The sequence below is a fragment of the Bolinopsis microptera genome, chromosome 6 (genome assembly GCF_026151205.1).
Source record: "Bolinopsis microptera isolate Bmic1 chromosome 6, MBARI_Bmic_1.0, whole genome shotgun sequence".
NCBI classification, from domain to species: domain Eukaryota; kingdom Metazoa; phylum Ctenophora; class Tentaculata; order Lobata; family Bolinopsidae; genus Bolinopsis; species Bolinopsis microptera.
In genome coordinates, this window is record NC_087077.1 from 13,480,124 (window position 1) to 13,541,071 (window position 60,948).

General features: G+C 37.3%; 3 protein-coding genes across 3 annotated transcripts; 1 reads left to right on the plus strand and 2 right to left on the minus strand.

Annotated features, from left to right (window-relative positions):
* Positions 1 to 14,309: 14,309 nt before the first annotated feature.
* LOC134816769 (uncharacterized) lies at positions 14,310 to 18,110 on the plus strand. Its single transcript, XM_063825762.1, has 8 exons — positions 14,310 to 14,499; positions 14,725 to 14,897; positions 15,046 to 15,212; positions 15,318 to 15,432; positions 16,150 to 16,318; positions 16,481 to 16,770; positions 16,992 to 17,109; positions 17,296 to 18,110. The coding sequence occupies exons 1-8, from the start codon at positions 14,356 to 14,358 to the stop codon at positions 17,527 to 17,529; spliced, it is 1,410 nt and encodes a 469-aa protein (XP_063681832.1). The 5' UTR covers positions 14,310 to 14,355; the 3' UTR covers positions 17,530 to 18,110.
* A 38-nt stretch (positions 18,111 to 18,148) lies between these two features.
* LOC134816770 (uncharacterized) lies at positions 18,149 to 28,722 on the minus strand. The gene is made up of 7 exons (XM_063825763.1): positions 27,757 to 28,722; positions 21,795 to 21,904; positions 21,167 to 21,423; positions 20,787 to 20,977; positions 20,462 to 20,574; positions 19,522 to 19,705; positions 18,149 to 18,719 (listed from the first exon to the last, which is right to left on the minus strand). Exons 1-7 carry the CDS (start codon positions 27,880 to 27,882, stop codon positions 18,501 to 18,503), a joined length of 1,200 nt encoding a protein of 399 aa, XP_063681833.1. The 5' UTR covers positions 27,883 to 28,722; the 3' UTR covers positions 18,149 to 18,500.
* A 1,680-nt stretch (positions 28,723 to 30,402) lies between these two features.
* LOC134816631 (serine/threonine-protein kinase NIM1-like) lies at positions 30,403 to 55,433 on the minus strand. Its single transcript, XM_063825569.1, has 9 exons — positions 55,227 to 55,433; positions 54,985 to 55,084; positions 54,502 to 54,672; positions 43,624 to 43,727; positions 32,329 to 32,545; positions 31,990 to 32,139; positions 31,391 to 31,555; positions 31,143 to 31,241; positions 30,403 to 31,000 (listed from the first exon to the last, which is right to left on the minus strand). The coding sequence occupies exons 1-9, from the start codon at positions 55,392 to 55,394 to the stop codon at positions 30,849 to 30,851; spliced, it is 1,326 nt and encodes a 441-aa protein (XP_063681639.1). The 5' UTR covers positions 55,395 to 55,433; the 3' UTR covers positions 30,403 to 30,848.
* Between the last annotated feature and the right edge of the window lie 5,515 nt (positions 55,434 to 60,948).

The window sequence follows — 60,948 nt, forward strand, 5'->3', positions numbered from 1 at the left end:
CACAACACAAAACCAAGATTTTATTTGTCACCGAGATTTCAACAGCAGTACTGAAATGCTGAAAGAACAAAGAATATCATATTTATACTGCATTATGAACTTAATTCCAATTAAAGGTAGATCATAGGTTGTGCAAATAAGTATCAACTATGTAACTTTCAGACATTGCCCCTAATTTACTAAACTGTGAGCCTCTTAAACAATTGTGATTATGTAATTATCAATGATTAGTTAAGACTTAAGGACCATTTCCTACGATGACTATTATTATTATAAAGGAGTAAAGGGGGTTCTCCGAATTATACGTGACCTTCTCCCTACCAGTAGACCTGAAACGATACGCCAAGACGAATATTTTCTCGGTACCAAAACATTCTTTGTAATAAACCTTAATTAGTACCCGGTACCATTATGGTAATTATCCCAAAGACCGCAGTAGTCTACAGACTCTTGTATACTGGGAGGAATTTCTAATCAGGTCTCCACAGTTCCGCTCTTAAATGCATTTTGCCGCTCGCCTCTGCGTATGTACGTCGATACTCAATTAAATTGCGCAACCTGGGCTCTTACTTAATCTTTCAGGTAGTATTATATCAGCATTCTTACAAGCTGGGTGCTAGTAAAATAGCCCAGAACGTGCGTGCTTATTGCCGTAACGTAGCACATCTACTGGGACTCCGTCACTCCACAGCAGTGTCAGTTTCACTCACAATTATCCTCCTAATCAGCTATTTAGAGGCTGGGTTTCAGCTTTCTTTCTAGAGAATTATCTTTTCTTTCTGTACTCTTTTTGTGGCTGGTATTATAAAGGATCGATGACTTGGACACCTGCTCCCTTTAAATAGCTAAGATAGGGCTAAGATAGATAATGAATAAGCTCTCAGATATTCGACGAGGGATAAGGAATCCTTCTTGTGATTCCTCTCCGATAATGATCAGGGTGTTAAGTTTACCAGTATCGGGATTTCTTTAGAGTATGATTTAGATAATTTTCCTTTGATTCTAGAATTCGTACCGGTGCGATAGTGATTGTGAGTGCGTTCTGAAGCTTCTCAAAGTCCTCAAGTTTGATCGACTAACTACTCGGCAGATTTCAAAGAAAATTCACTCTCAATAACTAACCAGGATAGAGCAGGTGCACTTTATATTCATGAAGTTCAATGATAAAATCATCATTGAACTTCATGAATATTTGAATTGTCATTTCGTTTCGTGCCATTGCTGCGGTTCAAAACAGTCATTTCAAATTGTAGAGATAATAGCTTTCATGGCTGGTCGGTCTTATATTCGTGCCGATTAATGAACTTTGTGGTTCCGTTCGGGCATCGCCTCATCTTAATAAATGAGATAAAAGTCAGCGGTGATACATTTATGGATGAATTCATAATAGGTCGAAGACTTTGGACTTGGTGTCTTTGGATGGCATCAGGCGATTTGGAATTAAGTTGTTAAATTCGTATGTTGAATAGGGGTATTTGAAATGAGATTTTAAAATAATGGTTGTATAATGTATAATTGGCTTTCAAATTAATCAGCACATATTTCAAACCTGTATTCTAAAATTGATTTTGGACCTTTTTGGCCTCTAAATTTACACCTGATAACGACCTTATTTCGCACCACGGAAGGAATAGAACTAGAAAATAGCACTCAGTGGACACGATCATAATTATCTTTTAACAGAACTTTGCCATCATGTTTATATTGTATTGTATATGGCAATTTTTTAATACTTCGTTTTAAGTTTCTATGGCGAAACTTCATCAATTCGAGTTTTAAATAACCGGTTGCTCCTAGACGCTATAATCCGAGTTCGCATGTCTGGAAACATCCTAAGCCCGAGAATCACGATGCTAATTAACTGTTAATTTGTGACTCTTATTCAAGATGAGGCATAATTATCAATTAATTACGAGGAATAAATGAGCGGCATACATAATTGCCTTTGTGTCTGCGCACTGTGCAATATAACACTCATTAAAAATACATCTATTAAAACTATCTAGCGCATGGACCAGGGGGTAGTATATATTAATTATATTAAATCTTTACTGCAACATTCTTGTGACAATGTATTTCTCGCTATCAAAAAATTTGAATTCTCTATTTAATTTAGTTATTGCATGCCTATCAATATTATAAACTAAAACAACTATAGTCTATATCCCGTAGACGTTATGGTTTAAGCAAAGGCCCTCTCCGCAACCCCCACCTCTTCCCTTCATTAACATGTGATGATCAAACGAGCGCAGACTAAATTAAGTGTCGTAGCCATAGAGTATTATATTATAATGACTATTGACCTTGAGAGCTTAACTGGCCCCGTGCAGTTCCTATCCATTGACTCATTGAAAATTTCTCAAACGTACTTAGATTACCAGAACCTTATCCAATCACGTGTAGACCTATAATTTGCTCTAAATTTCTTGTCTTTTTTTGATAATTCGCTTTATCGGCAAATTCTGGCTAAACATGTTGACTCGAATCCCGACCACCTCTAATCCCCATAAAAATTGATAATTTGAGTGTGGCGCGGCATCTTTAAGTTTTGTAAACCGTTATGACTTGAGACTTGGCGAGCCTAAATATTATTGTGAAGAGGTCGTGAATATTTCAGACAATACTTATTTCAGTGAATATCTGGAATATTAACTATAATCTTGATCAAGCCGACCACCCAGCCAGACCCATTACCGAAGGCATTATATAAATCGACTCTTTGCTTACAATTGGGCGAATATAATTGGTCTGTTTGGTGTCTCTTTTTTCAAAGAGTTTGGCAAAACAGTTAGAATTGATTTTTGTTACCGTGTGCAGATGAACTTAATGACTTTTTGTTAGCGATGAAGAAATTTAGACTGGATATAAAAGTACTGTTACTGCAGTTACTGTTTGCACTTGCAGGCTTTCATTCCAGAAAATAGATATATATATTTCTGGATTTTTAAAACGTATGTGTTTTGTGTCGTTTGAAAATGGTATCCTCTTCCATTTTTTTTCGCTTTATCAGATCCCCAATTCTTATCAAACAGAATTATCAACATTTTATTTCACTCTTTCTACCTTCTATTTTGTTTCATTACTCATCTCGTATTACCGTGGCTGGTGACTGGCCATTGCATTAATCTAAGGTTAGTCTCAGCCGAAGTAATTAGTTAAATATTTAATTAGCAGGAATTCATCTTAAATCCTAAAGATGGCTGTAAATTGTCCTCATATGTTATAATTATATGGGGAATTCATTTCGTTGTAGGTTCCATAACATACACAATCTTTCCCATGTTATATTGTCCTGCCTAATTCATTTTATTACAAAAGTATAAAGACATAATATGCGATTGCGCATGTCTAATTTTTGATTCACGATGTCAATCCTTCGCAGCTCGGTGAGGCACAGTGGTGCATCTCGCCGATCTACCGAATGTGGTTGCGAGAAGCATTATTTGATGCGCGCGCGACCCAGTAGTGCATCGCGCTACAAGTCTAATTTGGGTTCGTTTAAACTGATGCTGAACAGTGGCGCACAATTTGTATCGCAGCTGTTTATTTATTAAAAAATCCTCTGTTAATTTTAGAATCCGGCAATTTTATAACAAATTAAGGAATAATTAGATTAGTTTTATCCGAAACCCAATCAGCAAGTGTCGGCCTGGACAAAAAAATGGCGTACGCAGCACTTTGTCAGATTATAGAATTATGTCGAAATTGGAATTGTCAAAAGCACGTCTGTTATAACCTGATTTATGGGTATTTACAAATTAGCATGTTATTTTAGATTCATTTACCATTCAATGAATATAGCCATTCGACGGTTGTCTCCACTTATTCATTGCTCTTCGACTTGTTTTCTCATTGCTCTTTGACTCTTAACTTATCAAATTACAATAAAAGTATTGTAGTTTTAATCGAATGATGATATTGACAATGAACTGAAGGAACATAGTACTTAGACTGAAATTGAAAGAACGGATATGTCGCGTTAGTACCGCTAAGTACCGCGTTATAAACAAACGGCTACCATTTTCTGTTAGTGAGTATATACATTCCTATTAATGCTGATGAACAATACTTTGTGGGTGAAACTGAATAGATCTCGAAACTGGAGAGGAGTGAACCATATTCCAATATTAACCAACCAAAACACTGACAAGATTGTCACGTTATAACAAATGGGCAATTCCACCGTGACGGACACCACGATTATGCCATTTTTTAAAGTTCAAACGAATGTTGTGCTCAGGATGTTGCTTCTTTATCAGTTTAAACTATTTATTAGTCCACATTTAACTTTTCTATAGGTTGTGTGAAAATTTCAGACCCCTACCATTATTACTTTCTGAGATAGCACCCCTGTGACGGACGTGACTTAAATATGACACTTTTTTTGGGTGTCTACTCAGAAGGTACCCAAATCTATCTCAAAACGTTATCTATTATCTCTAATTTGGACATGCAGTGATAGAAAAAGGTTTAGGGATTTCTGAGATACCATTTTTTTGGAGATTGCTCAGTTTTTAGTTGCGTGGCGCCATTTTCAAATTGTGACGGACGTGACTGTGACGGACACACGTTTTTTTTCAATTTCTCCAAATCTTCTATTTGACACTTTTATCTTGTTCAGTGACCTTCATTCTATATTTATGCCAATTTTTAGGCCGCAAGTACTTCCACGAGGTCTGCAATAGCCAAAATCGTCCATTTTGGGCATACGCTAGGGTATCAATCTAGGGGCAGCAATTATTTCTCTACTTGAACAAATTTATAACTCTGGTAAAACATTCATCTCTGTTCAACACATCACACTGTTGAGACCATCTCCCAAAAGTTTCATTACTTTAGTGTTTAAAATGTGGAAGATATTGAATTTTTACTTCAAAAATATGCGAAAATAGGGTAAAGTCCATTTTTTGTGCCTTTTACCCCTAAAAAAGGTTAAGGCAAATAAAATGGCAAAACTCAGTAAATTTAATTATTGAATTGCATATGATGTTATTTGATAGTCTAGTCAACATAGTCAAACCTTATTTGACTTCAATTTGTCTTGGTTTTAGTCAAAATAATGGAAATATGGATAAAAATGGCTAAAAGTGAGCCGTAAGCCCATATATGGGCATATACAAAATTATACATAACTCAGTCATTTTCTGTCCAATTTTCGATTTGACAACAATGTTTTGTTAAGGACGGTCTCAGCTTTAACAAAAATGCATTTAAAGTCTGTTAAAATATTTTTTGGAACATTTTTTTTTAAATGTGACGGACGCGACAAGTTGGGACCCCCCTTCCAAAATTTTTTTCTTAAAAGATACAAGTCTGATAATTTCTACGGTACTCCCTTACCTTCAGAAGAGATAGGTTACAGTGGTTTTTTGAATATAAATAGCACTATGTGGCTCTGAAAAAACTTTTTTGCTTAATTTTGTGACGGACGCGACACCATCTTTGTGGAAATTTTTTAGAAAAAGTATTTGAGCAACGGTTTTGAAACTTTGCATAGCTCTCATTCTTATGCCTATGCTTAAGTGTATGGAATTTCATAGAGAAATATTGCTGCATACCCAAACTATGGCCCTTTGAAAATTTGAATGATTTTTTAAATTTCCGAGTAGTGTTCCTTTGAATGAGAAAAATCAAAAGTTAATGCAATATGAAACAAAAAACTTTTGTTGACCTGTAAGGTTAATAGTCTAATGAACATATTTTAACCAAAATTAGGTGCCTATCTTAACATTTTTCATTTTCACCAAGTGGAACCTTACCGTGGAATTGCCCAAATATGGTTCACCTTTCCATCAATATTCACATCTATAAATGTTGACAAATAGCCGCTATTTGTCAACATTTAAAAACCATTTTAAAATAGTATACTGCTCAGCTATTTGAAATAGCCGAACAGGATTTATAATACTAAATGTAAGTAAGTTCCCTTCATGTAAGATATGTCAAGTTGTGTCATGTGAATCGTTACCATCTATACGATTCCGAGTTGACATGTATACCATTTATCAAAGGCTCGAACCGAATGATCGTCTTTGTTTAAACCGTTTATTGATTAAACTTATTCATTAAATTATCAGTAGTGAAAGAACTGCTTGTCCTGAATTCGAGAAATAAACACAAATAGTCACAATAGAACACAAAAGAACACCCCAACTGGACAATATAATGCTGCTATTTCAACCGATAAACGTGTGGAAATAATCATTTCTACACGTTTAGCACCTACTAGCAACAGTTTGTAGTTTGGGTGTTCAACGTGACCATTTGCAGAACAATTGGTCCTTATCCCCTTAAAGTGAAAACATCAGATACACGTTATGTGATGTTTAGTAACGTAATAACCACTTTTGTATCCTTGTATCCTTGTATCCTTGTATCCTTGTATCCTTGTATCCTTGTATCCTTGTATCCTTGTATCCTTGTATCCTTGTATCCTTGTATCCTTGTATCCTTGTATCCTTGTATCCTTGTATCCTTGTATCTTTGTATCATTGTATCATTGTATCCTTGTATCCTTGTATCCTTGTATCCTTGTATCCTTGTATCCTTGTATCCTTGTATCCTTGTATCCTTGTATCCTTGTATCATTGTATCCTTGTATCCTTGTATCATTGTATCCTTGTATCCTTGTATCCTTGTATCCTTGTATCCTTGTATCCTTGTATCCTTGTATCCTTGTATCCTTGTATCCTTATATCCTTGTATCCTTGTATCTTTGTATCCTTGTATCCTTTTATCCTTTTATCCTTATAATTTGAATCTTATAGCGATGATGAAATCACCAGTTTATATTAAACAATTTCAATTTTAATCAGGTGGGGGGAGGTCACTCCTGTTACTATTAACTAATCTCCCATTATCAATTATTATAGAGATTCTCTAATAGATATTAGATACACAAAAGCAATCGATTTCAGCGATTAGCCCGTAGCGATTTGAATTTTGGCTTTCGATGATTAAATCTAGCGCAAGGGTATCTCTTTATAAATCGTTCGTTTTATACAAATCGGAGATGTTTCGTATACCTACCCGATTTTCTGTTTATTATAATCCAATTTTCTCCGAGATACAGGTAATTTCATTTCCAATGTCAGTGTTTCACGGAATTTTACATTTTTCTTCTCCTTATCACCCTAAAGTTTGATGAGATTATCTCATTCACTCTAATTGTCTTCCATTTCTTGGAGTGCTGTTTTGTTTTGTTTCGTTCCGATGCTGCAATAACTAATTACCCATGTTATTCTTTCCCTCTACAAGTACAAACACATTTTACCATTAATAATGCAAACTCGTTTATCCCTCTTTGCCAAATTTATTTATTCAATTTTCAATTAATTACGACCCCTTTTTAGTATTGACTAAAAATGTTTCTTTTCTGACAGAATTCAATCAATATCCGCGCTGTTAACCCTGAAGCAACATTTTAAAGCCCCTACTAAAGATATCACCGTTATTCAAGTGATATGTCCACATGATAGTATATTTTAAATAGTTATTAAGTTATTAGTATTTCCTGAAAGTCATTAACGCAAATACTGTGCGACTATCAACTGACTGCTCACCGGCAATTCAAGCCAAGCAAGCAAATAGTCAACTTTATAATCTCAACCCTTCGTTTTCAAACAATATAACTGGAAGTAGTACTACTACTAGTAGTTTAAAAGTTTAACACAGCTTCTCCAGTTTGCACAAGTTTTTATCACCTAGACCTCTCTATGGCGGAGTGATCCTGGGATCATGCCTGAAAAAATGTGTTTTGAGTGGTCTACTCTCAGTCGTCAGTGGTAAAAAAGTACTGCTCGCCGACTGGAACTAATGTAACGGACATTTTGCTCCCACTGTTGATTTCCATAGTTTGCAAGAGTACCATGTTGTGTCGGCAAAACCTAAAATTCATGAGCAGTTTATTAGAGAACTCTATAAGGAATAAGTTTAGAGATCTCCTTCATTTTCTGCTTAATCACGACGATAATGATCTTTTTTTCTTTTTTTTTAAAGAGGGTGGGCATATGTGGCCCACAAGAGGATAGCATGAAGATGCTTCGCCTGCCTCTGGGGAGTGGCAACCCTCCTAAGAGATGATGCTGGGGAAATCTATGGGAGAATGAGTGAGGGTTAGTGTCAGGTCAAATGAGAAAGTATAAAACGCCCGGTAGCTGAGATGTTAAGCCGATAGGATAATGATCTTCACGATTTAGACCTCACCAAAATCACTATGTCTAACCTCTACGAAACGTTCGGCGTGGATTGTACTGATACTCAGTGCATTCTCGGGCATGCTACCGCTCTTTACAGAGACGACGATTAAGAAGGTACGATGTCTTCATTTCGAGTAGCTATGATGTTACCTCGCATCTCCAAACAACTTCTAAGGATATTGCTAGGATCCATGAGGACATTGTTGTGGAACCGCTTGACTTTTCTAACCAGGCCAAGAGCATAGAGGACTATGATTTTCCTGCTGATTCAGAGTGAAACTATTCACCAGAATCCCAATAGTACCGTTAAATAAAAAGCGAAATATACTGATTTTCACAACAGTCATGATGCTGGTGTGCTATTCTCATTTCTGATGCACGAATTAAGTCGTTAGATTGCTTCTCATGAGAACTTTTAGTTTTACTTAGCGAATTTAGGTTGGTCTGAATATCTACTCATTACTTCAACTATTTTATACTCTGGCAAGGAGACGTAAACATAATCATATGATAATACATATGTTCAGTACAAAGCACCACTGATTAAAATCTTAATTAATGAACCATTCAAGCTGTTTAGTTTGTAGCCGGGATTTAATTGTAACAATGTCTTAAATTAGACCCCCGCCATTCACATCCCTGTCTTTGAATTTGAAACAGCATACTTCGAATACTCGCCTGAGATAGGTGCTTCGATAGGCATTATATTCATACCGTTTGGGCAGTCTTCTGACTCAACCTAGATGGATTTCCTCTCGTCATAACCCGGACGAATGGCTTGATAAAAGATAATATTCGAGCTATTTGGAACTTATATGAACTTTCTTAATCCGTTTGGGAAATGAGAAAGCCATTTTGCGTGGACAATGTTGTGCTGTACGTGAACAGATCAGTAATTTAGTTTTGGCTACAGAGAGTAGACGGATCCCAGTATTGAACGTTCCCGCTGGTATTTAGTTTTAGAGTTCAAACTTCACATTTTTTATTTGATTTACTTCTTTCATGGTGTTTTAATATCTTAGCATACTTTTTTGTTAAATTGTAAGTTTATGTTAATTAAAAGTTGATCACGGATTCAAATCAATGGACAATGGAGCTAGCGATGTAAGTTATTACGAATATTCAATCCGGAAAATCTGTTTGTCCATGGATTATGGATTTTACTCTCGTGGCATTTATTGTCTCTTAGATTTATCCTAGCTGCCATGGTATAAAAACCTCTTTAAATAATGTTCAATTGTAAGTGCGGGTAGGCTGAGAAAAGAGATAGTGACTAGCCAGTTTAATGAAAGTCTAACCAGGTCTGAATTTAGAATATTTTCAACTCCAATTCTAGTATGAGACTATTAACTGAGAGTACGACCGATAGTGCATTCAAACAATATAATAGATATTTCCTTTTCGTGCGTCAATCGTGCGTCAACTATCCACTGACCGATTATTAAGTGGCCCTATATTAACTTTAAGTGTTTTGCCACATTTTGTAGTCTCTGGCGGCACTTTGACCTCGCTGAACTGAAAGAATCAATCATTTTCAATCAGCTTAACTTAATTCTACTACTTTGATACGACGTCAAAAAAACCAAGCTATCTCCGCGTTCTGCGCTGAATATCGATTATCTGCAATATCAATGCAAAATGGTCCCATTACTTGAATTTAATGGCTCAGTACATACTTTTACTACCATTCCTAAAGGCTAGCTAGCTCAATTGCGTTTATGAATTACGTATATTGGTATAAGCATATTGGTATAAGTATAACGAATCGAATTTACTGTTCTTGAGTCTTGCAATGTAACGCAGTTATTCTTATATCATGTTGATACAGGGACAAAAGGATTTCGCGGCATGTACGAAATCGCGAAATTTCCCATTCTCCGCGACAAATTTTATGTATAGTTTAATGTATAGCCTGTTCAATTTCGCGATATCGCGAAATTTGGCCAAAATAATCGCGAAATCCTTTTGTCCCTGTGTTGATATATAAGCACTAAGCAGTGTGGTACAATTACCACAAATAGTAGGCTAGTTGATCGGCTGATATATATCCGTCCCTGAAAGTCCCTGTCTCCTCGTCGTTAACCTGGCGGGGTTGCACCAGGGGCAGTGGTAGGAGAACTTCAAGACTCTCGGAGTCTGTTGTCGATATCTATGTTTAATATATTTATGGTATATAACTTGGGAGTCTCTCTCTCTCTAGCAGTAGGAGTTGGAGAATGAGGATGCGTTGTGAAAGCCACCGTAAGAAAGGCTTACTGTCGACGCCGACCAATCAAAAAAAGATCGGCTGATATTTCCTATCATTGTTCAATGTTCAAATGAGATTCTGATCATGCTGTTTAGTTGCTGTTTTAGTTGGTTTTTTCACATTTTTGAAAATATTTCCTTTATTTATTTCTAACTGTTGTTATCTATTTTCTATCTACTTCTATAAATTTTATCTGTTTTCTAATATCTACTAGACTAAGCAGGAGTTTGTAGACGTAACATTGTTACCAGCTGAAGGGTGTTTCTTTCACTGAGTATCAGATTTTTAAAAAGGAGTCTCGACATTGTTGTTATACTTTATTTTTAAGATGTGTTATTGACCGAAGTTTAACTGTTCGGTTAACATGTGACAGCATTTTTCCTTTGTAAAAAGGCACAACATAGAGACAAAGCATAGCCATCATAATTACTAAACCTCAACAACTTCTTTAACTAAAAGTAATAATGAACTTTAAAAATCGAATAATTTCATCATTGTTGGATAATATCAGATATTATGTTACATCAGTGATGAATATGCTTCACCTACTGTCTGCTGAAAACTACGATTAAATAATCCTGGATATGGTCTGAATCACTTTTATGTACTGATGACGATTCCATCTCTGAAGATGAACAGAATTATATTTTCTGCTCCAGTTTTGTCCTGTCGTATTCTTACATATGTGACTTCGAACACAACGAAAGTTCTTCCCCACTTTTCCGCTTTAGCTACAATTTCTGCACTTTAGTGTTGATTACGAGCCTAGATTACGTTGTAAAGACAGCGGATATCTTGATTACAGTTATGAAATTGCTTACCATGTTATTAAGTTAGTCTTTCTGCCTGGTTGGAGCTCATAACCCACGTACCTGTGCTAAGTAAGTAATTGATTGATCTTTCTCCTGCTTACGTGGACTATTATAGGGGAGTATAATATAATATTTGACCTTACTTCCCATTGCAAATCCCGCTGTCTGCCTGGTCGTGGGGTCATTGGGGTGAGAGTCGTCGACGTTCTGCTAAGGATCCCGTAGGATATATGCAGCCTCCCGGTTCAGCCAGCCGAATGCTCGAGAAATCGTGTGTGAGGGTTAAATTGGGAGCTGTGCAATGTAGTACAGCGAAAATCAAAAACTTTAATGGGTGGTTACCGTAACATGGGTACCACATGCCTAGCATGAAATATTTAGCTACTTACTTGCACTTGTGTAGGTCTATAGAAGCAATAGTATCGTGCGTTGCCTCATTGTCTGCTATACAGGCTATCCCGAAACTATAAGCTTGCTTTAATAATATAATACTAATTACTTCTACTAACATAATAATAATTACTTCCCAATGACTATAAGTATAAACATTAAACAAGGAAGATTAATTCGTTTTAGCTCAGCGTCACGCGTTATTAATGAATTTATAAATTTGTTTCTTTGACTTTGAATCAGAATAGTTGTCTCGACGTTAAATAGTTGTCTCGACGTTAAGTTGTTAATGAACTACTACCGCGCTGGTGCAAAACTTAACCAACTGTTATTTTAAAGTTAATAACAAGTATTAACTTGTACATTGTAGCACCTTCAATACAAAGACAAAATACCGAACCATAAAGGGAAAACTTGACCAGTCATGTGTTTATTAAAGTCAGCAGCCCATCACAAGTAACCATGAACTGTAAAGATTGTATCAGAGTAAAACTGTCTATCTTCAATGATATTTGTAATGCGGCTACCCTCTTTTATTATTACAGCGCTTAACCTTTTTGAGCAGTCTACCATGATGATTATGTTTATAGTATTCACTATTAAACCCAAGTTATATCTTGTCTGGCTCATTAACCGTCTTCCAAAATATCATTTCTTTTTGGTACCACTTCGACCTTGAATTGTTATTATGAATGATTATAATACTCGAGATCAGTTAGTGATATCTTAAACCGTGAGTGACAAGGTAGAAGAAATGGCCCTCCTTTCACTACCTCAAGTGGGTATAACAGGGCTAGACCGTTACTCTTAGGGCGATTGACACCGCGTTGAATTGAAGCGATTAAACAATAAAAATGTTGCTGATCATTCATCTAATTGTTTGAACAGAAGTGCTGGTTATTTCTACATTAACTGCTAGACATGTTTACAGTCAAGTGCGTTCTGTAAACTAGCATTCCACATATTGTATTCTGGTTAGTAATTATGAAGTTATGAGTAACTCTGCCTTCTCTACCCGACATATATATTATGTATGTGACAATTCAGAACCAATTTGACGGGCAGATTTGTGGAAGTGTTTAACTTCATATTATGTTCCTGCTGTGGGTACTGTTTAATTTACCCACCATGGTTTTAACTTCTTGAAAAACATAATGAAAATTCTAGTTTACGTTCTATTTTGTTTTTTATGCTGGTTTTCAGTTCGCAATGTTTTTTTTTTGTTTTTTTTTTTTGTTTTTTTTCTTTAGAAGTTTTATCGTTAAGGATAAGAACCCACATACAGCCATCAAATCGAATTACAGATCTTTGCTTATTTCTATTGTTTTCTTTTCGGGTTTCTATTAATTATGTACTAATTATTATTGTAATTATGTTTTCAAAATTATTATTATCTTGATAGTAGTTTGATAAATTCATCATATCGGGGCCATGTAATTGCGGGCTCATTTTACTGTGCAGTACCGTGTTTGGTCTCCCGTCAGATTTTACAGACGGGGGCAATAGTTTATTCGAGTTTATTTCATACGTTGTAATTGCTGTACTCTGTAAAGTTTGAAAAGTACTTAATAAAAAATCATTATGAATATGCCATCGTTGGATTACTTTCGTGTGAGCAAAAGGAAACACAGCCGCTAGATCGCCGAGGCATAAATAACAAGAGAAATCTTGCATAATCGGCATAAACAAGAGAAATCTTGGCTTTGAAATATTCGTGATTCCTTCCCCATGGCCTGAATTTACAACGAATCTTACCTTATGTACGACGTACGTAGGAGTCCTACGTTGGAACCAAACTTCGTAACGGCTTCCGGACATATTTCCGCAATGGCCAATGGTGTAATGCTGTCTGTTGCGCCCTCTCCCCTTTTGGCGCCCCTCTCTAAAATTGAACAAATTAGGTGATTTTAGAGGATACGCCGGTAAAATCTCTAAAAAATTGTGTTTCTAGAGCAAAACGCGCAGTTTTGCTAGTACCTCAGTTAAGTTTTTCAAAATTGTCCCACAATCAAACGACAATTTGGCGCCCCCCTAAGATAGCGCCCCCAGCACAGCTGGGTCCCGGTCAGCGGGGCCCTTCGTTAGTTCGTTACGCCACTGCCATGACATGATGACCACTGACCAGACTAATTCATGGCTAAGGCACGCACGGAACAAGTATTGTTACCACAATCAATAATCATGAAGCATGGTAATATAATCGTATTCTTTGGCCGACATTAATATGGTGATAGGCTATTATAATTTGGTATTACGAAGTGAAGGTCAAGAAAATTTCGTGATAGTTGGATATAATTAGGTAATTACTATGCTGCAGCTAGTCACGACCGAGCATATCGTTACGGTCGCATATCGTTACGGTTGGGCAATTCTGCAACTGGGAATTTAACGGGCGTTTATTTACCTTATTGTCGATAATTTGGACGTTGGTGTGATGTGGCCCGTGATAATTCAATGTTGACGCAATCGACCGTATCATTCATAATTTAAGGCGTTCGGTATTCTATCGATTGAATAAATCATGACATCGTTTGTTCTGGTTGGTTCACTGTTCAGCATCTTTTGAATCGATACCATTTTATATGCTTACTATTCCACTATTCTTAACATTCAAATTACGGCTTCTATTCGTTGTATTGCAGTCATACATTTGGAATTTATATCTGAATTTATATCTGGAATTTAACAAACTTCCCACAATAGGATTATGACTACTCCAGCGAGTGGATACTACAGCAACGTTACTTCTGCTAGTTATTCGCTGTACTCGTTCTATTATACCACAGTTACTAAGCCTCCTGCTCACAATGCACAGGGGAGAGGATATACTCTTTCTCCTACAGCTGACAAGGTAAACATTGAGATTTTATAAAACTAAGTTTTTAGATAGTTTGAGATTTTAACTTTAAGAAAGGGGAGATTTCTATCACTGAATGCAAATAAATTGTAGATTTCAAAAACAAGATTATTTAATTACAAAATAATCACACTATACGCAATAACCAAACTGCTATGATATCAATTCAGCAACCAACCTCAAAAGTTGAACGAAATAATCCTACTTGATGTGTTTCAGGTTCTAGCAGTAATACTACCGATATTGTCAATACCGGGCCTCTTTATGAACGTGATAGTGTTATGGAACCTGTTTATCAAGGCAAGCAAACTGAACAGACCTACCCGACAACTACACGGACATCTCGTTATTTCCAATTTCATCCTCCTTATCTTGTGTGTCCCCTCTATATCGTGAGTAATGATAACTTATTTTCGGGTTTTATTCCCTTGAAACCAGGCATAGAATTAGAACGGAAGTCAACATTCAAAATGTAGTGAAATTAGTTACAACTTAGTGACAAATTAGTGACAACTTAACCATCAATATCCTCCTCCGCAGGTTGATACTCTTCAATGGACGAATTGACAATCCTACTCTTGATCAAAGAGTGGAAAACTATGTGCTCAACAACATATTCTGTAATATTAGCGGTTTCGTGTTTAATGTTATGATGAGAATGACAATTCACATCAGTACCGCTCTGGCTGTGGACAGAGTACTTGCAGGTATGATGATCGATTTACAGTGATTTTGTTTGTTGTCACTAATTATTTGGATGATTGCATTTTTTCGTGTTTCTAATAATCTAATAAAAACCAATTGCTTTTCAGTGCAGTTCCCGATATTTCACAAGTTCAAAGTGCAGGTTTATGGTTACAACTGGTTAATTATCATTATCTGGATATTTAATCTGGTTACCATGGCAACGCCTTTCATAGCTGGCAAGTAAGTCTTTCCTCTTAACATTCTCAATATAAAGTGAGATAAAGTGTGATAAAGTAGAAATTAATAAATTTTAGGCAGTATTTTGACCTGTAATTTTAGGTCCATCTCTGTTCTGTATAATGTATATAACTATATGATATTTAGTAGTCACAAGTCTTGCCTAGTTTCATTTCAAGTTATTCTTTACATTTAAGAAAGAAAGTTTAGCTTTCAAATTAAGGACTTATCAGCTTCGTCAGGTGTTATTAAATCTAACCTTAAAAAGCACTTGCTATCCCTCCAAAATCGAGATGACCCTAATACATGGTAACTAATCTATATTATATCTCAAACTCTACATCCGGTACGGCTATGCACACATGATATCTCTCTCTGCCATGAAACATGGCTAACCTTTTAAACTGTGATTCAAAACCTAAAGCTAAACTAAAACTTAACTGGGCTCTCCTTTGTCACCAAACTAAACCAATAAGTAATTTTAGATTATTATATTTTTCTATATTTGTATAATAAGTATATTGACGTAGTGGATGGTTGAGGGGGTTTCAAGCACAGGTCACTCTCAAATCCTAAAGATAAGCAGTGGCCTTCGGCACTTGAAACCTCTTCAAACCTCCCCTGATTTATTTATTATTGATATTGTTTGATTGTGCCGTAAAAATAAATATTTGTTTTATTAAATATTTGTTTTATTATTAAAACATTTTATTGTTTCAGGCAGTATGTGCAAGGTCCGTTTGAATGCGTCTGCAATTGGAGTTTGGATTATGCTGTTTTCTCACGAATCGGAGAGCACGACCATTTCCTGAGGACTCTCGTTGTTCTGTCGTACTTCTTCATTCCATTTACTTTAACCAACCTCCTAACTATTATCTGCTGTATTTGGGTAAGACTTGAATTTTTCATCAATTTATCAAAAATCGAAAATAAAATAATAATCATACTTGTTCCAAAATTGTACGGAAATGATGTTGACTTTAAATTGTATGATATCAAGCTGCATAAATGAAGTCTATGTACGAATGATTTAATGATGTTCGTTATTCAGGTTATAGTTTTACTGCTGAAGAAAAATCTAATATTTACCGTGGAAAAACGGAAGGAAGATCACAAGATCTCAACCAAAGACAACCATCAGTATGAACGTCTGCAATGCATCAAAGAAAATGGACATCCGGTGGATGAGTTAAAAACCAATGGCCACTCAGCTGATTCTCCGACAACAACATCAAACGGAAAACAACCTCAAATCCGTAAAAACAAACCCACAAAAAAATTAACACAATCAACTTCAATATTGAAGTCAATCAAACTGTCAAACGACGCCAAAGTAAAAAGGTTAGTTCAATACCAAATTCACCAACTGGAGATTGTGGCCGGAATTTACGATTATATTAATTTCATTAGTCGTGGATCTCTGTTTTATATAAAGCAATTTACTTCAATAAAGATTTGTTATCACAGGAGATATTGTGGTAATTTCTAAATATAACTGTAATACATTGATTTAAAGTTTATTTGAATTTTGAAATAAACATCATTTAACAAATAACGTCCAGGGCGTGCTACACTATGTTGATAATGATGGCCTTGCAGTTATTATGCTACTCAGTGGTTCAGTTAATGGTTGTTGATCAGCTACTTTTCCATGTCTTCAAGGCTAATTACTTTTATACGGTTGGTGAATATCTCGTTTCCCTGTAGTATTTGACCCGTCGAAAATTCATAATACATAAATTTGTCGAATGTTTTTTAAAATCATTCATTACAACATACTGTTCCTAAGTCTTCTTCAATCTATAATATTAAATTATTCCAAATGAACGCTGAACTGGTTATCCCTCTTTAAACCAACCCTTTCAGCAAATGCGAAAGAATGCTCTGTTAGCCCAGATCTTCGTCAACTACCCGCTTTATCTCATAGGCTTCTCCATCCTCATCCCTGCAGTTATACACTTCAGAATGACGAGAAATAGCCAGAAGAGAAGCGACAGTACCCAAAAGGGATTCAGTACGATCAATTCCTCTATAAACCAGGGGTTGTCCTTTACGTGCTCCAAAATAATCGGCAGATCAAAATCTAAAACTGAAGTTTGATGTTGGGAAAAACTGCTGCCAATTTGGATGGTGTTTATGTCCAAACTCTTATGTTTGAGCTTTGTTAGCTCCAGCTTATGTTTTACATTGAATTTTAAATTTTATCAAGCTGTGCTTCCCTATAATTGTGAGATGCAGGATTTTTTGTCGAGTGTTGTGTTGAAATTCTTTTTTCTAACGACCCTCATGCCTGGGCTTCAGTCACTGAATTTAATCTAGCACTGACACTAAGCTGCATTTTTTAATTCACATCCAGTGGTAACTGGCGATTTTAATGCCATGATATTTAATTGATGTTTAATTGATAGGATGACAGATGTTTTGTTTTGTAAATGAGCGCAAGGTGTAAGCATGTTATGTTCATAAAAACCCAGAATTTTTAGAATATGAGCAATATGAGGTAAATATAACCCCTTACTTTTTCGGTTCAGTAGTGGACTTTTTGGTTCAGATTGTGAATTTACAATTTTAGTCAAACTTTTTATCTTCTAGTTGTGATATGAAAAGAAAACGATCTTGGTTTTTTAACATCCTTGATTGTGAATAAATAATATAATCAACTCAAACTATCATTTCACTACAAAACAGCTGATTTTACCATTTGTATAAAATAACTAAAATTTAATCATTTTTGAACAAATTTAAATAGGAGTAGGACCATTTTACTGGTCAAAGTATCGTTATCTGTACAACTACATAAGATAGAATATTTCTATGGACAAGAAAAAAGAAAGGGTAATGCTAGGGAAATTGGACAAGCTTCATAATAATTATAAACTACATTTGACCGAACCCGCTGACTTTAAAAATCGCTTTCAAACTTCTCTCGTAATTATTTCATCCGTGAGCTAGCTTTAAAATGGCCCAAATCACTTAAAAAGCTGCAGAGAACCGCTGCATGGTCGTTCCGTGTAGGGCAACTGTTTATACTTATAGGCGTCATCTGACGTGATCTGAATGTCTCTTCAAGTTCATGACAACTTATCGATAACACTAGCACACTCCTCATTTACTGCATCAACACTAATGCTGGGGAGCTTGTTCTTCCACTCGTTGATAGAAAGGTACAGTTCGTTCTTATATTCCTTGGTAAGGGGGATGTTGGGAATGTGGGTGGTGTCCAGTAGTTTGTGGTACAGTTGGGAGAGGGAGGAGATGGGACTAGCTGCGATCTTCTTGTAATCGAACACCTGGGGGAGATGTTTAGATTGTTTTTTGTTTTTTTGTTGTCAGTTTGAAGTTTTACCATTTTATGCCATTTTACGCCGCATATTAGAACTGTTTTAAAACTGCAGAAAAAGGGACATTAGGTTTATTGTCAAAGTGTCCCAACTCCAAAGTCGTTTGTTTTGCATGTCATGATGTCAATGTGTCCGTTACAGCCGCACAAACTTACAGGAGCACCAGATGTCAGAACATTTTGTGCTTTACATATATATATATATATATATATATTCTATAAGGCTACAACCCGGACCGTTAGATGGGCTCATTTCGGGCCGGTAAATACCGAATTAAGTTCTCGAATTAGGAGACTCCAACTCGATAATGTTCTCTTATCGTCACGCAATAATATGCAGTGGAGCATAGACCGTAAATTGAAACGATCGTGCGCTACTGGATTTTGTGAGAACCGTTCAATACATGCAATAGCTACGTTGATGAAGTGCCAGTGGCCATAATCTGAATACAATGCAGCTAATTATATTGAAATTAACAAATACTATGCATGAGTTCCTACTAAATGGGTTAGAACTGTGTGAGTGTCTAAAAGTTATAAGATCAGGACCCAAGTAACGTGGTAATGATTTGATACATACTGATAATATTGAGATCTCTACATTTATTGGCCCCAAGAAATGAACATCAATCATTGTTGTTAACCAATGCTATACTGGCCAGAAAATTGTTTGGGCTTTAGTACTTAACCATTGATTTCACATAAATCAGAAGTGTGAGGCAGGATTGACAATTTTAGGAATTTTCTCTTACCTGATACACATTATGAGAGCTTGAGGAGTGGGCAGTGAAGGCATTGACTCTGGCACACAGCTGAGAAGCGAAAACCTGTATCTCTTCCTCCGTGATATCCCCGTTGTCAAGGAGACGGGAGATGATTGCACGTGGGTCTCGGTGCACGTACGCTATCTCCATTGACAGGCTGTCCAGAACCTTGCTGGAGGGGTATTGGTGTCACTTTCTCGGTCAATATCTAACTCCCTGTTATTGATTGATCCAATAACATGCAATTGAATGCTGTTAATCGAGCAAAATAATTTCAGTACATGTATAAATATTAAATTGTATATCCACCAGCGTGCGCTTTTTGCTACAGCTAAGCCATTCCATATATCCAACTCGCCTCGCAGGTGGAAGTGTCGTATAGCACTTGGGCCCTGCGGTCCCTCTGTGCTATACGAAAATATGCAGAGTTGAAAAATACGTATTTTACGAATTTAATAAAATATCAAAAATACGTTAAATACGGCGTATTTTATTTTCGTTGAATAAAATACGTAAAAAGTGTTATTGTACCATTGATTGCTCCAATAAAGTAATAAGTACTATTGCTTTATATAAATTTACGATTTTATCAAAACTCGCGTAGCTCTGTCGTTTTTCACCTCGCATATGACTTCAGAGTACTGGGCATGTGCTATACCAAAGCATTAAAGCGTTGAAGTTAAATAGAAATGTGTCTGAAAAAAATGCAAACGAATGACATAACTTTAGTCTTTGAATGAAATTTCAAGAAAAACGTATTTTAACGTATTTTAACGTATTTTATTTCTAAGCAAAAATACGCAAAATACGGCGTATTTAAAAAATTATCTCACGTACTTTTCAACTCTGAAAATATGTCGTCAGAATGGAAATAAATAAATACAACCTATACATATGGAACAAGGTTCACTGTGTCTATAAAACTTACAGGGACCAGTTTTCAGTAGAGCCCTCTATCACAGCAACATGTTTACTCATGCACTCTTTTTCTAGATTCTCTGTTGTTAAGTTACCAGAGTTGCATTTTCCCTCTGGACAAAACTGTAATAATGGTTATGAGTATCAAGAATATTTCAAATCGGGAATAATTATACTGAAACATGAGCATACAACTACAAGTGATATATGATTTATGTATTATGTAATAGATTTTGTCGAAATTTTCGGCAAACATGATTTTCCATATCAAATTACGATATCCAGAAGTTTTTAAATAATAAGTAAAGACTAAAGAATGACTTATAGAGTTATACTTTTGCCAGTGATTTGGATGATAACGCTGCCCCCGTGTGAGTCTTATAATAATGGACCACATCTTCAGAAATAGTGCAATGAGCTAGTTTCTCAAAATCTTGGGAAGATTTTATTACTGAGCTGATAGAGGGAAGAAAGAAAATGTTCTCGTCGTGGGACATGAGCTTTGCTAACACGTCACTTCCGCCGACTGAGGAATTTGGAGTTTTCAATCACACACGTGGAGGACTAAGAATGTCCTGTTCCTAAAGTATAAATAATGATTGATTCTAAGAAACTGGTGGTGTAACTGTAAAATTAAAACTGATGGGTAACATGATGTATATTTCGTATTGAAATAGTTGAATGCTTGTCCTGGAATGTGGTCTCTAAAACTTACGTTTCTCAGAAACTATCAAAATATGAGTTCTTTTTGAAAGATCAAACTCGTTTTCATCCCTCAAGTTCGCAAGAGCGACCTGAAGCGCTTCATCAGTAGCTTTCTTTTTTAGCTCCCGCTTTTCTACCACTGGATCTTGCAGGTCAGGCTTGTTAAAAGTGTTGACCTTATCTTTATCAGCAGCTACTAACGCCTCATCCTCTTTATCTTGCTTTATATCGCCAGAAACTGACCACTTAGCTTGTTTTAACAAATACCTAGATGATACTTCCGTTAATTTTGTTTTAATCCTATTTATACATCCAACTACTAACCAGTAACCATTAAGTATCATTATAAAGCTATGAAATGCATGATAAAGACTCGAGCCAAAAATCGTGTTATTCGAGGAAGTCCAAGTTATATTTTATAATCATAATGCGTCTTAATGCTTAATGAAAAATATAAAAAGGATCAGTTTAACATTTCTAAGGGTTTCCTTTCATTTAAAAGGTTATGCATGATATATTGATAGAACTTCGTGATAATTGACAAAAGGGATTAGAACCAAAAGAAACATTACTATTACTTACTATAATATTACTATACTATTACTATTAGTATTACTAACTGATTGCAAGAGGGTTACCTGAATTCTTCTTTCAGATCTTCATGTTTTCCATATTGTTCATTTAACTTTATCTCCATGAGATGATTCTCTTTTTTCATTGCTGATATGTCTAGCTTCATCAACCGGACCTGAAAAATGAATAATATGTAGATCGTTGTAAACATTAATAATACTTAGTGGTATAAGCCATCGTTTGAACTTTATGTCGCCTACCTATGTCGTAATTTCAACCTTTGATCTTGTTCTAAAATACCAGTATCAACATTTGTGGTAATAACAAAATGTATGGCATCGAACCAATACAATAAACATGTCTCAGATATCTTCTACGATCTGAGCAATTGATTGACCATTAGTATTCCAGCATACCCAATACCGACGAGTGTGATTTCCTAACATCGAATTTAAGTAGACTGATTCACGATCAATAACAATCTCTGTTGGTAATGCTAACTAATGTCAACCCTGGGCCCGCGTTATCACTAACAATCACTGTTGGTAATGCTAACTAATGTCAACCCCGGGCCCGCGTTATCACTAACAATCACTGTTGGTAATGCTAACTAATGTCAACCCCGGGCCCGCGTTATCACAAACAATCACTGTTGGTAATGCTAACTAATGTCAACCCCGGGCCCGCGTTATCACTAACAATCACTGTTGGTAATGCTAACTAATGTCAACCCCGGGCCCGCGTTATCACTAACAATCACTGTTGGTAATGCTAACTAATGTCAACCCCGGGCCCGCGTTATCACTAACAATCACTGTTGGTAATGCATAATGCTAACTAATGTCAACCCCGGGCCCGCGTTATCACTAACAATCACTGTTGGTAATGCTAACTAATGTCAACCCTGGGCCCGCGTTATCACTAACAATCACTGTTGGTAATGCTAACTAATGTCAACCCTGGGCCCGCGTTATCACTAACAATCACTGTTGGTAATGCTAACTAATGTCAATCCCGGGCCCGCGTTATCACTAACAATCACTGTTGGTAATGCTAACTAATGTCAATCCCGGGCCTGCGTTATCACTAACAATCACTGTTGGTAATGCTAACTAATGTCAACCCTGGGCCCGCGTTATCACTAACAATCACTGTTGGTAATGCTAACTAATGTCAATCCCGGGCCCGCGTTATCACTAACAATCACTGTTGGTAATGCTAACTAATGTCAACCCTGGGCCCGCGTTATCACTAACAATCACTGTTGGTAATGCTAACTAATGTCAATCCCGGGCCTGCGTTATCACTAACAATCACTGTTGGTAATGCTAACTAATGTCAACCCTGGGCCCGCGTTATCACTAACAATCACTGTTGGTAATGCTAACTAATGTCAACCCTGGGCCCGCGTTATCACTAACAATCACTGTTGGTAATGCTAACTAATGTCAACCCCGGGCCCGCGTTATCACTAACAATCACTGTTGGTAATGCTAACTAATGTCAACCCCGGGCCCGCGTTATCACTAACAATCTCTGTCACAGTGCTGGCAAGCACGACCGTTGCATTTATTGTGGGTATACTATGTACCCCATTTACTATTATACCCCCTTTACTATTATACCCCCTTTACTATTATACCCCCTTTGGTACACATTACAAGCCTCTTTCGTGCACGCGAAGCGTGCACTCTGGCCGAAGGCGGCGGCCGAAGGCCGCCGCCTCCGGCAGGAGTTTTTCAGGCATTAAGACTCATCGGAAGTCGTTCAGCAGATTTATTTTTAGTTCAAAACATTCTAATTTGATGTCAAAGATGACAGGAATAAAAAATAGTTATGTTGAGATTTTTAAGAAATTTGCATAAAATACTCGCCAGCACTGTTATACGAAATTCGGTAAAAAACCCAAAATCGCCATATTCAGGTGCCTTAAAAACCATGTTAAAATTGAGTTAGAGATCTGAAATTTTTCAGGGCGTCTAGACGTTGACCAAATCGACTGCAAAAAAAGTTTCAGGTTTCAGGATTATCGGGAAATGGGTTTTCTAGAACCCCTGTTTTACGATAGATTGTCGTGATACATACAGATATACATACATATTATATATATTCAGGGATAGACGCTTTGCCAGTCAATTGTAGCCTGTATTTAATTGTCCATAGATTCAAAAGTATAAAAGATACAGCCATTTCCGACCACAGGTCTTGAAAATAATTGTCTACACTTTAGTTTACATTGTATAAACAAATTATTTGACGTCATGAACACCCCTTGATGACGTCATCAAGTTAACCGTTTTTAAAACTTGATTTTTGACAAAGTAATCACTTTTAAAAATGATTTTACACCATTAAAAAGTAATTGTATTCAAAATCTGAGGAAATTTTTACCTTAGATAATTGTTCAAGCATTCTGAAAATCTACCGGAAAGTTTTTCTAGCTTGCTCCTTCATAAAGATATTCGTCATTGAAGTTTGTGCTTTTTTGAAGAATTATTTTATAAAAACGTCAATTTTGCGATTTAGTATTCTCTGGTGTTGGGCCATGCCTTGGATTGTGGAGCTCAGTTCTGCTTCTTATAGGTATAAATTGTGCATTAGGCTAGTTTTAAAGTTGAAAATCGAAAAGTTGCACACGTGGGGACACGCCCAAATTTATAGAAAATTGCTAAAATCACTGAAAATTGCTGTTTTCGTCATTTTCTGTCAACTTTAGAGTGCCGTTGTGATTACAGTTCTTCTTGAAATACTTTGAAACTTTGCATGCTTATTAAACTATATATAAAACAATTACATGCAAAAATTTAGGGCGGTTCAATATTGGATGCGCACGCAACGTCCGCTCAAAGTTTGCACGTGCGAAAGGTGAGAATTTTGCTCATTCGTGATTTCCAACAAATTCTGCTTTGCCACGACAGTTTAATGTCATTATATATGAATTTAATGCCAACTTGAATGAGTATTAAGTGGCATATTCAGTCAGTGATCGACCGATATGCTTACCTAAACACAAGGAAATGTTTTTAAAGGACAAATTTCGAAATCGTTGAAACTTCCTCCTTATTAATATAATGAAGATATCAGTTTATATTTCGACTTTATAAAGTACCCTGACATTATAATCAAAAAGAGATGATATTTTACCAAAACCCATAATCATGGGTAGAGTGGACCGCTGCCAGTGTCTCTCTTTCCCAAACAAAAGGAAATGATATTAATTTGATTGACCGTTCTCAAATGCAAAATGATACCGAGAATGAAATCGGTCGCTCGCTTTTCCCATTCATTTACAATTGTAACAGATTAAGAAGAACTACCCAAAGGCAGCTGTACTCGGCAATAAAGATTCAATAAACTTCAGCTAATTCAATAAGTAATAACTACCACCCTTACCCCGAAATACTAGGTATCGACCCGAACGCAACCCAAAGAGATTTTTACAGCATCTGATTGATGTAATCAATCGAAACTTATTACAATTCGTAAGCCGTGAATGAATGGGAAAAGCGAGCGACCGATTTCATTCTCGGTATCATTTTGCATTTGAGAACGGTCAATCAAATTAATATCATTTCCTTTTGAGTGGAGTTGGGTTAAAAACATATAAGAGATACGATGATTTAACTTGTAGAAGCTTTCAATAAACATGTGTTAATCGTCGTCAGCTGAATGTGATGTGGTGGACAATGCTTATATGTGATTGAGTGGTGTCAGGGATGGAGGGTGGGGGAGGTGTGGGTGGGAAAGTGAAAATTACAGTACAATGTCAATAAAAATTTAGTCTTCTGTTGAGGTTGAGAAGGAAATGCCAGATGGTCTGGACTTTAAGGATTTGGCAATTTTAGGAAGAATGGGGTCCCAGAGGGAACTACATTTGGGTGCGCGGTCTGTTCTGTTCATAGCTGGTTGTCGTATTTGTATAGCTGCGTGTTCTGTGAGGTCAAGTTGGGAGCGTGAGGTGAGGGATTTGAGGACTTCGATGTTGTTCCAGGAGATGGTGTGGCCGGTGGTCAGGGCATGATGTGCAGGGGCTGATTTGATTCTGTCTGTGGATTCGTCGATGGCGTTGTTGAGTCTGTAACATCGTTCGTGTTCTTTCATGCGGTGGACCAAGGGTCTGTAGGTCTGTCCGGCGTATTTGGAGGGGCACTGTGAGCAGGAAATTTCGTAGATGGTGTTGGGAGTGAGGTGAGTAGGGGGTGTGGTCTTCGTTTTGGTGAGGAGGTTGCGGAGGGAGGTAGCAGAGGAGTGGGTGACTTTGATGTCGTGTTGTCCGAGTATCTTGGAGATGGGTTTGGATAGGGAGGGATGGAAAGGAAGAGAAACACTAAGGGCATGTTCACGGGTCTGTCGGTTGAATGAGGCTAGGGATTGGTGGCGAGAGGGGTTGGTGAATTTCCGTTGTACTTCGTCCATGATGGTGGTGATGCGGTGAGGAGGGAAGCCGTTCTGGAGGCAAACGTGTCGTACTGTCTGGAGTTCGTCGTCAAGGTGTTGGGGTGAGCAGATGTTGTGGGCTCTTCTGGTCAGTGATCGGATGACTGCGTTCTTAGATGAGTTGGTGGTGCAGGAGGAGTACTTGGTGTAGAGGTTGGTGTGGGTGGGTTTTCTGTAGACTGATGTGGATTTGTCAGGGTGGATGAGAACGTCAAGGAAGGGTATAGTTCCGTCTGTAGAGGGATGTTCTTGGGTAAAGTTGAGGTCTTCAGTAAGGGAGTTAAGGAATGTAAGGAAGGATTCTGCGTGGTTTCTGTCTCTGAAAGATCCAAGGCCGTCGTCAACGAAATGGGAGTAAGTGTTCGGAGGGTCAGGACATGAGGATAAAGCTAAGGTCTCGATTTCAGCAAGACGGATTTCAGCTAGTTCAACAATGAGGGGGGATCCCATTGTACCACCTTCGTCTTGGGAGTAGAAGGAGCCGTTGAATTCAAGGTATGAGTTGTCAAGGCAAAAGTTGATAAGGGAGCCTATGGTGGTGGTGGTGACATTGGAGGGAAGACGAGAGGGGTTCTGTTCAAAGGAGGAGATGACAGTTTTGAGGGCTAGGCGCATGTCACAGGAGGTGTACAAGGATTGGACGTCTAAGGAGGCGTGGTAGTGGAAGGAGGGATTGAGAGAGGAGTCGAAGCGATGTTTGAAGTCGGAAGAGTCTTTGAGGCGTAAGGGGTTCTGGGCTAGGGGTTTGAGGAAAGATGCGAGGACTTTGTGGAGGGCTTGGAGGGGGGTGTTGTAGAAGCTGACTACGGGACGGATAGGTGCGCCGGGTTTGTGTATCTTAGGTTGTCCGTAAAGTTGAGGCCATCTAGGATGTAGGTTGCGCATCTTGTGGTATAGGTCGGTCGTGATCTTCTTGTCGGTGTGTAGTTTCTTGAGGACTTTCTGTAGTTTAGTGGTAACGGATTGAGTGGGGTCTTTCGTTAAGAGGGTGTAACTACCTGAGGATAAGTGGTCGGTAACTTTGGTTATGTATTGATCGTGAGTCAGTACAACAGTGGCGTTGCCCTTATCAGCAGGAAGAAATTTCAATTCAGATTTCTTAGATTTTAAAGATTTAAGAGCGGTACGTTGTTGTGGAGTCAAATTGTCGGTGGTCATGTCACGTTTATTGTCAAATTTAGATAATACAGAGGTGACCTGATATGTGGCTGAGGCTTCCATGCCTTCTCCTAGTTGTTTAGTGATATTCTGTATGAGGGGAGCCAGGTCGGGGGTAGGATCTGAGGTGGGTGTCGGGACGAACTTCAGTCCAAGGGAGAGGACGTCAGTTTCAGCTGTGGAGAGGGTCTGTCCAGAGAGGTTGATCACTGTTTTGGCTGTGGTGTCTTTCTTGGGGGTAGGTGAGGTCTTGAGGAGGGGACCATTTCCTTTTGTTTGGGAAAGAGAGACACTGGCAGCGGTCCACTCTACCCATGATTATGGGTTTTGGTAAAATTGGTAATGCTAACTAATGTCAACCCCGGGCCCATTATAATGCGAATATCTCAGTACGGATACCCTACCTAGTTTTATAATTTGTAGTAGTATTACCTGCTCGTCTATGGTGCTCTGATAGACCTCAGCTTGCCATACGAAGAGGGAGCAGACAGCACTGATCAGACCGATAAGAAGTATAGAGTAGAAACAGTTCTTAATACAATTCACTAAACGAGGCATGGTCCTGATAAAGCCCCGTTTTTCTTTGCTGGCAAACCGCCGACGAAACTTGTAATCCGTTGAAATCCGAGAGCTCTACAAGTTGAAGTACAACTTCTTCAAGTCTAACAAAACGAGTTCCCCACAAAGATGTCCGAGTGAAACTGGAAGCAGAGGTAAACTAAAACTAAAAGGAGTGGGTGTACTACAACAGAGGTAGGAGTGTAATAAGCGATGTGTTGTAACTGAAAACAGCCCAGTGTACAGCTCGCCATTGCACAGTCAGCATCCCTCACATCATGGAATCACTGCACTGTACGACGTGCCGTGCGCTGGTCACGAGGTTGTGGCTCTGTGCTCTGGTTGGTCGGTGTGTTGGTCACGTGGTCAGAGTACCATGTGCTGATTGGCTGGTTGCTCTGAGGAGGCGCTCTCATTGGACTATTACTGAGTTACACCGTTTAATCGGGTTCAATTCAAGATTCCTTGGATTAACTGTAGAAACAAAGCTTTTCTGTTTTGATGCTGAGTTTAATTACATTGACAGCAATACAATTGTGTATTTAAGTCTTCATTTGGCATATGGTTCCAAGTCTATCCGGGAAAATGGACAAGGCCGAAAAAGATGCAAAAGGTAAAACATATACTTTGCTGAATGCTCACTACTTAAAGGACTAAACCGATAATAAAACGTCAGAGCCATTCTCAGCAAGTATTAAGACTACAGCTACAGTTATCAACAATTGCTGCTTTCTTCTCGCTAGATCGTATAACTATCACTGTCACAGTCTCACTATCTCATCTCCTGACAGTGATCACAACATGAACAAGCTAAAGCAGCGTGACAACCACTGTACTGACAAGGAACTTGCAGCTGACTTAAGTTTTACTTTCATTAAATCCTATTTACGCATACGCAGTCAATAACTTTAACAAGCTGTAGTCTTACGTTACAACGTTAGCCACGTTATAACTATCGTAAACAATGAGTTCAATAGTAAGCAGGCGAGGTTTTAATAATCACTTGAATAAGTGCTTGAGAGAATCGTCACATGTTCAACAACTGCATTTGTTATTTAGTCGTATCTCTGTGCGTATCGCTGCTTTAGTAGTCAGTGCAGTGATTAGTGATTAGTGATCAAGTTCTACTTTCGCTTCAATTCTCGTTTCATTATACATATTATATAGTTATTATACTCATAGTTCATAGATGTAGAAATTCTCTTCTAGTTTTGCTTCCTTAAGTTTGTAATATTTTGTCATTGTCTTCTAGTAAATAGTAGTAACTGTAGCTCAAAGTCAAAAGTTAAAATGACCTAATAAATAATATTACCATGTTAGTTCATGTCAGAAGCAGAATTCAAGGTCAATGCATTACTCGGAGAGGAAGTGGAAGCTATCCCACGACCGCCACTACGTATTCGACTACAACTCCAAACTTGAGTTGGATTACCAGCGATACAGGAAGTTGAACACTGTTCAGGAGGATGAGGACGAAGCAGAGGAAAAGGAATCACTTCAAAACACTTTATCAACTGATACAGCGGATGACCAAGAGCGCTCCACCGTTTTTCGTGTTTCAAGTTTAAGGGACATAAGTATGGAGACGATCAAAAGTTATGCTTCTTTGCCGAGTTTAATTCAGTCAGTTCTCCGACCAGAGGGCCTCACTATCAGAACCCCCTCACCACAGACAATTGTAACCCCCAAATCTCCAATAAGTCGAACCTTATCAGGGCAATCCCTCCCGCCAGCCTTGAACCCGTTGAGCACATGCCAATATCTCACACCTACCAGACGGACCCTGGTATTGGAAGGGAAGTCAGGAAAAAGGGAATGTACGGTGGCGGACACTAAGAGTGGAGATATAAAATTCTCGTGCATTCCTCGACAGGATGGAGTGGTGTGCCGGAGCTACAAGTCTATGTTGGATATCGTTACTGTTGGCAGAGAAGGCAACTTCGTTGGTATCTATCGATCGATTGATGGCTTTAAAGATGGACTAGTTGCCAGAATCAAAAAAGGACCTTTCGGGAAAGTTAAATATCAGGTTGATTTGATAACACCGACCGAAAAGACTAAGATTATTACATCGATTGCAAGGGAACCAATTCGGAGGACAGCTTTTGTTACTGCAGTTGGTCCAGACGTGCGAGAATCCCTCGTAGTTTCCAAAAAAAAGGCAGGAACTTTTAAAATCATAAACAAAACCACCAAGCTTCGGATAGCTACAATTCAAAAAGATACAAGCTCCAAGAAGGCGGTTAAGTATTGGCTACACTTAGAACCTAATGTAGACAGCTGCTTTGCTTCCATAACTGCGATATTCGCTCTCAGAAAGAAACTATTCGGGGATAATATCCCAGCAATTCTCAAGACTCAGCACACTTTCTTTTCGCAAGGTGAAAGTAAAGTGAAGCCGATTTGAAACCTTCTTGATGACTAAGACTTTGATCGGCCAAATTTAGGGGCATTTAGGATTTTCAAAAGATGAAATCACAAAGAATGCGCCCTAACGATTTGGAGAAATATTAAACAATATTTAAAATGTGATTAATAAAACGGTATTGTATTTACATACAGGAGTCAATAATTTTCTTAATATCGTACTCATCCAAAATGAAAACACTTTTTACAAATTACTTTACATCTAAACGGAAATTCTTTGATTGAGCTGTATTGCATCATTAATACTATAAAAGAACTTAAATGTTGTTATCACATCTTGAATAGATTGAATCTCAAATGAATGACTAAAGCTAACAATTCGAAAACATCTGGAATAACCAGTTTAAAGCAGTAAATTACTGACTCAGATATTGTGTCCAGAAACTGAAGTTCCAGCTTATATATCAAATATTCTGTATCATATTCTATACAGATACCTTGTAGATTCAAGTTCGTTCTGTGCATGCACGGGCGTATTATAACTTAATTCTAAAATAGAGAACAAATAAAGGACTAAACCTAAGATATTCTCGCTTTGCTCACATTATGGAACAAATCTTCGACCGAGACCGTCCTGGAAACTTCTTCTTTTTGGAAGATTTGTCTTTTTTGCTCTTCCCGTTCTTCTTCTTGCTGTCTGATTGAGCAGGTACATGTGGCTGAGCTGGAGGTGACAGTCGTTTGTGTTGAGCTGAAGTTGAAATATCGGTTATTTTGGAAATTTAGGAATCTCAATTAGAATACAACATAACCACTCATATGAAATAAAACACGAAAACATAGCTATTAGCTAGGCGCCCAGAACCAGCAAATAATATAGAAGATAATGTTACCTTTGTGGAGAGATATCCTGTAGGTGCCAGTTATCGCGCTTCTTGGTCCATTCTTAGCGGCCCTCTCAATAACTGAAGACAGTAACTCCTTGGGAATACCTGAAACAGAGATTTAATAAAATCCCGATCTTCTCCTTTCTTTCTTCAAAAAATACGACTATATGACAATCAACCAGTTTCCATTTTCCATCGCAACTCTTTACAAATAAGAACTGTTTATCTATCTCCGATCTCGCTCTGAGACATACCCAATTTGCTGAGCATCTTCTGGGCCTCAATGTCATCGACATCCGTAGGTTCAGTTTCTATCTCTGGCTGCAGAGAGGACAATGGCAAGGATTCTGGGAACTTAGCCCCTGCCAACCAGGTATGTGTTTTCATTTCTGCTATCGATATTCGCTTTTCTGGATCCTCTGATGGAGCATTAATATTTATATCAACTACCTCAAACCAAAAACTCTGAAAATCTTACTATATATAAAGCGAGACGATATATATGGTTCCGTGCCATTTTACTGACACCATGACATCAACTTTAACGCGACCTTCCGCAAAAACCGTAAAAGATATACAACTGAAACTTTTTTGACTGGGTCAAATGCTTTAATGGCCTTCAAATCAGCATGAAAAAATAAAAGATTGGCCAAAGAATAAGAATTTTAGTGCCCAAAATTTGGACTCCCAAGTGGTGTCAAAAACGCGAATTAAATAGGTAATAATTATTTTAGTCTCTCGAGTCTTGACACCACTTTAGGGTTAGACGGGTTCCTGCTAGTACTCTTAATCGGACAACAATTTGCGTTTGACTGGCTTCAAACCAAAATATAGAATTGAAGTGGGAACCAACCTATGAGTATGGCCCTAATGAGGCTAGCAGCATCTTCACTAATATAAGGAGGGATAATGTAAGTTCCCTCCAAAATACACTTCTTTAGTTTCGACACGTTCTCCGCTCTGAACGGCATTCCTCCAGTCAGCATGAAATATAATAGGACACCTGAACAAAAAGTGGGACTTTAAACTACCTTCATTGTTGCGACCACTTCTAAAAAAATGTCTAAACCAACATTTACATACTACTATAGTAGTAGTAGTCACATACAGTCATAACGTATACGTCAAATCAGACTCGTTTAAAATGCATTTATATGAAAAATACAAACGTATAGAAGCCATAGACTCTTACCTAAGGCCCATATATCAACATAAGTGCCAATATAACCAATCTGCTGATCATCCTTAAAAAGCTCTGGAGCAGCATACGGCGGAGATCCACAGAATGTATCCAAAGTTTCATCTTTACAACGAATACTGAACCCAAAGTCACCAACTTTAGCTGTTCCTGAACCGGAGAAGAAAATGTTCTCTGCTTTGATGTCTCTGTGACAAATGTTGCGGGAATGCTGAAATTATCACCGTTAGATAAGTCTGTTGACAATAAGAGTTTATTAACGTAAAGGATATAAATAAAGTCTTGAAGACCTATTTTAACTTTAGCTTATACTTGATTGTTCTATTGGCATTAAGTATTATGTAATAGATATTTATAGTCTCTTGGTGTTCCTTTCAAAGTGTGGTACACATCGCCAGATTTTCAAAAGTAACGAAATTCACACGTACAATTGTTAATTTTCATCGGCATATTGTGAAGGTTTCTAAATTGTGAAGGCAAGCTAAACTGTATTACATGGATCTCGTGATGAATCTATAGGTGGAAGTTTGATTCTTACTGATAGACATATATGATAGACAACACGTTTTGCATCATCGTTCACTTACAGTCTATTTTATTCATGGGTGAAGGTATTTTTCCAAACTTCGGCGCTAAATACTGAAAAAGTTTTGGAAATTTATAAATAAATAGACGCGCCTATTCCGCGCGCGCACAAGCATGCAGCGCGCAAGAAAAGTTGGCGCGTGTGCGTTGGTATCTTCACAATTCATTAGCCGCGCGTAACAGATATCTTTTAATTTGTACTCAGGTGTCCCATTTACCTATCATGTATGGGTATGCTTGAGTTTCAGAGCAACTACAAGTCATGTAATTAATCCCATTCAAAGGCTCACCGCCCAAAATATTCGCTGTACATACTTTTGGGCAGTAAATAGAAAATTGAGTACAATGAACTACAGTTGCTGTACATAAATGAAAATAGTAGATGTGTAATTAGGCCATTTAGCATTACACGCTGCCGAATTTGTGGGCTTATCACTGGGTTAATTATATGATTTAGGTAAACGTCATATTGATGTGGAATGTGGTTGTTTGGTTAACATTCTTCATAGCTAGACTATTCTGGTATTATCTCTCAATTGTCTAGATGTTCATGTAGAAAGGTAAATAAATGGTATAGGTGCATGTAGATAGGGTACACAACAATGAGGGTGCATAACAATAGAAATTATGATTAGTCTACAGATGTAGGGTATTGAATAATTGACAACTGACATGTGACATGTGTATATTATATGTTACTAGAAACCCGCTAGTCGAAAGCTTTGTTCGAGGAAATTTTAAAAATCAGTTATGTTTTAATTTCTCTTCATCATACAGCTCTGTTATACAGTAGACATAATGGAATTTATTTAACAATGGCGACAGCGTTGTTAGTATTCGGATTCCCAAAACGATACTTTTTACCGCATCAAAAAATACCAATCACAACCAAAGTTATGAATATAAGTCATAGCGTGAGCGTAAATGTGAGCTAGTTTTGAAGTTATGACGTAGCATACAGCATAACAACGCGCGTAGTTAAGATGTTCTTGCTCGCGCACGTGCATTTTTATCGTTGCTACGCAACAGCGCAGTAAACCTTTGCTAAAATAACGCCATTATTCTAACGATTATTTAACCTCACTTCCGACGTTAATTATAAAAAATCTAAAGCCTAAATCAAAATTCTAAGAATGCTATAGCCTATTCCTAACCTTTTTCTACAACCCTGCTAAAAATGGCGAGGTTTCAACTCCATTTGCGAGCTGGGTTTGATTTCACCAGAGGGTCATTTTGAGGTCGATTTTCGGTGTTTTTTCTTCTATGTCCCCGTTGCCGGGGAAATTTCGTCAAGTTTAAATTATAGTATAGATATCTTTATTTATCCAGCTTATAATCACAGTTATCAACGCATTATGGTAATAAACACATGTTATTCTGTTGATTCGAATCAATCCCTAAATAATATAACATAATATAACATAATATAACAGAGAACAATTATTACAATTATTTTAGGTAAACTCTTCTAAATATTCTTGTAGACGCTCCTCGATCCAGTATAAGAATTGTTATATAATGTGTAACGATAAAGTATACTTGTAAATTACCATTGATCCCCCCATTTAAAAACTCCCAGATAACAAGCAGGTATTTACTTGGCAAGCTGAGATGTTTAAAAAAACAATCGCCGAATATTCAGTTACATTATAACATTGCAACAGCTACAGTACTGAGTACATTAACGTTATTAACCGCTTACATAGCCCAGCGTGTTTACGCAAACCACCACAAAACATAACGGTGTGTTGTTTAATTTACCCACATGTGCTCTGTCGACGGAGCGTAAAAAGATCTTTGAATGTTCAAGTACAAAGGACGTCATTTCACCTGTTTACTTCGTTCGTCATCTAGCTAGCCCCCATACATTAATATAATACTATACTCGAATATATTCTTTACTGCTAAATGACAAACGTCACCAGAACAAATCATTGAAACACCCATTAGCGATAACAATAGGCCTTGACATCATGCAATTCCGCTGGGATCTGATATTTTGCAGAACAAATATGAGATTGGAGTAGCGTGCAGATACACGTCAATCGTGCGTTATTGCTTGGTGGATTTTTTTTGCTTGATACATTCGTAAAGTCAGGGATTGCAATCGGTGAATATTGGAATGCATTCTGATCGGGCTCCAAATTCCAACTTGCTCAAAAGATTAATCACGGTAGACGTGATGAAGTCTTGATTAACCTTGGCGTATATGATAATGGCGATTGTCAAATTATAACAATCACATATTATGGTGTACTAATTATGGCATATTTTCTGTAGTATATTTCTATACGAGAGGATTCTGGAAACATAGGATCAATACAATAATGATTTGTTGGGAGGAACTTTAACAAAACACATGATTTTCTATTGTAAACGATAAAATGTGCGTGTGTGATAATGTGAGTGACTGCGTGTGTGATAATGCACGAGACCTTTGGTTGAACAATCAGCACAGTAAAATATTTCTACCCGATAAAACAGCACATGAGCGGGCCAGGACACTCAACTTTGATTTAATTTCAGTCTTTAGCATTGAATTTAGAAATCAATAATCCATTTAAACCACACAGTAAATTAGTTTGTTGACCATGACAACAGGATTATTAGGTCAGTCGCCCTGGAGATCATTCGAACACTTGTTAACATACAATGAGCTGGCTTATAGGTTAATGTTCAGGTTTATAACTCTTCATTATAGGTTCCCCCAACTAACATCTCATATATTGACGCTCGTGCTCCTACCTTCTCAAATATGTAAGCTAATCGACCTCCTAAATACCCATTTAAAATGACGACGACCAAGCCAATGTCCTAATATAACTGAGTCATGATCACGATTTAATGAGGCCACCCGTGACAACTACGCCATCATTCCAGATATCTTAGATATGGAGAGCTGATTAACAAATGCGTTCAAAAATTTAAGATATTAACACGGGCGAACAGTTGGGAATATTGTGAAGACTTTGTTTGGGATTATCCAGCATCGTTTTCTCGTTAACACATTATACTGATGTGCTAACACACACATTTAACAGATATGACTACTTAGTGATTGAGCAGACAGAGTATAGACGCAACTTTGTTGGCAGTAAATTTCTAAATATTTCACATATTTTACACGGCAGATCAGCTGTCTAAAAATCATAAAAATAATAAACTACTATTCAGTTATGATGTATTTCGGGCCGCATCTGGAAAGTGAAGATGTATGACTTGTTTTTTAATTAGAATAGATATCTCTAAATAATTAGAAGAATGGTGTTAGTTTTAATGAACAGAAAATGCCGCCACCTAATTATTTTCATATAATATTCGCATTAAAACAGGGTTATTAGCAGTACCATATTCAATGTTAATCAATGTATTGTGACGTGGCATTTCAATTAAGAAGCACCCCACACCACTGTTAATACCAGGCGGTACCTGGAATCTTAAATTGGATCATAGAAACAGCCATCAATATAGTGACAGAGTCAATTTGACGCCTCTATAGGTGTCACGCTCCACTTGAGTACATGTGGAGTTACAGAGCTCATACAGATACAATATAATACATTTCACAACTTGTATTATAATAACCGTTACACCGCAATAATATGACAATAATACCAGTCGTACGTGGTGTAGCTCAATAGCTAGATCTACATAATGTAACCTTTGTGCAGAGTTACTATTAAACACAGGTTAATTAGATAGTACGATAACCACCACTAGTACTGCCGCTATTGTACTGACACAACTGTAGTCTGTAGTAGTCTGTAGTACAATGTAAGAGTGCACTATCATGATAAGTGATACATGGTAAAAGTGCACCACAAAAGGACACCCTCTGAAGTGATCAGATAAGTGCACTAGGTATCCTCTACAACATACCAGAGTGATTATATCACAGTAAAGCTGTCTCTACTCTGTAGTATAGTAGTATAGAGCACTATAACGTAGTGTACTATAGTATACCTTATTATATTATTACCTTATTGTATTATTATTATTAATACCTTATTTCCGTATCTGTAAACCACCATGTTCAGTGTTCACCACACACTATAGTCCGTGTTTTATCATCACAGGGTCTGGTGTTTGCTGCTAGTGTGTTTTCAACCAACATGCACAATTCATTTCAATAATTATAACACTCTCATAACATTTCTCTTTTATACTCGGCTGGTGGTACAGCTTTGCAGAGAGTTTTTTAATTAATTTCCAGGGCTCTTTACAAAACTAAAAGAGTGCTTTAAATACTGAACTCTGTTGAGTTTTTTAATTAATTTCCAGGGCTCTTAACAAAACTAAAAGAGTGCTTTAAATACTGAACTCTCTTGTGTACTGGCTGACCCTCATTAGCGGTGGTCAGCGAGTGTAGAGTCAAGTTGGAGTCTTGCTCTGTGGTCAGTCTGATTACGATAGACCTGAGTAAAGGCGGAGTAGGGTTTGTTTTGACACGTGACAGCAATAATGAGGTTTTATTGGTTAAGTCTTCCACCTGATTGGATAATCGCTGTCTCGTGTCAAGTCAAACTTTACCACCTTAGCCGCGTCGATCATAATCTTAAAACCTCAAGAAAAAGTATTATTTTCTCTTTAATCTGTTAACACTATCTTCAACAACTGACATTTTAGTCACGTTGTATTATATATAAACTATACAGTGGGAGTGGCAATGAGACTTGCGAACATTTTTAAGGCTTGCCAGTTTTAGTTTTGACATGGAGCGATGACTGGTAAGTAGTTTTATTTAAGTTTCGGGTAACTGTGCTGTAGGGTGGATATTTTAAAGGCTGAGTGTGCTGGCAGGTTAAACTTTATTTTACTAGACTTGTAGCGCAGCTGCGCCGGATGTACTAACATAAACATGTCAACAGCAACATGTGAAGTAAACATGAACATGACATGACGTGGACAATTAGTGTGAGCAAGATATGAACAAAATGTTATGAACAAGATATGTTATGAAGAAGATATAATATTAATATGAACAATAACAATAACCACTTATTCATAACACGACTTGAACCGAGGTCAGTTCAAACAGTGCTCACAATGAGATTAGTGTCTTATGAAATGGGTATATTCAAATACTCTGTATATTCACATATTCCTTCATATTCAAACAAATAGTGCTCTGTGGAAATGATCCATATAACGTTTCAGATAGCTTGCTGCTGGTCTACTGAGTATGTGTATTCTGCAACTGGTCATTATTCTAAATATCCAGCGTTTAAAAACTGACCTTTACTTCATCAACCTTTAACCCTGGCCTCGATTTGAATATTATAATATGTTAGATATGAAGAAAATATGACTATAAAGAATTGTCCCAAATAGAGCTGTGGCTTCAGCCTAAAATATATCACTTTTGTTTAATACCCACATTATCATTTGAACTTCTGCCAGAGTAAAATAGCTCAGTTTTTGATGGCGAACACGGAATAAATAATTTGGAATTCTAATTGCCAATTATAAGCAATGCTAAGGAATTTACGATTCTGAAATTATTCATTATCGCATTCCAGAAATTTACAGTTTATGATTATAAATAAGTTGGCAACAAATGCCGGTACTACCACAAAAGACAAATATCCGCCTCACTAAACGACCAGTCATTACAATCTGTTATGAAATAATTCATTTCGATAATCATCATCACTAAACGTTAATTAATATAATCAATACGTTTTACCGCGTCTACATTAACCAGGATATTTGATATTAATAAGCTAATGAAACTGTTGATATTGCACACAGTTACGTTGTATTATAAAGCAATTAGAGGAGCTGCAGTGTGCAGCACAAATAGTTCTTCTTACATGTACGTGTGATGAGACTAATGTAGACTGGTCTAAAATAGATCGAACAATAATTATACATTGTATCAGTTTTCACACGAGGAAATCTTTACTATTTCATAACACGATTCATATCATACAAATGTAGGGAGATTAATTTTTTCCGTTAACTTTGTTATGTCCAAACTCCAAATTAACTTGATCCAGAGGCAGAAGATTAAGGTCACCTTCACAGAAAATATGCACATCGCCAACATTTTTGGGATAAGATCGTCCGACAATATTCGACAGAAATCCATACGCCAAACATGTATCTACTTTTACCAATAGATTAAAAGCATTTTGTATATCATATAGAGTTGAATAGCAAAGCATTATAGGCGAAAAAAACTGTTTAAAATTAAATTGTGACTGCTGAATACCCCCAGAAACCACACCGAAGCCATAATAAGTTATAGAACTTATGATTTAGTGACTTGCGCCTGTAACCTTTCCTTAACGTTCACCCACTCTTTTATTAGAGTTATTATTTTATAATATTAGAGTAGCTACTCCCTTACAATGGAGTAATTACTCAACAAATCACTGTAATTTATCTTATCTCCACCATTGTATTGTAATTCTTCAAATACTTAACTTCTACCCTTCACAAAGAGAAGAGCCGCCATAACATTTAGAACTTGGAACAGTTAGAACTTGGAACCCCCTATTATATATTATATATATCTACGACCTAATTTTTGTCGGCATAATATAAATATTTGTCATATTCATGAGTTCATTAAGAATCTTCTCACCTCCGTTCTCCTTACTTACCGTTGTTAAAAGGTTTTCTTTTAAACACGTACAATTTTTTTAAAGTTTTAAGACCACCATTATATTATATCAACATCCTCGCTACAGGACGAACAGAAATCATATTAAACATTTTCGCTATGATTTTTTTAATCCAAACTTTCAATCGATTTAAGCTTTTAAGGATACTCCCGCGAATCAAAGCGGCAGTTTATACTTCATATAGTTATTTCAAATTATTTCATAAGTGCGGACTGCAGCTGGATCTATAAGACAAGTAACATGACGAGACACGTTTAAATATCAATTTCATTAATTTCAACACTACTATCTTTATTCTTTAATCGTACCAACTAATTTCAAACAATTTACAGGAGGATCAGGAGTCTGTTCAAGTTGCACACCCTTGCTCACCATGAAGTAGATAGTAGGTAGTTTCTCTCCTTGAGAAAACCAATAATATAAAATATATTATATATCATAAAAAACTGTGATAATATATAATATCATAATATGTGCATGATGATGGATATCGTTGGATATGTATCATAAATGTTAACAGTTGTATATCCCGGTGGATGTAACACAGCTGTCGAACGAGTCAGTCAGCTGATATTCTCAGTCACGTGATATTAGATAAGTAAGATAAGCGAGGTATAAGATGATATACCAGATGATAAGCCTCACAATAACAATTAGACTCAGGAGAACACTAAACCCGGCTTGTATCTTCAGTTATTTCTAGGATTAGCTACTGACCGCGCGGTTTGCACAGTGAGTTTTACAGAGTAGTAAAATAAAACTTAAATGTCAAGCCAATGAGATGGGATACTATAAATTGCTCGGATTCTAAGATTAAGCTTGTGGAGTCAGCTCTAATACTCTAATTTACACCCGACTTCAGAGCCATTAAAAATGCAAATGAGAATATTGGGTAACCCATTCTAGTGGCTGAGAGCTGCGTAACCCTAACTCTCTCTCTCTTTCTTGATGACTACTCAGTACTCATATGAGTAGTCATCTCACTGGTGGAGTAATTACTGCAGATCACATTCGGGCTAGGTCACGTGATCATACCTTTCCTTTGTTAGGCTGATGGTATAATTACCATTATAATTACCATGATTGCTTAATTTAAAGAGAATCTAACCTCCAGGCTCGTACAACAGTGGCGATGTCAGATAGAGAGTGATTGTTGATGAATAATGGACACTACAAACTACACATTATCGGGTTAGTCGTCTTTTATCATGTCAATGAGTGGAGAGTCGGACTGAAGACTTGAGTTAAACTAGTAGTGTAGGTGTAAATACATTAAATAAAAGGCTGTGAAAAGGTTAGATAGAAGCAAGTACAGCTGATATTTGAGAATGTCGGCGGATAGTAACATGAAGTACCAGGTATGCATGTACTAATTACATATTAGCATACAGCATACTAGTTACCATCTAAAGAATGTCTTACTACCCAGTCTGCCCACGTACGGAAGTATTCAGCACTGTGACATTTTAGTTGTTACACAGTGTTGAATGCTGAATGTGACATGTTAGTGGTGACACAGTGCTGAATGTGACATGTCAAGCTATGAATATTATGAACTGATATACGCGCTATACCACTGGCACTACAGTAAAATCAGCATTCAGCAAGGCAAATCATTATCATATTCAGCTCTTTTGAATTAATAGGACGTTCTATTATTGCGCTATATACAACTGGCTTCCCTCGATATTTTACTTAACTGTCGACATTAATTAAACATTGGATTTAACTGTAACCAAATCATGTGGACGATTTAGATATTAACTTAACTTCAAGTTTAATAACTTTAAACAATTGTCAACAGGCCAGTAACTACAGCCGCCAAAGATCATGGCGCTGTTTTTATGAACGAAGTCTCTGAAGAATATTAGCTAGTGTGACGTCTAAGTGTCCTTTAAGTGTTTACGCACTAAGCCGCCAACCGGCCGTAACATTAACTGTTAGCTTGCGCTTAATAGATAGTTTAATTTATAGGGGTTTTCAGAATTTAGACATGGATAGACATATTCAGAATTGGGAACTGATGGTCAAACTCTGTAGGAGTAATTTTGAGTGTCCTTAAAGAGAAGGGATATTTAATTATCTATCATCACTATATTAGGCATTATGTCTTATATAATTAATAATATATATATGTATAGACAGTTATTAAATATAAAAGATATATAATATATCCCTTAATAAACTCTAACTTTTACTTGCAAACATCATTGAATCCTTGTTGATTCGTTTACATTAACAAAGAACGATACTCAATAATTAATAATTATAACTATTTGCCTCCCTAGTATAATTTTTTGTTAGTTAGTTAGTAGTATCAGTCTATCATACCACTAATCAGTCTGCTGAGGAACTCAGTATTATAACACCAGGGGCCTGGTTCCCAGCATCATTTCAAAACTATTTATTTAAGTTTCTGTCTAAAATATTTCTAGTCGTATTTCGTTCTCGCAACTCTAAGTCACTTGCACTGTTACTTTACTAGGTACAGTTGTGTCAATCTCATTAAAACACTAAGTGGCATTATTTATGTTCTTGTTACGCATTCTCATTAACTCTTAATGACTTTCAGGGGACTCATACAACACTAACAAAACACTTAGTGCGGTTGTATGTTCTATAATGGTGATATCCAGGGAATTACCAACAGTCTCAATAACTACACAAACTGTAATGAAGGGCAGAGTAATAAGTATAAACTTGATAATGACTTGAACTTTAACTTTGGAGATAAGTAAGTAATCGATCATGTTGTAGTCACTATGTCTCACTCTGTAATAACTTTAGAGAGAATCGATCCTGTTATACTAGGTTCCGTACAGACTCAACTCTGCACCCGTGTCAATATGTTCATTATATGCAAGCCTCTTGATTTATACTTACAGTCGATCTGATCCATTCAGGCTAATAATACCCGCAATCCGCAGGAGTTCTTTTGACCAGATAATTGGGAGAGCAGCTAGTACTCGTTTCAGGTATTCATTTATTATGAACGTTTCGTAACCCTGGTATAACCTAATATAACCCTGGTTTAATATACCCGAGTAGTTGCAGTTATATTGTATGAGACCTTGAGTTTAAGTCGGATCAGCTACGTTGCTATGTATCTAGTCATATATATATACTGTAATATTGTGTACGTACTGTAATTCATACTACAGATGCATTGCACGAATTAATCGCTCTCGTAGAGGACCGGCCAGGGAGCAAATTATACAGTGACTTGGTGTGGCCTAGAGGAATCGTTATACTTGAGAAATAATGTCGTGTCACTAATACGTCATCAGAGAGTCGCACAACAATTTGATGCTCACACTAATTTTGGGTCACATTCACAACAAGGATTAATGCAATGATTTGCAGAACCTTTACGTAAACTTTACCTTGCAATGACAGGATATTATAATTTAAAAATATAATTCACGTCACTTTTACGAAATGACACCGCTAACTTCCATGCAGGATTTAAAGTGAGCCACGAAGTTTATGTAATATGTATTGATTTAAGTGCAGTGTATAAAATAACATGGTGACAAAAAGGGAACTGATGGAAATGCAGGATAATGGGCGTTATGCGAGTTTATTGGTTCACGATTCAGATTGTTCAGAATTCAATGTTTGACGGGTTTTTGTTTTTGCGACCGCACATCTCTTTTCTGAAGCACCGTTAATATTTGTCACATAATCACATGGTAGATGGTTATAAACGTTGATTTATGAGAGATTAACTTGATGGCAGGTAAAAACGTACTGTTATCAATTATATTGGAGGATAAGTTAAAATATGCTGTGAGAAGCATATATTAAGTAAGTTAAGTAACAAGTAATATTACAAATTCCTCGAGTTTACTTCTCACCTTTTAACTATTGGTACGCTACAATAATATGTTCTATAATTTGTGAATATGTTTGTAATTCGCTGTTCCATTTTCCAACCGAGATGTACGTTCATTGCTATTAGTTAATGCAAATATTATGCTAATCTGTTATGCTAATCTCAACAGAAAATTAGAAATGTTTTAACTATTTCCAACTGCTTGTTTATTAGCAGCAATAATCCAACCAAAACACTTACTAGATGTTCAATGGCGTCAATAATCTGAGCGAAGTACGTTCTGGCTTCATCCTCGTCAAGTCTTGCTTTCTCTTTACTTGACACTTTAGCGTACAGTTCTCCGCCTGCAAAAAATAAATCGATAAGAAAAATATGTCAACAAATAAATTAGTAAAATTTCTATGATTATAATATGATAGAGAATTTCAGAGAGATTTTATTGAAAATATGCAAACTTTAGTAAATCAAGTACTGGACTCGTTATCACGTACTGGCATGTCCAAGTTTCGTCCAAGTTTGAAGAAACGTGGCCTTGACGGTGAATTACTATCTAACTATAGGCCTATTAGCAATCTCTCATTCTTGTCAAAAATCATTGAGAAGTGTGTATCTATACAGCTCACCAGTTATCTTGAGGATAACAACTTGCTTTCTAAAGTTCAGTCCGGCTATAGGAAGTTTCATAGCTGTGAAACTGCAACAACCAGAATCCATAACGACATCTTGATAACTATTGACAAGAAAACTAAAGTTGTTCTTTTACTTCTAGATTTGAGTGCTGCCTTTGATACTGTCAATCACCCAAGATTAATCAAGAAGCTAAGATCTGCTTATGGCATTACAGGCATTGCTCTTACATGGATCAGGTCCTACTTGGCTAACCGTTCATTTTGTGTCAAAGTCAAGGATTCGTCTTCCTCATCAACTGTTCTTGAGATAGGTGTGCCACAAGGTTCAATCCTTGGCCCCCTGCTATTCATATTGTACACCAAAGATCTTGAGAACATTGCAAGTATGCATGGGTGCTGTATTCATTTGTATGCTGATGACACCCAGCTGTATTTCACTCTTGATTCTGATGACCCATCACAGCTAGAGCACAATATGGAACACTGTATGTCTGATATCAAGAAATGGATGACAAACAATTTCCTTCAACTGAATTCTTCTAAGACTGAAGTCATCGTTATATCCTCTAAATTTGACTCAAAAAATATTCCAGCCTCTCTACAGATTGTTAAGGATCAAGAGCCACATGTTGTTAGTGGAACTGTGAAGAGTCTTGGGCTGTATTTGGACAGTTATCTTTCAATGAGTGATCAGATTACGTCAGTGGTTCAAGCATGTAATATTCAGATCAGAAATTTGTGGTTTATTGCATCAAAACTGTCTTTTAACCTTAAGATTCAGCTTGTTCATGCTCTAGTACTCTCTAGAATTGATTATTGCAATAGCGTATATTTTGGACTGAGCTCTTATGATTTAAGTCGTTTACAGAAGGTGCAAAATTCTGCTGTAAGATTTATTTTCGGGAGAGGAAGAAAGGCACACACTACTCCACTACTTAAGAAAGTTCATTTTCTACCAGTTAGATTTAGAATAGATTTTAAGATTGCCCTACTTGCCTACAAGTGTTTAAATAATATAGCTCCTCCTTACTTAAAAGAGTTGATATCTCCTAGGCAGCAAAGTTTTAAAAATGTACGTCTTGATAATGATTATTTTTACCTTAGTTTTCCGCCCTCTCCTAACTATGTAAACACAGAGAAAGCTTTTAGTCACTGTGCAGTTAAAGTATTTAATTCCCTGCCATACGACATAAGATCAGCTGAGTCAGTTACATCTTTCAAGACCAAACTTAAAACATACTTCTTTTCTCTAGCATTTGATTGATTTTGCATTTACATAGGTAAAATGAACTTGTCATGTCTAATTTTCAATTAAACTAAGCTCAGTTAATGTAAGAGCCGCTTTAGAAAGCACTGGAGTTTATCTCCAGGATTAAATTATATCGAGTTATATGATTTAGCTATAAGGCGGTTTATAAAAGTTGTATTTATTTATTATTATTATATGTATTATAATTATACATATCAGTCTAGTGGTCAGGCAACTTGAAGCGTTCCTAACCGCACCTGTTTTACACTAATTTATCTTTTAAAAGTATTTTAACCGACATTGACGTTCACAAAAGTTTTAAACAGCTTGAGACAGCAGATTTCAAGTATATCATATTGTGTTAAACACTAAACAGGGGTTACATCTCGACCATATCTACCATAATATCCAGATTGTCGGAGTATGGGTCGTTTGGGTATGTTCAGCACTTTTGGGGATTAAAGTTCTGTAATTTTGTCTGTGTTGAGAATGACTGGATAAGTCTTATTAACCCAACGATTACTTAATATTTATTTGAGAAACACGTATGCGTTTGCTAATAACGTTGGTCGTACTATAAACATCAATAAGAGACTGATACAATTTATAAAACAGTGAAGGCTTACTCTAACCAGAATTCATTTCTCACTTGAATTTTCAACAAAAGAACAAATTCAGAAAGCCTACTAGTTTATATTGTCGACACTGGTGTTCGGTCTACTGAAGTATTTAGACTGAGAACAAGAAACGAGGGTAAATAAGAAGCCCTGACAGAGTTGCATTTCTGAAGAAGGAGAAGAGCAGCTCCGTGAAGGATTATAACTTCATTTCAAGTTAGTGTAAACAGTCTGCTACAGTCTACTCTAAAATTAATCGTGTCTGGCACATCGTGGATCCAGGATCGTGCTACAATTTATGCTACTTTTTAGTTTATTGGCGAATTAGTTTACACTATTTAGTATTTCGCAGATTCCCCAGAACTTTTCAACAACATCGCAGAGTGATTTTGCAATTTTGTCTCGATATGTAACTCTCCATTCCCTTATATAAACACCACACAGCCCGGTTAGACCCTGCTACACAGACATGAAACCCACAACAACAAACCAATCATGAGGGGATGTTCTAACATTTCTAACATTTCTAACATTTCTAACATTTCTTACATTTCTTACATTTCTTACATTTCAAGATCTTCACAAACGGAGAGGAGACTGGTAGACAGTTTCTGTCCTATTAAACCCTTGCTATACACAGGACACTACAAGCTATGTACACACAGGTTTATGAGTGTTCAATAAGAGCACTTTAAGCAGTTGGAGGTGGTAGTACCACTACCATTACATCTCCCAAACGTATCGGAATTGTGCTGGTCTGGTTGGTGATGATAATTTTTTATTCGAACACTTTTTAAATCATACTTCCGCGTGCTCCTAAAGTTAAGATTGATTCATTCTTTTTAAAAGACAAACAAGTGTTAAAGCAAATTTGCTTGATTTACCTACTTTTAAAAGATTTGCCTAATTTTAAAAGCAACAAATGTAAAGCAAAATATTTCTGTCGAATCAATCGAATCTTTATAGAGAAGAGCTGCTATAATCTCGCAAGATTTTAAAGAGTGTGGGTGATATCAGGACTATTTAAAGACTAAAAACCCCAACAATGAGTCCAGTAAGTCCACGTGATGAGACCCTACAAGAAGGACCGGTACTGGAACTACCACTACAGACTCCCACCATCAAACTATACTCAAGGTTCCTACTGGTCGAACTTGAGGTACTCTAGACTCTGGAGTACCTCAAGTCTGGAGTCCAGACCGAGACAGACTGTGGTAATACTCCCTAATATTATTCGAGTAGCTACAGAGGTAGTGTAGACCAGCTGAGATAGAGCACTATGTGGTGTTGTTAGTGTTGTTAGTCCAACTATCTGGTTAGAGTTTATACTTGGTAACACTTGCTTATGTTCCTTTTAAAATTATATCTGACAAATTATCCTCTTGTATTTTTCTTCTAGACAGGATATTGAGGTTGGGTGTCAATATTTCTAACTAAATGTGTGCTATTTCAACTTGTAGCCTACTAGACCACTGTTAAACCAAAGTGCCCGTGTAACCTACCACGTTTGCAGAAAACTAGCTCGGAAATGTGGACCACACTTCGGATAACCTGACTAAGCTTCTAGCCGATATTGGATGTTTTCTGTGTGTTGCTTTCTGTATAATCCATTCTTCTATTGAGCTAATACATCAACTTTCCTCCGTTACCAATTAACAGTTCTCAATAAATCCGGAATCGCTTTGATATTTCATTGGTAGCGGTATATCATGACAAAAACCCGAAATTAATGATGACAGCTAGTGGAGCTGTTCTCCCGGCTGAACTCTCCTCATTTTCCCCTCTGAAAGAGTACGTCTACAACCCACAGAAAGACAGTAATATCAATGACACGGTAGTCCGAGACCTGTCAAGTGCTAAGTACCAGTAATACACAGCCCACAATAATCTCTCTCTCCACCTCGATATTCAACATTTTCTGACATATTTTCTTGACGTGTCTGCTGAGATTAATTACGCATGTGAACGGAGACGGACAACAACAACACGCGTGTTATATTAATTAACCGTCTTGTAACTTAGCGGTGGATTCATCAAGTAATCAAGTATGCACGATTCTAACAGTATGAAGGTACGCGGGAGAACACGTTACTGGCATATTTATAGGAAAAAAACACCACGTGGAAGAAGGTGTCGTGCCTGATTAGCATGGAATGCATGGTCTACGGTGGAATTCGGTTCGCATCACAGTAAAGTGGTCAAGACAGCGGTAAATGTTGTTGGAATTTGCACTATTTATCAGTTTATCGAACCTATTTAAATTGTTGAAATATTCATGAACTGTCTAAACGTTTCATGAATAGTCAGTGCAGATGAGTCCATATAATAAACACATTTAAAAGAGAATTTTACAGACTCAAACGACAGCGTAGAGTACCTACCAGGATACCTAGAATTAGCTGTACAACATGTTCCAGATATCAGAATTAGCATATTATAGCTGTAACATGTTCCAGATATCAGAATGTTGATACAACTTGGCACGACAAGTATCATTGTAAGATTGTGCCACCCTGCATGTTACATTGGACTCGTTGACGGTGTGACGATGTACGGCTGCGTTTCTTTATTAAAATATTTTTGAATTTTTTGTTAAATTACATCAAGATTTACAATTTACATGAGAAAATTTACTTATAACTCAACATTTTGAGACTCGGATTTACTTTATTTTGAAAATCAAGGTGAACTTAACTTTATTAAGTTATAACTTTGAAATCTGTCAATGTTAAAATAATCAGGTAGAATCCTGAATCTATTCTATTTTTTCTACCAACTGTAGAAAACAGGGATCACCTCAGACATTATATAAGTACAAAAAAGCTAAAACACTGTTAGAAAGTTGCTAAACCCCGATTTTCCGGGCCGCCATCTTCCGGAAGTTCAAAACACAGGACGTGCTCAAGGAAATTAAAATATTTGTTTGTGTGTTAAAATATAGCTAATTGACGTCAGCCCATCACCAACCAACAGTCTAACAGTCCGCTAACTAGTACTAACCGTGCTAACACACACTTAACCCTTATATTTCACCCAATACAGAGGATTTTGTGTTTTTGAAGCGCCACAAGATTCCTGGGCGGGTTTTATCTGATACTGTGAATATTTGCAGAACTTTTTGTTGTGGAATGTTTTTGTTGTGGAATGTAAGTTTAACTGTGCAAGCTTTGTGATAATATGCCATTTCTGGACCTTTTGGAATATATTCATGAACCAGTGGCAGTAACCACTTGCACTATGACATTATTGAATAAGATAAATTATTAATTAATGACAGATTATATGGCGCCCCTATTGTCATAATATGTCATTATGATGATATCTTTATAAAGTTAATGATGTCCATTGACATTTGACAAAGTGATCTCATTAAAACCGACTAGCATGGCTATAGAAATTAAACTGATCCCTGCATTACAATAGGTAGTCAGTATGAAGAGGTTTCAATTAATCACTGTATCTAGGCAATATGACCCAGACCCCCCATCCTCCGGCCCCCTCCCCTGGACCTCGTATCTTTACATGAACCGTGACGGGAACCCTGCAGCAAATATCTGAGCCCACCAGCTGTTATGAATTAACCAATTTACCAATAAACTATTCTACTGAGGTAGATGAACGAGTACAATAGCTCTGAATTCTGATAATAAGGAGCCGTATAGAGTTCTGATAATTTGAGTGTATCTAAGTGGAACAGCGTGCGTTACCAAAGTAACACACGTATCATATAGCTCCCTGCTGGAGGCAGTTCAGCAGTGCATGCTCTATTAAGATCGGTAACCCAGGCACCGGACCGGTGTGGTAACCTGGTGACCTGGACACGCACCAGCGGAGTAAAACAGGGGGTTCAAAGGGTTTTACACTTTCATTGTCTCACTAATAACTGCCACCTCACTAACTACTACCTACACCCCACGTACATACTATATAATTACCATAATAATATGTATTTTATTCGTAGCCAATTGAGCGAGCCCTGGATAGCACTAACAAAGCATACTCAGGAGTCAGGAAGCTATACTACTAGCTGTAACCTGTATCCTACTAGCTACTAGCTGCTAGAATACAGGGTATACAGACTATAAGGTCAGAGTAACAACGTCATAATTATTGAGCCTGTTTGTTGTAGGATGGTTGGGGCAGGTAACACTTGGTGACATCCCTGCACACTCAATACATTATACGTGTTGTAGCCAGCATACAGTCGCTAATTGTGAAGAGAAACGTGGTGTGATTTCAGAGACGTTTTAGAGAGGTTGAGGTGGGCTTGAGGTAGGGTTGAGGGGATGTTGAGGTGGGTTGAGGTGGGTTGAGGTGGGCTTGAGGTGGGCTTGAGGTGGGCTTGAGGTGGGGTTGAGGTGGGGTTGAGGTGGGGTTGAGGGGATGTTGAGGTGGGTTGAGGTGGGTTGAGGTGGGTTGAGGTGGGCTTGAGGTGGGCTTGAGGTGGGCTTGAGGTGGGCTTGAGGTGGGCTTGAGGTGGGCTTGAGGTGGGCTTGAGGTGGGCTTGAGGTGGGCTTGAGGTGGGCTTGAGGTGGGCTTGAGGGGATGTTGAGGGGATGTTGAAGTGGGCTTGAGGTGGGCTTGAGGTGGGGTTGGAAAGGTCAGTGCAAGTGTACTTGAAGTTTAAACTGAGTACGTATAGTTCAAAATTATGTTTTTTAAACTGTTTAAAGTAACGGAAACACTTACGTCACAGCGAGCCAAAATACAAAGTAAGAGTTTCAATTTTGGACGGTGATGAAAAACCAAAAACTTTCAGACCTTAAGGCAGATAAGATCTAACATTTTAGTAATTTAACTTGGATAACCGGTCTAGAATCCAGTAAACCTCCGACAATACCTGGATACTCTCTACTGATACCCACCAAGTACTCCATAACCAACAACCTGGATACTCTCTACTGATACCCACCAAGTACTCCATAACCAACAACCTGGATACTCTCTACTGATACCCACCAAGTACTCCATAACCAACAACCTGGATACTCTCTACTGATACCCACCAAGTACTCCATAACCAACAACCTGGATACTCTCTACTGATACCCACCAAGTACTCCATAACCAACAACCTGGATACTCTCTACTGATACCCACCAAGTACTCCATAACCAACAACCTGGATACTCTCTACTGATACCCACCAAGTACTCCATAACCAACAACCTGGATACTCTCTACTGATACCCACCAAGTACTCCATAACCAACAACCTGGATACTCTCTACTGATACCCACCAAGTACTCCATAACCAACAACCTGGATACTCTCTACTGATACCACCAACAACTTATATTTATATTGGGTTACTTTCTCAACACAATCATGCTCCAAACTCGACCGAAAGGTTTTGAGTTAAATGGAGAAAGTAATAGGGATTACTTATCTTACATGATAAACCCATTATCATAACAAACAATGAAATAGATGTTCATGGTAGATTCTAATAACTTGACATTTAATAATGATAAAATCTCACCACTTTAACACCACGTGACTTTAGCACCACGTGACCGCTTGAAATACGTCAGTCGAGCTCCTCTGATATCTTACAACGAATATCTTCCATTGTTCCGTACTATTTCAGTAAACATACCCAGACACGCCTTGTTCAACACAAAACAGCTCACTGTACATTACTATTTGCTAAGCGTAATGAACCACACATTACTATTTGCGCCGCGTAATGAACCACACATTACTATTGCTTAGTGTAACATACGTCATGACTCATAACCGAGGGGTCCAGGACACGAAGCTGCCGACCAGACAGCCAATATAACACTGGGGTTGAGACCACATCACTCAATGTCTCCTAGTAGCTCTGATAACTTGATAAGGGATAAGGAGCGGGAATATGTATCGTAATTCATTTGATAATCACTTGATAATCACTTGATAATCACTTGATAATCACTTGATAAATACCCGTGGATAATGGGCTAATGGGCTGGGATAATTAACATAATTTACCACAGCTCGGTTTGTTCCACCACATACGAACCAGACTGTCTTAACTGCTCAGTACAAGATGTCTCAATGTGCTAAACACCGAAGATATCTTAATGTGCTAAATGCTGAGTCGCTGAGTTGAGACCTTTAGTTCATCATAAGGTCTCTGGATTGAGGGTAAAGAGAGTAGTAGAGCTGCATATTATACATACTTCAACAATTCAGTACTGTTCATTTACAACATGATAATCTCATAGTTCAGTCGGCATATATTATACACGCCTGCCTCACTTATCAAACTGGATAATATATTCATTGGACATTTTAAAACTACATACCATAATTCACTTTCTTATAATAATCTGTCCTACTTGGTTTCAAGTGTTAAAAAAGAGCTTATGCATGATAGTGAAGAATATCATGACCGTAATTATAGTACATGAACTATAGAGCACGTGCGACTTAGTACGTTAATCTCAGAGTCACAGTGCCACTGGCCACTACCATCCAGTATCAAATAACACAAATACCGCAGATTTAACCTAATAATCCGGAAAACAGATCACCGAAATCCCAACGGTAATAAATTTGTTAGCACATGCTGTTCTCCAATCAGTTCACCCAGCCATTGTGGCATTTTCATTATTACAAGTTTGAAACTTAATCTGTGGAGTAACGACTTGGACCAAAGACAAGGAGGAACCCTTACAAGGGTAGAGCATACATTGCAGGGCTGTATGTTTCTATCTGATGGTATATTTGACCAACAATGACCAGATACAGTTGACATAACAGAGCTCCATGCTATTTAACATCCACATACCAATGTCCACTAGAGAGAGAATTTTATCCTCACGGAATTGAAGAGGGGATGAAATTGAAGATATAATGTCTAGTTTCCAGGGAGTGGAGCCCGGGCCGCTGTCTGGAACAGAGGATGGATTATATTTTAGAGCGGGACAAAGCCTTGTTAGCTACTATTAACAGTCACTTATATTGTGTTATTTGCAGACATGTTAAGACGGTCTAATAACTGTTCTATATTCGTGCCGATGAGTTTTAAAACATGTTTTAGACATTAAATATGCGTTTTCAAATGGGGTACCACTCAGTGGTTTGTGAGAACAAGACAGTGCCAAATTTTCATTCGGTTGAGTCTAAAACAGATAAAATTAGTTGGAATAGAATATTAACTGTGTCTAAACCATAATAGGTAATCACTTACTGGAACAGAACATTAACCCTGGCTTGGTTAGGGCGTTTTACTTGGTAGAACTGAATATTAAATATTAACCGTAACTTGCTCTCCATTAAGCGGGATAAAGTTTTGTAAGGTCTAATTTGTGAAATCCATTGTCAAGTCGACAACACTGGTTGTCATAAACTGTCACGTGATGTTACCAGTACGGCCGAACTTTTTATTATAATGAACTACGACCGATCCTTCCAAAGCTTAACAGCGGTACGCTGGTTTGTTGTGGTACTAAAATAAGTGAAGTCTGGATCCAAAGCCCTGTACCATTCTCCACTTCGTGCACCTTATCTTGAAGGTCATTTTACAGGATATCTGGTCACGGTACAGCAGTTGAAAGTTTTTCACGAGAGTTACCCTGTCGCAAAGAAGCCCTTTAAAAAGGTATAAAACTTTATTGCACTGCATAATACTGGCAATCTCTTTTAAGTCTTCGGGCCTCACGACCACTTGCACTTGATGGAAAGGGAAAGCCAAACAACAAGCTGGTTACCAAGTCCGGTCTTTCCGCACTTGTGACAAGGATCTGTTACTTGTGACAAGGATTTGTTACATGAGACAAGGATTTGTTTAATTATGAGCAATAAATATAATTCCTTTTCCGGGATTTTCACAATCCACACAGCCTCAACCCGTGTCAAGATTACTGAATTTCCTATCGTCTCTTACACATTATAATACGCTGTGAACATTATGTTACTACACTGGTCTACTACACTTTTAACAGAGAAGCCTAACAATAATAATAGTAGTGTGTACTATAGTAGTTATAGTAATAATAGCAAACTCTTCACTTAATAAACTTGCTGAATTCAACTTCACGTACAAATAATGAGCGCCCTAAAATTTGTTTTTCAGAATCTGCAACCCCGGCCAGGAGAGAATACTGCGAGCTCTGCAGAAACAGAAGATATATCAACTCTTTATATAAGTCAGCCAATCATTGCGGTATTATGTGTCACTTTGAGAAGCAAGCTTACTTTAATATCTTAATGGAGATGCCGGGTGAAGGGCAGGGAGAGATTCCCACAAATTCAATCTGGTAGATAAATTCAGCTTATAATAGTTTTACATTCTTTGGTTGATGTGTACCGTATAGTGTGTTTGTGCGCAGCTACAACACCGTTTATATAATAATGTGTGGCATTAAACAGCGTGGTTACTGGTTACCCTCAACAAAGCCTCCTAAAACTTGTAACTTGTGTATTTAGCGTAGACATTAAACTTAGAGATGGGAATTATGGTCCCACAAAAGATCGGTCTAGTAAAAGATTACAAGGTTACAAGACCCATTCTCCGAGCCACAATGATACTTTTGTCAGTCCAATAACTCTAATTACACCCAATGTATCTATGATGAAAACACACGGTCCTTTGTGATATAGAGATACTGAACTGCTAACCCTGCTACTTACCAGCAGCGTACTCCATCACAAAGTATTGGGTTGAGAGAGTTTCTATAACTTCGTATAATCTCAAGATGCTCGGGTGGTGTACTTCCTCCATTGCCTCAATCTCACGTGACAACAACTTCTGGGTCTTGTGATCCAGCTTCCCTTTGTCTAGCATTTTTACGGCAACTTTCTCTGTAAAAGATCGGATTCAGTTTGGGGAGTTAAGAATGTGCATTTTAAGCAGTATGTGATGGGATCTATGACTTGTAATTTAGGGAAATATGCGCCACTGAATGGAGTAGCGGCTAATGATCCTAATTTCAATCATCTCAACTGCTCGTGATGTCAATCACGCAATGCAAATGGCTGATGATGTATTTAAAAAGACACATTGCATTGTGTCTGAAAGCAATATGTTTCAACTGAAAGATACTAATGATGGGTTGCAGTGATAATATCTAGTGTACGTAAGTGGTTCCTAAACAACATCAAGATTTAAGTCACCTTTCGTGAGGATGTGAGTTCCAAGTTTCACAACTGAGAAGTTTCCCGTTCCCAATTTCCCCCCCAATCTGTAGTGTCCAATTCTCTTCCCGAGAGTGACCTGTAACAATCGAAAATACAGCTACTTATGTCACACATATCTATTTATCATTATTTGATAAGGAAGGGGGTCGAAAGTCGACGAACATCTCGATCCAGAAAAGTAATAAATTAAAATACTGGCATTTTTAAAATGTACCAACCTCTTTCAACACCTTCTCAGACTCATTGAGTTCCTGTTGCAGTCTTTCCCATGGGGTGAGAGGTACCTGCGCAGTTATATTGCTGCTCACCGAGCCCGGTCTTGATGCGACGCTAACTGCGGTGGAATGTTGTCGAGACATGGAGACTTGCTCCGTACCGTCTACCATATCTCAAATTCATTTCATTGGTATTCTCATATGGCTGCTGTTAGTGCGCGGGTTAATACAATGATGAGGAAATAATCTTGTTTAATTATGGAACAGATACAATTTTAAAAGGAAGTGTCTAGATGTAAATAATTCTTATGAAAAGAATATTTTCAAGGAACAGCACAATCAAATTTATGGCCAGCATACAGAACTGGTCAAGGTATCACCAACTTATTGTCCTTTTCACTATATAGACACAAACAGTTTTACTGGTAACTTCATTCTCAATCAAGAAATGCTGTTCAACCCAAAAACGTGCACATTTTAAGTGATATTTAAGAAAATCTAAAATGTAATTTTACAGTTACATACTCAACAGATCACATCAACAGCTAACAACGTACACATTCAAGATTCAATCAGACTGGACAATGCACATGCTGAGCTCGTGGACAGATACAATTCAAACATTTCATAATGAAATATAATAATAGCTAAATTATGCGACTCAATATAAATAGAACAACTAATACTTAGATTATATACTTAGGGAAAGAGTAAGATAATCTGGGAATAAATTCGTAGCAAAGGTTTTTCTGCAGGAATGTGTTTTCTAAAAAGAAAATATTATGATTATACCATACTCTATTTATAAATATATTGATTGAAATAAATTTTCGTGCACATACAGAATGAATGGTTAATAATTTAATATATATGTAGACCAAGCTCTGTGCACGGGATGCTTCCTGAAAGAATCCAGTTCTTTTAGCGGGGCACCCTACCTAAAGCCAAATTGAGATATAATAATCATATTCCTAGAGAAATAATCAGAAATCGAATACCAATCAAATAATATGATATATATGAGTAGTAACCATATTTACTATGCAAAATGCCCCAACCACATAGTGTAAATTTATATAGAATTCAAATTCCATATCATCATTAAACCTCAATACCTAGTCAATATAATAGCCCAAGCAAAATTAAATAACTTCTTATATACCTTACTGTCATACTACAAATTAATTAAACATTTGAAATCTGTTGACCAGAGAATAAATTTCTAAGCCTAATGCAAGTGAAATAATTTAGATGCAATAATGAATGCCTAATGTGAGTATCATTTGTCAATGTCCTTGTAAAAAAGTCTGTACAAGAGATATGAGTAACTAATATAGAAGAAAAAACAGGAAGTTGTCGTCTGTTGTAAAATAAATAAAATATCTAGAATATAAATTAGAATATATTGATTGATTGAATACGCCCAATGGGCGCTGGTCTGTACCGAAATATAAAAAACATACAATATAAAATTATAGAGAAACATAGAGAATAAAATTCTAGCAAGCCTCCGAAAACTATTTAGCATTGTGTGTCGACGTAACTAGAAAATAGCATAAAAATATGAGTTGCAGTTCAGGTTCTGTTACTTTAACATTTACCAGTCTCAGCACTGAAAAAAACACACTAAATAAGCTTTCAACGCGGTTCATTTATTAATTGTAAAAAGTGGTAAATCTACACACGGCAACTCCAGTCAGCACCAAATAACACTCAACATACATCATACATTAACTCTTATCAGGAGCTTTGGGACGTTTGAGATGATAAGGTTTTATCAGCCGTGCAGATCTTTCTGTCGCGTATGAAATAATGTTTATTTGGGTCTTTCTGGATCATCTGTTTCATCTCCTTAACAAGTTTACTATGTGCAAGCTGTTCCTCTTTGGTTCTGTCCGGTCCCAAATAAACATGTTTGAAAGAGTCACTGTCTCTGAGGTTTCGTGCACGCATCAAAATCAAGTCTACCTCACTGGCACAACCAAATTCGACCTTGATAGGCCTATTCTTACCCGGTTCCTTCCTTCCGATTCTGTAGACCTCACCAGTGCGGAGCACGGGGAAAGCGTCAGTTCCGTAAAGTATGTCCTTGACAACTTTGTTGAGCTCAAAATCGGCTTCTTTATCACTTTCATGGCAACCGTAGATCATCAAGTACTTCGATCGTTTCTTCTCTTCATTTACAGTCCTGACGGCTTGTTTGATAGAGTTTTCTGTTAAAGGTTTCCCGCTAGGACGCTGAGCAGTGTTTTTCTTGACAACATCCGTCCAACTTTTCATTTCTGATTTAACTGTCTCCTGAACTGAATTCATCTGTCCTTGTTGAGTTTCAATAATTAGTTTCTGATCCGCTATTTTCTCCGATTTCATGACATCAATTTTCCCAGCAGCACTTTTACAAAGTTCAATATTCTTCTCCGCCAATTTCATTAAGCTGCCGATGATTTTGACGAGTGGATTTTTGTTAAGTTTCATTAAAGCGGTCTCAGTAAAGTCAGATCTACATGAAACATTGGCAACCTTGAATATTTTCTGAATTTCTGATGTCATCTCATGGTCCATCGCGTTGAGCCGGTCCACTGAAAAATCCATGCTACACAGTCGGCGCTGTTGAAAGTCGACGTGGCGAGTAACACTTTCACTGATAACGATCACTGATAAGCGAGCTAAAAAACAGTGCAAATACAAATTGGTTTACTGCGAACTGAAATAACATTCAGTCAATGTGTCGTCAATAAACTGTACAATTATCAAATGTTAAAACTGGGTGATACAGTCACCAAAAAAAAAATACTAAGTATGATAAGTTAATAAATTAAATGTGGTCTATAAAACTACCACTAAGTATAATAGGTCAATAAATTAAAAGTGGTTTATAAAACTACCACTGTGGGAACCCCTTCTCCAGTTAAAACATGTCAGTCATGTGCAAAATCAATCAGAATGGTAAGGTGGTAAAAAAGGGAATATCTTTTCGATACATCAATTATATATGCCTCAGATTTAAAAGAATTAGAAGTTACTTAGTTATCGGCGACTATGATTGCAGTGTAAAATTTGTCATATGAATTGTCGACGGTATAATTAGGGTCTGTTGTTATAGATGATAGTAGCTGTTTCTTATACGAATCACTAAAGCTTTTAACATCGGGCAGATTATATATATAGCCGTCTTATTCAATTAGAGTGAATGTTAAATTTCATCATAACTCAAGTTTACTGCTTAGCCCATCTGTTTTTTACTAGAGTCTGAACCTATGCCCACCTAAGAGCACAATAGCCTCTTGGGTGTGACAACCCTCCAGAAAAATGCCATGTGGAAATGTATGTGAAGATGAAGGAGATGGCAAGTGGCAAGTGGAATGAGGAAGAGTTAATAAATGCCTGAATTCCAAAAGGATAACCAGAGATAAAAAGCTACAGTAGCATGAAAATATTCATTAAGTCACTCCAGATTGATCCAATTCCTTGGGAACAATAAGACACTTAATGTGTATTGTGAAGGTGACTAGTATTAGCATTAAGTTAGTTGTAGCCCATCCATTAAGTAAATTAAGTAAAGTAAAATTTATGGAAACACATCATCACATATATAAATATTTCCCCACCACTCCAGCATTAATGATTTATCAAAAAAAATGTATTATTATTTTATATATATAAATACAGGACATATCACATAAAGTGTGACTTTAATAATAATAACAAACAATTTTGTGAAGGAGCAGTTCCTAAAACGTTTCATCACAATATTTCAATATGTATAGAATTTACATACATACCATATTTCAAGTCACTATCACTTCTTGATTTCTCGCAAATTGCTACATCCGAACCTCTGTATACCAGGCCTCTTCATGGAGAAAACGAAAAGTGCACGGTATAGAAAAAACCTGGTATATAGAGGTTCAAATTATCACAATCTCCAATATCGGCAGTCTCTCAGATAACCTATAAAGCGTCTCATTTACCCAATTAGGCTGGACCTGGTGGTCCACAAGAGGATAACATGCCTCTGGGTATAGCATCCCTGATGGATACCGGGGTAAAATAAGTGGATGTGTTAAGGTACAAGTCAGTGGCGCGGGCGTAACGAAGGGCCATCTTAGGGGGGCGCCAAATCGTTGTTTTAATTGAGTGTGGGACAATCTAGAAAAACTTAACTACAGTACTAGCAAACCTGCGCACTTTGTTCTAGAAGTACTCTTTTTTAGAGATTTTACCGGCGTATCCTCTAAAATCATCTAATTTGTGCAACTTTAGGGAGGGGCACCGAAAGGGGAGGGGTGCCAATGCAACAGGGGGTGCTTTTTTCAGCGGGGCGCCAACAGGCAACGTTACGCCACTCGTACAAGTGGTGGTGGGATAATGTGTGATTAGGGCCTTGTATGCATATATTGTGTCGTATTATAATACCATTTTACTGGCAAATCCTCTAAAACCACCTAATTTGTCCAATTTTGTGTTTCAACTTTAAGAGGGGATTTCAATCAAATCAAGTGATGCAATTGGCAGAGCACAATATACAAGCGATACGTGCTGAAATACTGACAGTAACATTTGATGAGATACCCAGAATCCAGATATATCGAGTTTAGCTCCATCAGTTGTATTGGCTCTAGTTCGGAAATAAATTGGGTTGACATGGAGTAATGTATTATCAAACACATTACGATTTAAAAACCTTATCATGCTTCCAGTTAAATGAAGATTATATTAATAAAGCGCTTTTTCATATTCACATGTGCTCCCGAACCAATTTTGCAAACAGTTGTGAGCGGAGAGATGACGATAAAAAAAGGCCGCAGAATAATGAATACTTGATACATGTTACGCGCGCTTCGTATCCTTACTGCAGGCTTCACCTAGCTTTCCAAATGATTTATACGGCACTCGGCAGTTATTGCTTTTAAAGAATATTTTATAGGGACTCACCGGGACCGGTATTTAAAAACAACAAGAATGCGGCCGCTATTCTTTTGATTGACGATGTCAATCCGTCGAGATCGTTACTCTGCGAAGCAAGAATGCTAGTTCGCGCGGCGCGTCGAAGCGGCGAAGTCCTCCAACTATTCTTTTGTGAATGGCCGCTCAATTTCCCGATCCATGATGGCTTATTTTATTATGTTCCATACAACCTGGGTCCCCAGTCTTTACTGTTTATAAGCATGTAGATATGACGGATCGAGTGACAGGCCAAGCGCCACCCAGTTAATTCCATATTGAATTTGAAAATCGTGTATATTTCTATATAACCATATGTTTATAATCAAATAATCAGATTTTACAATCTAACTCAGTGCGCGGCTCTTGTAGCGTATACGTCAATTCTTTCCAATCGATAGTTGGAGTGTTCACATAGCCATGTGCCTACGCGTACTGCGTGACGCGCTTGTTTCACAAGTAGGATCTTTTGCCGCCTACGGCGGTCGCGCGCTACTGCAAGCGAGAGGGCTCTGGTTAGAGCAAGTTGGAGTGCACGCGCACGTGATTTCGTGCGCGGCTGTGTTCTGACTGGTTCTAAACGATCACGTGAATGCTGGTCATTCACGTGCGCTCTAACATCCACTGAGCATTTACCTGGGGACCTTAGGCTATCATGTTCATAAATAGAGATTAGGCGGAATGACAGGCTGAGCGCGGCCCAGTAACGATTTACTTAATCAGTTCAGCGCCCCGCGCCAACAATTATTTAATTCAGAATATTTTGCAAAATAACTTTGCA

Bases quoted from the DNA above. Each gene is read 5' to 3' on its own strand.
- LOC134816769 (XM_063825762.1), top strand. From the start codon at position 14,356: ATGACTACTCCAGCGAGTGGATACTACAGCAACGTTACTTCTGCTAGT. The intron at 15,213-15,317 runs GTATGATGATCG...ATTGCTTTTCAG, and splicing joins TGTGGACAGAGTACTTGCAG to TGCAGTTCCCGATATTTCAC. The intron at 15,433-16,149 runs GTAAGTCTTTCC...TTATTGTTTCAG, and splicing joins ACGCCTTTCATAGCTGGCAA to GCAGTATGTGCAAGGTCCGT.
- LOC134816770 (XM_063825763.1), bottom strand. From the start codon at position 27,882: ATGCCTCGTTTAGTGAATTGTATTAAGAACTGTTTCTACTCTATACTT. The intron at 21,905-27,756 runs GTAATACTACTA...TTCATTTTTCAG, and splicing joins AGAGCACCATAGACGAGCAG to GTCCGGTTGATGAAGCTAGA. The intron at 19,706-20,461 runs GTAAGTTTTATA...ATACCCCTCCAG, and splicing joins TCTACTGAAAACTGGTCCCT to CAAGGTTCTGGACAGCCTGT.
- LOC134816631 (XM_063825569.1), bottom strand. From the start codon at position 55,394: ATGGTAGACGGTACGGAGCAAGTCTCCATGTCTCGACAACATTCCACC. The intron at 32,546-43,623 runs GTAAGTGTTTTG...TGATAATTTCAG, and splicing joins TTGACGCCATTGAACATCTA to CATTCCCGCAACATTTGTCA. The intron at 31,556-31,989 runs GTTGGTTCCCAC...ATGCTCCATCAG, and splicing joins CATTAGGGCCATACTCATAG to AGGATCCAGAAAAGCGAATA.